The sequence below is a fragment of the Podarcis bocagei genome (genome assembly GCF_964188305.1).
Source record: "Podarcis bocagei genome assembly, chromosome: 17".
Lineage (NCBI taxonomy): Eukaryota > Metazoa > Chordata > Lepidosauria > Squamata > Lacertidae > Podarcis > Podarcis bocagei.
Window position 1 is genome coordinate 20,388,919 of NC_138143.1, and position 72,089 is coordinate 20,461,007.

A 72,089-nucleotide genomic window follows, 5' to 3' on the forward strand; every position below is an offset into this window, starting at 1 on the left:
TGTCATGTGCACACCATTGGCCACCCCTTATTGCCCTCTCAAGCTAGTCTTTCTGCATCCAGATGTTGCTGTACTACAACTTCCATCATCCCTGGTCATTGGCCATGCTTGCTAGGGCTGATAGGAGTTGTGGTTCAATGACATCGATAGTGCCAAAGGTTTCCCACTCTAGCCCTGTGGGAAATGAAAACAGCAGCTTGCAGATATAGCTGCCCAGCCTGGGGGTGCAGAACTGGTGAGCTTTGGCAAGGTGTTAGGGCAGCTGCCTCATGTTTTTGAGTGCTGATCCCCAAAGGTGTCAGGGTGTTTTTTGGGGGAACCATAACAGAACCTTGAAGATAATTCTTCTTCCCCTTTTAGGAAAAAAAGGTAAAGGACCCCTGGACGGTTACGTCCAGTCAAAGGTGACTATGGGGTTGTGGCGCTCATCTCGCTTTCAGGTCAAGGGAGCCAGCGTTTGTCCACAGAAAGCTTTCCGGGTCATGTGGCCAGCATGACTAAACCACTTCTGGAGCAACAGGGCACTGTGACGGAAGCCAGAGCGCATGGAAACGGCGTTTACCTTCTCGCCGCAATGGTACCTATTTATCTACTTGCACTGGTGTGCTTTCAAACTGCTGGGTTGGCAGGAGCTGGGACAGAGTGATGGGAGCGGGGATTCGAACCACCGACCTTCTGATAGGCAAGCCCAAGAGGCTCAGTGGTTTAGACCAGTGTTTCCCAACCACTGTTCCGCGGCACACTAGTGTGCCGCGAGATGTTGCCTGGTGTGCCGCGAGATGTTGCCTGGAGGGAGGCGGGCGAGTCGGGCGACGAGAGGCGGGGTGGCGGCGGCGAGGAGAGGCCGCCCAGCGCGGGGCTCTCGCCGTCTGCCTGCCTGGCTGCCTGCGAGCTCGGCGGGCAGCGCCTCCGTCCGCAGCGCCCGCCTCGCGGCTCTCATTCCCTGCCCCTGCCAAAGCTCACCCAGCCAAGCCGCGCTCTCCTTCCTGCCTCGCTTTGCTGCCTCCTCCCCCCCACCCCCAAAGCTTGGAGGTTCCCCGGCAAGGGGGAGGGGAAAAAATTGAAACTTACACTTTCGTGCGTCCCTCCCGACGTGACGCTGCGCGCTGACGTCACGGGGCTGTAATGGTGGTGTGCCTCGAGATTTTTTTCATCAAACAAGTGTGCCTTTGCCCAAAAAAAGGTTGGGAAACACTGGTTTAGACCACAGCACCACCCGCGTCTACTGCAGCATATACATACTGTATACATGCAGCATAGGTATACTGAGAAGTCGGAATTGATGGCAGCCCCCATTAAGTGTGCAGGTAAAATTAACCACACCTGCTTATGATTGTCACATGATGATAATGCAATTTTCTGCACGGAGGCTGCTGAGGAATGCATGGAGTTTTCCTTTAAAATAACCAGAGCTACAGATTTTGGAAGCTTATGGTGGAGGCTCTCCACTCCATATCCTTCCAGGAGCGGTTTCTTGTGCTTTGTTTTAAATAAGGAAGCATACCTGCGGCTTCTTTCCCCCCAGGGCTACATCTCACCTGTCCCAATCATCAGAACCACTCCATTAACTCATTTCCTCTTTAGACATGGCTTATCTGACCCTGTAAGATGAAACCTTCCACAAACAGCAGATGGCAAAACAAACCCTCCAGCTTTAGCTTTTGCTCTGAAGTTTGAAAATGCCAATTGGTGGTGCTTTGTCTTTTAACAAAGGATCTGCAGGTGGGGTCATCAGGAGGGGAGACAAATCCAATTCCCCCCCCCCGCACCCATCCCAACAAAACACTTACCAAATAACTATAGAAGAAAGAATTAGAAACTTTCTAGAGAAATGCCCAAGGCTCCTTGCCCCCCCCCCCATGAATAGGGTATCACTTGTGGGATCTAAAAGTCTGTTTTTTAAAACAAGCAAACAACATCTCTGGAATCCTGAATGCAGTTCTGAATGTGGAGACCATGAAAAGAGTGCACAACTTGTGCTTCCTCTTCTCTCTGCATTTTTGCAATATCTGCAGTAAAGAATATAAGAAAGAGCCTGCTGGAGGAGGCTAATTGTCAGGTGTGCGTGGAGGAGCCAGGCCCTGTGACCAATAGGACTTTGCAGGACTGGGGCCTTCCTAAGTTTGTTCTGAAGAGGCAAGGCGCAGCCACACAGATGAGGCTGATTGATAACTCACAGCGCCTGGTGGCAAGAGCCGGGAAGGGATATAAGGTCAGCATTTCCCTTCAGCTCTTTGCCACAGCAACATGCTTCCTGCCTTGGGCTTCTTGCTTCCCGATCCTTGAACCTCGGCTTCTTGACTCCTTGCTTCCTGACCCTCAGACCCTTGGCTTCTTGACTCCTGGCTCTCTGACCCTTGGACTCTTGGCTTTCTGACTCCTGGCTTCTGGACTCCTGTTCCTGCTCCCAGTCCACCATCTTGCCCCCGGTCCCGACGTCCCCAGCCAGGACTTTGATCACCCATGAACCCAACCGTGACACTAATGGTCCATCTAGTTCACAATCCTGTTCTCACAGTGGCCAACCAGATGCCTGTGGGAAACTGAGCACAGCAGCATTCTCCCGTCCCGTGGCTTTCAGAAACTGGTCTTAATGCCAGAGCATAGTCATCATTACTTGTAGCCATTGATAACATTATCATTCATGAATTCCACTCCATAACTGAAGCATCTCATCATGGAGACAGTGAGATCAGTGGTGTGCACGAGATGAGCAGACTCCGCAAGTGTCTTTATTTTCCAGGGATAGGCCTGGATTTACAGAAGCCATCCCAGTTTCTGATTTGATCCCGGAATGTCTCACTTTTCCTTAGGACAGCCCTATTTTCACTGGAGAAATGTTGGAGGGTATGGAGTTATGCAACCCATGAGCCAAGGAGATAAGTAACTATACAACCCTTAGAAGACATCTGAAGGCAGCCCTGTATAGGGAAGTTGTTTTAAATGCTTAATGCTTTATTATGTTTTTATATCTGTTGGAAGCCACCCCCCCACCCCCACCCCACTGTATACTTTCCTTTTTAAAGTTTGGAATAGAGTAGTTGCTTTGGAAGACAATAATCAGGCATCCGCACAACATGACTAGTCCAACGAAGTTGATGTTGAAGAATCATTGCTTCGACACTGGTGATCTTTGCTTCTTCCAGTACACTGGCATTAGTTCGCCTGTCTTCCCAAGTGATGTGTAAAAATTTTCAGAGACACCATTGATGGAATCTTTCAAGGAGTTGGAGATGACGCTTATAAGTGGTCCATGTTTCACAAGCATACAGTAAGGTTGGTAGTACCATAGCTTTGTAAACAAGCATTTTGGTTTCCCTGCGAATGTCCTGGTCCTCAAACACTCTGCACTTCAATTGAGAGAAAGCTGCACTCACAGAGCTCAGGCGATGTTGGCTCTTTTGTAAAGATAACTGCCCAGGTAGAAAAAGCATCCTTGCATCTATAGTTTCCCCCTCACAGAGTTCCTGTCCCCAGCTTGCCCAACAAACTACAGTTCCCATGATTCTTTGGTGAGGTCATGTGCTTTAAATGTGCACCAGATGTTGTTTGAATGTATGGTGCTGTTGATCTGCCCTTCATGGCAACACATCCACATTCCTGAACTTTCCATTAGGCTTATAATTGACAATATTGCATGGCAATAAACAAGCAACCAAACGAGCTTGGACTTGTTGCTTTCTTCATTGCCTCTGAGATCTGCACCCATTAAAACCACCCTTTTTTCATCGCCTCCACCTCTTTTAGGTACAAATATTTATAAGAAAAGAAATCTATTGTGGTGACAAGGAAAGGATAGCAAGAAAAGGGGAAAGATAAATAAGAAGCGCCTTCTTGCTAAAACATTCTGGAATGTTCTTTTCAAAATGGTGAGTTTGCTTAACATTAACGGACTAAGGCGTTCGCCGTGAGAAAAGGAATGAAAAATTGAATCCACTGTCAGGTTTGTTTGCATGTGTGCGTGTGTGGAGGGTTGCCGACTTTATTCCTGGCAGGACTTTTGTGCCTTTTAACAACCGTGTGACATCCAACCATATCTGCAAGAGCCTCGCTTGCTGAATTTTCACTTGTGTTGCAGCTGTCTCTCACAAACAACATAGCATCACTTCCGTGGGGCATTCTATCCCAAATTAGGCAGGAACGTCACCGGACTGAGAGCAGCCTATTTGCCACTTGAAGTGGTTGCAAAGGATCTTGTTAAATTTTATTTTGCAACGCCTCCTGACCCTCTAAACCACCTTGTCTTTACAATGAAGCACACCCATCCCGAGAGCTCTGAAAATTCACCCTTGAATGACTGGCAGAATCCAAGACCAGGGAGAAGAGTTGGTGAAAGAAGACTGGAAGAAATTTAAAGACTATTTACAGAAATATTGTAAAATTAATGAATGTTAGAAGGATGTTGGATAGAAACTAAGGGGTTTCCAGCTGTAATGCTTTAGGAGATATGAAAAAAAAGGTTTATAAATGGGTAAAAGCTTAATGGTAAGGATTTGCTGAACTAACAAATTGAAGTGGAATACAAAGAAGGGAGGTATGAGGAGGTCTGGGGAAATAAGCGTAAGGAAGATATGTTATGGAAAATTATTTGTTTTTTAACTGTTTTTATGTTGTATTTTGCATTTTGTTTTTTATTTTTGTTTTTTTTCATTGTTATATTTTTAAAAACTTTCATAAATATCTTTCGAAGGAAAATTCACCCTTGAAAAGGCATCTCTGTAAAGAAAAAGAGTATGCACTAATTTCACCCATGTCAATGTAAAGACCTATTTCCGCTGAGTTGTTGCTTTTTGTTCGTTTCTTCAAGGGAAGGAAGAAGAGACCACACATCAGCGTCCTCAAGCTAGAGGTCTCCTCCTTCAGCATCTGAGAGCAGGAGGAGAGTCCCCCTTGATGGGACAAGAGGTCCATCGCGTCTGTTTTCAACAGTCGCCAGCCAAATGAAAAATGGGCTTGCCATAGCTTTCCATAGTACAAATTATGCAGGAGTCAAGTGGGCTATCTAGCACTAAAAACCAATTTTCCAACAAGGCTCCCCAAGCCAGTTTCTTTTTTGCTTTCATCTCCATCCCCCTCCCCCTCAAAAGTCATGCAACATTTCTATAAAACATTCCAGCTGTTGAAATTTTTTTTTTGGCCTTCATGTTTTGGAAAGCACCCACCACGATGAAGCAGAAGAGCCTCTGTATGTTCTCCACCACTGTGCTAAATTATAACGGAGGCTAGAATGATCCACCATAAATATATAAACAAAAAAACAAACAACAACAAGAAAAACTCAACACGCATTCTCCAACAGATTTCATGGTGTGGGTGCTTCCCCATGCAGGGGTCAATATGGCAAATGGATCATTAAGAAATTGGAAACAATTTGGTGCCCGCCCTTTAATTTATCCATTTTCCCCTGGAAAAGGAAATCTGATTAAATGGGGTGGAGGTGGGGAGAGAAAGTGATGATATTTTGATAACCAGTAACATTGTAAAGGTTTTGGGGGAAAGGACATTCGCATTAAGCATTAGCACAACATACATTGTGAAGTAGTAGTAGTAATAATAATTAATAATATTATTATTTATACCCCACCCATCTGGCTAGTTTGCCCCAGCCTAAAACACCCGCACCTGTTCTGCAGGATGGAAGCCGCCCTTGCTGAAAATAATTATAATAATTATAATAGCAGGCAGGTGGGTCACGTGGAACTTCGCCACATGCAATGGTAAAAGTAGCCTGAGGAATCACTGAATCAAGTGGTGGTATTGCTACAGATTGGGGCTGTGTCCTGCGAATCACCTGAGTAAGGAAAAAAGCAATACCAGGCTGGGCGTGCCATGCCAAAAGTGCATTGGAGGTGAGGTTCAAGCTAACACATGAAATAACTATTTGCACATACATGCCTTGAATAGGCTAACATGTGAAATACCCACATTTGCATATACTGTACATGCCCCGAATAGACAAGTTTGCTTTTCAACTCTGCAGAAATAATCCATTAAAAGAGAAACAGGGATTTTGTACATCCCTGATCTGAACGGCACATTGGATGAGCTTCCTGCAATAGTCTTCTTCATGCAAACGGCTGGTGCTCATCAAGATAAGGAAACAATTTCCCTCTTTATTCAGCGGCAGTAGTCCCATATAAAATTATAAAGATGGGAATGGAACAATCAGGAAGGCTGCGGCAGCCCTTGCAAGCCCCCCACCCTCCGTCTATCAGTGCAAGGTTTCACAACATGGTTTTATTGTACCCCCTCTTTTTGTTCTGTGAACTGCCCTGAGACCTCCGGGTATAGGGTGGTATAATAATAATAATAATAATAATAATAATAATAATAATAATAATAATAATAATGATAATATCTTGCATCTCCATTAGTTACAGCTTTGGATCCATCACGGAGCAAGTTTGTCTCTGGGTCTCCAGCTTCCAGTCTGCTTCCAGCTCAGCTAACACACACAGACACACAGCTCTGGATTTTGTTTTTCTACCTTGCACCTAGGTGTGTGTGTGGGAATGCCCACTCATTTGCTCCATGGCACAGATACGTTTTGTGAAGAAGAGGAGGAGGAGGAGGAGGAGGAGGAGGTGGAGTTTGGATTTGATATCCCGAAAGGAGTCTCTACCCGAGGGAGTCTCAAAGTGGCTAACATTCTCCTTTCCCTTCCTCCCCCACAACAAACACCCTGTGAGGTGAGTGGGGCTGAGAGACTTCAGAGAAGTGTGACTAGCCCAAGGTCACCCAGCAGCTGCATGTGGAGGAGCGGGGAAGTGAACCCGGTTCACCAGATTACGAGTCTACCGCTCTTAACCACTACACCACACTGGAGAGAGGAAGGTACAGTCGTACCTTGGATCCTGAACACCCTGGAACTCAGATGTTTTGGCTCCCAAACACCGCAAACCCGGAAGTGACTGTTCCAGTCTGCGAACATTCTTTTGGAACCCAAACAACTGACAGGGCTTCCACAGCTTCTGATTGGCTGCAGGAGCTTCCTGCAGCCAATCAGAAGCCGCAATTTGGTTTCCAAACGTTTTGGAAGTAGAGCGGACTTCCGGAACGGATTCCGTTCAACTTCCAAGGTATGACTGTATATAAATACGTTTATTAAACAACAAGAACAACAACTTGGGCTTAGTGTTTTGCATGAACTAGGATGGCATTTTGCATCTTTGCTGCAAGACGAAACTTCTGTTCATTCTAGTTACAAAGAGAGACGACCAGAGCAGAGGAAAAAGCAACTGAGAAAAATCTGGACAGGCTTCTGGTAGCTAATGGGTGGAACTCATTTGTGGGTCTCACCCATTCCATCTTGCTGAGACTATGTATCAGGCTTCTTACGAGCGAGATAGGAAGTAAGATAAACATCCTTTCCTCTTGAGAAACAGACTTAAGCAGCAGAAATGCAGAATAATGCTGAATGCCTTACAATCTGCCCTGTGTTCTGCTTCTGTTACAGTGGTATTACAATTCTATTTGTGTATTTGAAAATAGGATACTCAGCTTTATTCATAAGTTTCCGGAAAGCTGACAAAAACATACAATCAGTCAGCACCAAACTCCCCATCTAGCAATGCTACTATTATAAACAAGTAAAAAAAACAACCAACTTATGAAGTCCATCACTGAAATGCAAGACTGTTAAAAGTCTTCAGAGAAAGGAAAGTTCTTTTAGCTCATTGCCTGAGATTTACATTTAGGGAAGCGTTGAGATGTATGGTTTGCAGTAAGATCAGAGAATGATCATGTCTAATTTGACCTAACTGTTTAGTGAATCTGTTATGGCAATAATAACAGAGACAAAGTCTTGGTTTTCATTTCATTCGTTCAGGCAGAAGCTTCAACAGGCATTGAATCTGGCACCATATTTATGTTGTGAAATAGCGCTAGCCACAGCGATCCAGCGTGCAAATACTGACACCCAGTTGGGTGTCTGTCATATCTGTTGAAAGAAGAGCGTGGCTCGTTACAATGGAGGGAACTGTGGTTTGAAGGAGAGTGAAATTAATTGGTCTGCCAATGGAAAGCAAACACTGTCACCTTTCAAATGGGCATCATTTTTCCCTGCCAGTGTGCAGTAGCCGAGCAAATCAATTTTGCACTACCTTGCAGGAAAGTCAAAAGTTCAAACAGCGTGCCATTGTTTTGGAGAAAAAGGTCTGTTTTACATTTTCATAAAACAGCATAAAACACGCAGGTGCCAAGACCAAGTTGTTCAGTTTTCTCTTGATATTGCAGCCAACAACTACAATGGGTAAAGTGATATATATAGCATTTTTTTAATAGCTCTTTTTAAAAAAGCACCGTTCATTTGTTTTCTTTTTAATGATTTCACATCTCTCGCTCTTCCTCACCCTCCTGCCATTATCTGGTCCTTATGTGCACTTTAAGGTGTGTGGTTTTTTTTAATAGAATTGGTGCTCCTCATGGTCCCCTCCTCCCCCTCCACCACACACATGATGTCATTGGCATAAAAAAAAGCCAGCTCATATTTTCCTCCCGTTTCATTGGGATTCGGTAAAAGGTAAAGGTAAAGGGACCCCTGACCATTAAGTCCAGTCGTGACCAACTCTGGGGTTGCGTGCTCATCTCGCTCTATAGGCCGAGGGAGCCGGCGTTTGTCTGCAGACAGCTTCCGGGTCATGTGGCCAGCATGACTAAGCCTCTTCTGGCGAACCAGAGCAGTGCACGGAAATGCCGTTTACCTTCCCGCCGGAGGGGTCCCTACTTGCACTTTGACGTGCTTTCAAACTGCTAGGTTGGCAGGAGCAGGGACTGAGCAATGGGAGCTCACCCCGTCACGGGGATTCGAACCACCGACCTTCTGATTGGCAAGTCCTAGGCTCTGTGGTTTAACCCACAGCGCCACCCGCGTCCCTGGGATTCGGTAGGTCTGGGCAAAATCTGAGTTTTAAAAGAAAACAAACCTGTTGCCAGTGACTTACGTGCAGTAGTCAAACAACCCAGTTGTGATATTAGGAGCCTTCCCATTATACCAAGTTCAATGAGTTTTACTTTCCAAGTATGTGGGCATACGATTGCAGCTGGGCGGCTTATACCCTTGGCAATGAATCCACTGTTGCCCTATCTATTGAGTATTGCAGGTATTAAAACTGTGCAGTTTGAAGTGACTGGAAGCATGAGAACTGACTCCTTTTGGAAAGAAATCATTGTCTGGACCCATGAAAATATTATGCAAGCTTTTAATTGCAGATCTCTTTGAAACCAAACAGAAACATCAAATGAAACATCCAAAAATATGCTTACAATATCTTGTGCTGTCCAGCACGAGCTCAGCATCTTAGAAAATATGAAATAATCCAAACAGACCTATAAGCAAAGCGCTCTCTCTCTCTCTCTCTCTCTCTCTCTCTCTCTCTCTCTCTCACACACACACACACACACACACACACACACACAGCACCCATTTCTCCTGGAGCTGTTTTCCTTGAGAGCTTTGTTTACATCTTCATGCCACACTGTCTTGAGACAAAAGACCCAAAGGCAACTCACTTCAAAATACCTTTGCAGCCCTCTATAGGGAAGTTTTTTTATATATGTTGGAAGCTGCCCAGAGTGATAGGGCAACCCAGTCAGAAGGGAAGACTATAAATAATATCCTCCTCCTCCTCATTTTTATTATTGAATAGGACATCCCTATTTTCATTGGATAAATGTTGGAGGGTTTGATGTTTTATCGTGTTTTTAATACAGTCATACCTTGGGTTACAGACGCTTCAGGTTGTGTGTTTTTGTATTGCGCACTGCACCAAACCCGGAAGTACCGGAATGGGTTACTTCCTGGTTTCTGCGCACGCGCATGCGCAGAACTGCTAAATCGTGCTTTGTGCATGTGCAGAAGCGTGAATTGCGACCCGCGTATGCGCAGACATGGTGCTGTGGGTTGCGAACGCTGCGGGTTGTGAACGTGCCTCCCGCATGGATCATGTTCGCAATCTGAGCGTCCACTGCATGCTGTTAAATATTCTGAGCCACCCAGAGTGGCTGAGGAAACCCTGCCAGGTGGGTGGGGTATAAGTATTTTATTTTATTTTATTTTATTTTATTTGCTGGTCCAGGGCTTGCAAGGCCTCACCTGATGCAGATGTTATGGAGAAAAACAGCTGGGTGTCATCAACATACAGGTGACACCTCACCCCAAATCTCCTAATGGTGTGATTTAACCACCAACCTTCTTCCCAGGAAACTCTGAGAACAGGGATCTCCTACCACCTATCAGCACCCTTAACAAACGACAGTTCTCAGGATTTTGGGGGGAGGCCGTGACTGCTCAAAGTGGTATGTGCAGATGTGGCTGCAGCCCCAAGTCTCTTAGGCTTTAGGTCTCTTGGCATCTCCCAGCATTTGTGTTTACATCTCTTGTTTGTGATGAGTCCTTAAAGTTGAACAGAGGCATCTCGGCTTCACGGAAACCTCCCATGTGAAAGGAATGGCGATTGTTCTCCAGTGCAGATTAAGCAATAGAGAGATGAGACCACAGAACAGACCTTGCTGCCTGACGTCAGAAGCCACAATAGTCATTTCTGTACGGCTACAATTTCCATCCAAGTAAAGGGCAGCCAAGAGTATTTAAACATCTAAGACATAAATAACACTCATTTGCAGTATTGGAGGAAGTGTTTGTACGGAGAGGCAACCCTTAAAATAAAGAATGAGCCATGGATTTCAGCTATGTTAAGATAGTCGAAGCAAACATAATTACAGAGTACATGAACTACTTCCAGAAGTCAGTAGGTGGTTTCCTTTAAACTTGCTCTCCGTTTTCTTTTTCTGAGCCCCTTCCTCCTGCCGGCTGGCAATTTCCTTTTCTGTTTATGTGTCTGTTCCTTTCCAGCTTGGTTTCTCTCATCCACTTGCAAATGTGGGCTTTTAAAAAACAACAACAACTGTGCCTGGCATCATCCCATGCCTTTTCCTTCTTGGTCTGACCTCAAGATATGTGCCTTCTTCCTTTTGGCTCTGTGAAGTTATATCGAGAACTGGCTCGCATTTGCTTGACTCCCTTTGTTCGGTGCCCCCTTCCTTAATTCCCCTCTCCCCATTCTTCAAATGAAAAGATTCCCTCTCATGCTCTTGTCTCCTAGGGTTGCATTGCTTTGAAGTGAATGAATCAACCACAGAGACAAATGGATTAAGCCTCTAATGTCTTGGCATGGCAGTGGATTCCAGCAGCTGCCGCTGGATTCCATGGGCACAGCCTTCCCTAAGGTAGTGGAGCCAGCAGTGTCCATTGCAGCCGCCTCCAAAAGATGCACAATTTGTCCATTCAAGTCAGTTTCTCAGCAATGGCATCAGCCTACGTCTCATTGCAGTCTTTACTTATTTGCAACCCAGTTCCCAGTGTCCCCCTCCCCACCTCTGCTCCTTGCACAAGATTGTCTCAGCGGATGTACAAAGAAATATTCCTCAGCTAGTTCTCACAGATCCATAAAAATCAAATCAAATAAAATAAAATCAAATCAAGAGGTCTGTTAGATTGGGCCAAAGGTCCATATATATATATATATATATATATATATATATATATATATATATATATATATGCAGGTTTTGGTGTCTTCGGGTATCTTCCCGTGTAAGAGTTGGGGTGTCTAGGCGACGTTTCGACGAGGTCTCACTCGTCATCTTCAGGCTGGTGCTTTCGGCTTCTTGTTACTAGAACAGAGCAGGATCTCCGTGTTTGAGTTCCTATAAATACTGTTGAGGGGGTGTGGTGTATAGCCTCCAACGTTCTGGGCAGAGAGGAAGTTCCCAGGTTATTGTGCCTTTTCTTCTTTTGTTCATTAATTACTTGAGGGATATCTTGAGTGATTTCTTGAGTGATATTCTGAGTACCACTTAGGAGGGTCATTAGGTGTGGATTAGTTGCTAAAGCTTTCGTGTCTTGACCTCTTGAGCTGGTGTGTGTTTTTTTTCTGAGAAGATGGCTGTACTGCACTTAGTTGTGCTCTGGCTTGGCTTCGTGTATAGGGGCGAGCTGTGGTTTTGTGCCCTGTGCCAGCCAGATCTGTGTAGGGATTGCAGGGGGGTGCAGCATCCGGAGGTGCCACTATGGTTTGGCTACTGGATGGTGTCTGTAATTTATCTGTGGAGAGGGTCTGGGTTTGGGTCTGGTGTGGTTGATTGGAGATGGCGTTCTGTGTGTCTCTGGTTCTGGTGTCGGTTTTTGTGGGGAGGGCTAATTTCCAGATGTCTGGCAGGCGGGACGTGTCGTCACGCTTGTTCATGTTGTGAGGGTGTTTCTCTATCTCGATGGCTTCCATGATTATTCTCTTGTGGTGATGTTCCATGTTAAAGAGCAATTTGGAATCTGCAAAATTAATTTCGTGTCCTGTTTCTTTCATGTGTTGGTAAAGAGAGGAAGTTTTTTTCTTCTTTTTTGACGGCATTCTTGTGTTCTGCGATACGTGCATTTATTCGTCTGTTTGTTTGTCCAATGTACGTGGCTGGGCAGACTTTGCAGGGTATTTCATAGACCCCTTGGTTTTCTAACTGGATTTTATCTTTTGGGTTTCTGAGGATATTGGCTATTTTTTTGGTTGGTGCAAAAGGCTGTTTTGATATTGTGTTTATGGAGGATTTTGCTAATTTTATCTGTAGTGCCCTTGATATAAGGAAGGAGGGCCATGCCATTGTTTTCTTCTGTGTCTTGGTTTTTGGGGGGTGTTTCTTTTTGGATTAGCTTCGTAACCCTGTTTTGCTGGTATCCGTTGGCGATTAACACATTTGAGAGATTCTGTAACTCAGTTGTCAAGTGGTCTTTGTCAGCCAGGCGTTTGGTTCTGGAGATGAGAGTCTTGGCTACGGAGTTTATTTGTGCAGGGTGGTGGTGTGATTGTGCATGTAAGTAGCGGTTGGTGTGTGTTTTTTTCCGGTAGATAGTGTGTCCTAGGGAGCCATCAGGTTTTTTGTAGATTAGGACGTCAAGGAAGGGAAGTTGGTTGTTGGCTTCTATTTCCATAGTGAATTGTATTTTGGGGTGTAGGCTGTTGAGATGTGTGAGGAAGCTATCTAGTTTTTCCTTCCCGTGTGGCCAAATTACAAAGGTGTCGTCAACATATCTGAGCCAAAGTTTGGGTTTGTGTTCTGACTTGTCTAAAGCATTGGTTTCAAAGTGTTCCATGTACAGATTTGCGATGACCGGTGAGAGGGGTGATCCCATAGGTGCTCCTTCTATCTGTTTGTATCTTTGTCCATTGTGGATGAAGTACGTGTTGGTTAGGCAGTGGTTGGTCAGGTCCAGGATGTATTCGGGGGGATTGTATTTGTTTTGAATGGCTGTCAAGGCTTCATTAATGGGCACTTGTGTGAAGAGAGATACAACATCGAAGCTCACAAGTAGGTCATCGGGATGTAGGTTTTGCTTCTTTATTGTTTCTATGAACTGGAAGGAGTTTGTAACGTGTGAAGCGATAGATTCTGCATAGGGCTGAAGTTGCTTAGCGAGAAATTTAGCGAGATTTTGTAGAGGTGAGCCTATGGAGCTGACTATACCTGCATTCCTGTACCCGTGAAAATCTACGAAAGCATATATATATATATATATATATATATATATATATATATATATATATGTTTTTTTAACAGTAATTAAACATACTTTTACATCTTACACAGGTTTTTTTTTTACTTCCATCAATCACATCTGAAAAATTTCCAATCTATTCACTTAATATACATTTCTTACTTTCACTATTACATCTAAATCTCATAACTAATATCTCTATTCTTTCTCTACTTTGCAATGTTTCATATATTTCTCCTTACAAAACTTCTTGTAGTCCTCCTAGCGTAATTTGTTGATTACAGTTGCTCTTCAAATAGTTCGTATATTTCTTCCAATCTTCTGTGAATCTCTGGTCCCGCAGGTTTCAAATCCTTCCTGTCATTTTATCTAATTCTGCATAAAAAAATTCCTTCCAGTAGCACCTTAAAGACCAACTAAGTTAGTTCTTGGTATGAGCTTTCGTGTGCAAGCACACTTCTTCAGATACACTGAAACAGAAGTTGCCAGACCCTTCTATATAGTGAGAAGGTGGGGAGGGGTATTACTCAGAATACCACCACCCTTCTGAGTAATACCCCTCCCCACCTTCTCACTATATAGAAGGATCTGGCAACTTCTGTTTCAGTGTATCTGAAGAAGTGTGCATGCACACGAAAGCTCATACCAAGAACTAACTTAGTTGGTCTTTAAGGTGCTACTGGAAGGAATTTTTTTATTTTGACTATGGCAGACCAACACGGCTACCTATCTGTAATTCTGCATAGTTCATTAATTTTGTCTGCCATTCCTCTTTTGTCGGAATTTCTTCTTGCTTCCATTTCTGGGCTAACAATACTCTTGCCAGACCAAAGGTTCATCTAAGCCCACCATTTGAGAACAGCACGTGCCTAGATGAGGGATGGTTAATCTGTGACCCTCCAGGTGTTGCAGAGCTATCTTGTCCTCCAACATTTCTCTGGTGAAAACAGGGACATCCTAAATAATAATAATAATAATAATAATAATAATAATAATAACAACAACAACAACAACAACAACAACAACAACAACAACAACAACAACAACAACAACCCCACCCATCGGATTGGATTGCCCCAGCCACTCTGGGTAGTTTCTAACATATATAAAAACAAAATAACACATCAAACATGTAAAAACTTCCCTATACCGTGGAACCTTGGTTCTCGAATGGTTTAGTTGACAAACAAATCGTCTCCCGAATGCCGAAAACCCAGAAGCAAGTGTTCAGGTTTTTGAACATTTTTTGGAAGCCAAGCATCCAATGTGGCTGTTGGCTATTGTTTCTGGGGCGCCTGCACCAGTTGGAAGCTGAGCCTTGGTTTTCGAATGTTTCGGGAGTCAAACAGACTTCTGGAACCAAGTTTGAGAGCCAAGGTTCCACTGTCCAGGACTACCTTCAGATGTTTTCTAAAGGTTGTATAGTTATTCATCTCCTTTGTTCGAGGGTTGCATAATTCCATGCCTTCCAACATTTGGCCGTTCCCATCAGATATCAAGGAAATAAACAACTATCTGACTTTTAGAAGACATTTGAAGGCAACCCTGTATTGGGAAACTTTTAATGTCTAATGTTTTACCATTTTTATGTGCTGTAAACCGCCCAGAGTGGCTGGGGAAACCTAGCCAGATGTACAGAGTATAAATATTACTACTACTACTACAGTACTCTGGTGAAAATAGGAATGTCCTAAGGAAAAGTGGGACACACCAATCAGAAACTGGGGTGGCTTTTGTAAATCCAGGACTATCCCTGGAAAATAGGGACACTTGGAAGGCCTGAACTATGACTCCTATTCACCCCAGAAAGCATGGCTAATGACTAGGGAGGATGGATGGGAGTTGTAGTTCAGCGACATCTGGAGGTTTGCCACCCTCAAGTGAGATACTTCTGAAAAACCTAGGGCTTAAAGGCAGCGTTTCTCCTTCACCCCATGTCTTACAGCAACAGATGTGGCGAGGTCTATAGTCTCTGAACATGAGGTTCCACTGAGTCACCACGACAAATTCCTTGAGGATGAGGCTACAGCTCAGTGGTGAAGAACAGGCCTCCATGCATTAGGTACCCTGGCACCAGGAAAGTTCAGCCTAGGACGTTGTTAAGTCGGGGTGATGGGGAATGTCTGACGGACTATTGTAGTTTAATATTTTGTTGGAAGCCGCCCAGAATGGCTGGGGAAACCCAGCCAGATGGGCGGGGTATAAATAATAAATCATCATCATCTGGTCCATAGGCTACACCAGCCACCCCCTATATAATTAATGTTTTGGTATCATAAACACCTCCCCTTACATTTCCCAAAACACATCGTGCAGTGTATAGGTTTCATGGCATAAGATGCCTTTTAATTGTTCCACAAGCCAAGTGCTCTCTTTGCAAACATGTTTTCAAATAATACGTTTTCAATGTGTGCAGGTAAATTAGAATCAGCACCATATAATAATATAATATGATAAATTATAATATAATATAATATAATATAATATAATATAATATAATATAATAATATAAATATAAGAAGCCTTACTTCAGGTGCCATTTCTATACTTCAGATTATAGCTGTCGATTTCCTCTGATCCGATGGCTTCCCTAAAACCAGTGCTTTCCCCAGAGAAAAATAGGTGTCGGAACTCACCATGAAGTTGTTACAGTAAGTCGCCAGATGACTTGGGGTGACCCTGAACAGATGCCAGTTTGACAACAGCCACATTCACCCCCCCCCCCCGGAGGTACTAAAAACTATGCCAAGCGATCTCCCTAGTTGTTTCGGGGGTCGCCCTTGTTTCTGGTGCAGGTCAGATAAATGTGCCCCTGCTCCCCTCATTCTCTTAGATTCAGGAAGATTACTAGGGCAGATCAGAAGCTTCAATGCTGCCACTGCTACATGGGAGACAGATGGAAGAAAAGAAAATACGAATCGGCCCTGCCCTGTAGCTTGACCAATCATGGCTAGGGGCAGCTGGAAGCTAGGTGGAGTCAAGAAACAGAGTGGGGGGCACCGGCCTACAATGGCGCCCACCTGAGAGGTGCCGGAACTGTGCTCCGGCTGAAAAAAAGCATTGCCTACCACCTAGTGAAGGAAATTAGGGGGATGACAAAGTTACATGGAAATTTGGTTGTTGGAGATTTGAATGCATATGTCCTTCTCTTTATAGAGTAGGTATTTGTCCCCTGGGAGCAGAAACTTCCCCAATCTTCCCACTGCTTTGTCGTGTCAGGTGCATGACATGAACACGTGTGAGTGACCTTTCAATGCTCTAAAGAAGAGCATTGTGGTGGGGCGGTAGTCAAAATAGCTCCCCTTCTCTTGATTGGCTGGTCATGGTGTCAATCTGGGCTTCCAAGGGTGGGGATTGGCCGAGGTCCAATAGTGAGTTTGTCCCTCCCTCGGCATCTGAGACCAGTTCTGTCTGTTAAACTGGGAAATTCAAAGAGAGCTTCCTCTTTGTCCAAAGAACGCTCAGATGCGGATGTTCTAACATCCGTTGATTTCTTGCTTTCCTACATTTCTTTGTTCTGAGAGAGAGAGAGCGCATATGTGTATCTCTGCCTTTGGAAATGGGGATGACTCAAAGACCCATTTCTGCAACCTGGTAAGCTGAGGCTGCTTTTGGACAAACTACATCATGGGCCAGGTAGTGTAGGAAGCTTGTATGGTTATACTGGTATCTTTTTTTTAAAAAAGTATCAAATTTCCTTAAAGAAATATAAATTATTTTTTTGATTGTCTTCTATGCCATTCCCTCTCAGTCTGCCCATGACTACTTTAGCAAATATGCTACTGATTGGACAATGCATGAAACTCAGGGCTCTTTTTAGTTATTTTATAAAGACACATATCTCTAAATGTGTTTTTTAGTCAGAAAACTGCTGTGTGCTGAGGTTCAAGCCTTGCAGCCAATCTCACATTTTAATTCCCTAAGGACATTACAGAAATATCCCTTTGCAGATGGTGGGTCCGTGATGAGGCTTGCCTGAATTCCTGCAGAACCAAGTCCCATAAGTGGATAGACCAATATATTTTAATTTTATGATTCGCTGGCAATGCTGGGCAGCTTCCAACACATATAAAAGCATAATAAAATGTCAAGAATTAAAAACTTCACTATACAGGGCTGCCTTCAGATGTCTTCTAAGAATTTGTAGTTATTTCTCTCCTTGTGTAGTTATTTATCCCCTTGGCATTTATCCCCCTTGGCATCTGAAGAGAGGGTATTCCACAGAGAGGGGGCCACTACAGAGAAGGCCCTCTGCCTGGTTCCCTGTAACTTCACTTCTTGCAGTGAGGGAACTGCCAGAAGACCCTCGGGGGAGGACCTCAATGTTTCCAGGCTGAATGATGGGGCTGGAGATGCTCCTTCAGGTATACAGGGTCAATGCCATTTAGGGCTTCAAAGGTCAGCACCAACACTTTGAATTGTTCTCGGAAACGTACTGGGAGCCTGTGTACTGTAGATCCTTTAGGGCCAGTGTTATATGGTCCTGGCTTTCAGTGCTTAGTAAAGTCCCTTCTGGTGGTGTGCCCATCCCAGCTGTGTAGCTCTGCCCCAGCTCCTGCCAACCTAGCAGTTTGAAAGCATACCAGTGCAAGTAGATAAATAGGTACTGCTGTGGTGGGAAGGTAAATGGCATTTCTGTGCACTCTGGTTCTCGTCACGGTGTTCCGTTGCGCCAGAAGCGGTTTAGTCATGCTGGCCACATGCTGGCCAACGGAAAGCTTTCTGTGGAAAAACACCAGCTGCCTGGCCCTGAAAGCGAGATGAGCGCCGCAACCCCATAGTCGCCTTTGACTGGACTTAACCCTCCAGGGGTCCTTTAAAGGTAAAGGGACCCCTGACCATTAGGTCCAGTCGTGACCGACTCTGGGGTTGTGGCACTCATCTCGTTTCATTGGCTGAGGGAGCCAGCGTACAGCTTCTGGGTCATGTGTCCAGCATGACTAAGCCACTTCTGGTGAACCAGAGCAGCGCATGGAAACGCCATTTACCTTCCTGCCGGAGCGGTACCTATTTATCTACTTGCACTTTGACGTGCTTTTGAACTGCTAGGTTGGCAGGAGCAGGGACCGAGCAACGGGAGCTCACCCCGTCATGGGGATTCGAACCGCTGACCTTCTGATCCTAGGCTCTGTAGTTTAACCCACAGTGCCACCCGCGTCCCTTGCCAGGGGTCCTTTACCTTTTACCTATTTCATGACTGAGAGAACTGCAATGATGACCCACTGACAGTGTCGTAGCGTGGGGGTGCAGGGGGTGCCAGCCGCACCGGGTGCAACATCGGGGGGGGGGCGCTCGCACTCGCAGCTCTCTGCCCCTACCTGGCTCACTCTCTCTCTCTCACTGCAGTGCTGGCTGTGCGAATCCGATCCGAGCCGCTGGGTCGCCGCCCATTGTGGAGGGGGTGGGTGCCAGGCGTGCGGTGCGGAGAGAGAGCGAGGGACTATCTGGGGGAGGGAAAGTGCAGCGGCTGCCCAGCGCAGCACTGAGCACGGGAGAGAACCACACCAGACCAGACCAGGCAGCAGCAAGAAGAAGCTGGCAGCGGCGGCAGGTTAGGGGTTAGGGGGCGCAAATTACTTGCCTTGCCCCAGGTTAGGGGGCGCAAATTACTTGCCTTGCCCCGGGTTAGGGGGCACAAATTACTTGCCTTGCCCCGGGTGCTGACAACCCACGCTACACCGCTGCCCACTGAGCATTGTTACTGACATTCAATGCACAGCTCCCCTGCTAGCCTGTCGTCAGAAGGGAAGTATATTCACGACAGCACAAAAACGGCTGCTGCTTAGCTAACCGCAGTGTCTTCTGGCAAATGACTTCCAGGTCTGGTGGAGTTTTGCACCGGAAAACTACTGTGCTCCTTCCAGCCTGCCCATTCATGCAGGGGGGGGGGGGGCGGAGGAGGAAAACAAGCTGAATTCTGCAAGGATCCCACAGTGACTTCTGTTGTAGGCCTTGGGGGCGGGATGTCAGTCAGCTTCATTATCAGATTGTTGTCATGTGGCCTGCTTTTCCACAAATGTGAAGGTAGCGCAGAATGTCATGCCCAGTTAGGGTCATGAGAGGACACCCCTTATCTGTACCCCCAGCTGCGTCAGCACGGGCTTCCTATATAGTCTTCTGAGAGGAATTTGAGTGGCTGGGTCTCACAGGCTCTTTTGAGGGATGAGTAAAGGCATTTCTAGCTGTATCTCTGCTGTCAGTGCCTTGTTGGTCTTGCAGCGGCCGTGGGGAAAACCTCCCCTCCCCCTGGAAGTCTGCTACTGAGCACTGGGCCTAGATGAAGGGAAGCTTTGCTGTCGTTTATTCCAACCCAACACCTAGAGAATGAAAAAGAAGCAGCGAAGATACTGTAAATGGCTCCTGGCTCTCTCTCTCTCTCTCTCTCTCTCTCTCTCTCTCTCTCTCTCTCTCTCTCTCTGTATTCCTTTTCCATTAAGTGGGAACGTAAAAGGATGAAATACTGCTGCATAGAGGAACCATGCGATCCTCAGACTAAACACAGCGGTCTGTCTCTCTTAATGGATTTGCCGGCTTTGTTTAAAGAACTTGAAAGCTCATTTGTTGCTGTAACCTAACCCCTCCACTTTTCATTTCCCTCTCTAAGTTTGGCAGAGGGAACCGGGTCCTCGAGGCTCTCCTCAATGCTGGAGAGAACAACCCATAGCCCTGCTACGAGCAGGTTGTGGTGTAAGTGGTTCAGAGGGGTGGACTTGTAATCTGGTGAACCGGGTTTGCTTCCCAGCTCCTCCACATGCTGCTGCTGGGTGACCTTGGGCTAGTCACACTTCTCTGAAGCCTCTCAGCCTCACTCACCTCACAGAGTGTTTGTTGTGGTCCATGAAGAGTCGGACACGACTAAACAAATAAACAACAACAAAGACCTTGTGTGTCTAATTGGCTTATGGAAGCAGTTCTGCCTGTACTTTTGAGGGAGAGTCGGCTAACTTGATTGACTAATTAAGAAAATTTATCCTATACCCACTGAATGCTTTTGCATCACCGGGTGATTTAAGAACGACTGAAAACAAAATAAAACAGTCTAAGAGATTCTTGTACCATGGAAGGAGTGGCTTCTATAACAATTGGAGGAAATGTGCTCTGACAAAATAATTCTGGAGATCAATCAAGACTCAAATGTCATATTGCGGTGTAATGTACCATTCAACCCAGTGTGCCCCCCCCCCCCCCCGTGTTAAACTAGGTGAGATAATTTCTGGACTCGTTGAGTTTCAGTAGAAGACATGTGGCATTTAAATGTCTCTTCATTTGTGCATGGCGGCTTAAAATAATATTTGAGTAGGCTGAAAGCCTAGGGAGAAGTGAGTAGCTTAGGCTGTTAGTCTTCACTGAGGCTTGGTATTTGTCTATTTTGTTTGCCAACAGGTATTCTGATACTGCTTTTTCTGTTAAAAGCGATTTTCTTTTGTGCATTGAACCCTACTCCCTCCTTCCACCTCCAGTAATACACACACACACACACACACACACACACACACACTTTTGGGACGCACTCGAGTGGATTCATTCCAGACACCTTGAGATGGATCTGACCAATAATCCCACTTCTCTAGAATCATGAGAAATTGGTTGGTTCAAAAGGATAGTTATCTCTCTTTAGGCTTCTATTTCACTCGGGTGACCTGATGCACTGTAGATTACCTGCTTCTGAAAAGCTCCGGCAGACTGTAAATAAGATTTTGGCGAGTGCTCTCGGGCATCTCAGTTTTCACAGAACACAGGCCCCCTTTCGAGAAATATCTGCCCTTCAAGTGACTGCAGTTTGGCCTCGTTTGGTTAGGGGGTAAAGAAAAGAAAGAAAAGAACCACATGTTCACTTCTCCGGAGTGAGCGGTAAAGATATTCCAGAGGCAGCTGTTACAGGCATAGTTCTTGGGGAAAGGAAAAAAATAATATTGGCGACAGATGATCTTTTTTCTCCAAGAAGTGCACTACATTTATAAATACAGAAATTTAGAAATTGAGCATGAGGAAGCAGGCAAGCGCTGCTAATCTGCAAAGTAGCCTTAATGCCTGCCAGACGAAATGTCCCACTTTTCCTTAGGATGTCCCTGTTTTCATCAGAGAAATGTTGGAGCCTATAGAGTTATGCAAGCCAAAGAGATAAGTAACTACACAGCCTTTAGAAGACATCTGAAGGCAGCCCTGTATAGGGAAGTTTTTAAATGTTTTTTATATTATTATTATTATTATTATTATTATTATTATTATTATTATTATTATTATTATTATTATTATTATTATTTGGAAGCCTCCCAGAGTGGCTGGGGCAACCCAGTCAGATGGGTGGGGTAATAATAATAATAATAATAATAATAATAATAATAATAATAATAATAGAATAGGATGTCCCTATTTTCTTCAAAGAAATGTTGGAGGCTATAATCTTGTATGATATATATATATATATATATATATATATATATATAACATGTTAAAAGTATCTTTAGAGCACAAAGAATCCTGGAAACTGAAGTTTGTTCAGAGTGCTGGGAATTTTAGCTCTGTGAAGGGTAAGCTACAGTTCCCAGGATTATTTTTGGGGGGTGTCTGGGGGTACTTGAAACGTTTGGTGTGTATACAGAGGTCCATTGAGCATCTGAACTGGGCCTAAGTAAGTTCTTTTCACTCCAAAAGCCACTGGTCTTCTTTACAGCCATGCTTGCGACCAAAACATTCAGAATTCAGCACCAGGTCTGTTTGCAGTTTCATTCCAAGCCAAAATGGCAGGCTTTGAGGCAGAGGTGGAATGAACAACGGAGGAGGAAGTTGGGAAGAAGCGCAGAAAAATATCAAAAGGCAGAAAAATAAATACATTTAAGATCTCTGCGCCCAAAGAAGCGAAAAGTTTTCCATACACATTTTCGCGAAGTAACGTAGGATCTGGCTTTGCAGGCTTACAGCTGGCCTGTATTTAAACGATTAAGGAAAAAGTCTCTGATTAACCTCTCTTGGCTCAGAAGCTGACATACAAGCATATTTGTTACTTGTTTGAAAATGATCTAAAGTCCTGGCTCCGTGCAGAAGAAGCGCTACGGGGCGTGAGGCTAAGTTGGGGTCATGTGGAGTTACTGTTCCTCTTAGGACCGTAAGCAAAAACCGTGGCTGTGCATTCATCAGCGGAGAACGCTACTTGAGAGAGTTAGTCCAGGGGAAACCAGCCAATCTCTTAATGGGGTTGTGAGGGAAAGGAAAAGAGATATATTTTTTTAATATATGTAGATATTGATTTGCTAAAAGCAAGAGATACCCAGGTCCCTCCTCTGAATGCATAAAAACCACCTATCCTCACAAGAAGAGAAGACTCCCTGAGTCTTGAAGCTACCAGCATGAGTTTGACTAAACTGCGGGAGGCAGTGGAAGACAGGAGTGCCTGGCGTGCTCTGGTCCATGGGGTCACAAAGAGTCGGACACGACTAAACAACTAAACAACAACAATATTTCCAGACCCTCCAAGGATCCCTGTTTTCCAGAGACAGTCCCGGATTTACAGAAGCCGTCCAGGTTTCTGATTTGATCCCAGAATGTCCTGCTTCTCCTTAGGACATCCCTATTTTCATTGGAGAAACGTTGGAGGTTCTGAAGTTATGCGATCCCTGAGCCAAGGAGATACGTAACTACAGTGGTACCTCGGGTTAAGTACTTAATTCGTTCTGGAGGTCCGTTCTTAACCTGAAACTGTTCTTAACCTGAAGCACCACTTTAGCTAATGGGGCCTCCCGCTGCCGCTGGAGCACGACTTCTGTTCTCATCCTGAAGCAAAGTTCTTAACCTGAAGCACTATTTCTGGGTTAGCGGAGTCTGTAACTTGAAGCGTATGTAACCTGAGGTACCACTGTATACAGTATACACTGTATACAGCCTTTAGAAGACATCCCCTGCAAAGGGGAAGTTTTTGATGTTTAATGTTTATGGTGTTTTGTATCTGTTGGAAGCCACACAACAACAACAACAACAATTTCACTTCAGGGATGTGGGTGGCGCTGTGGGTTAAACCACAGAGCCTAAGACTTGCCAATCAGAAGGTTGGTGGTTCGAATCCCCGCGATGGGGTGAGCTCCCGTTGTTCGGTCCCTGCTTCTGCCAACCTAGCAGTTCGAAATTACGTCAAAGTGCAAGTAGATAAATAGGTACCACTCCGGCGGGAAGGTAAACATCATTTCTATGTGCTGCTCTGGTTCACCAGAAGCGGCTTAGTCATGCTGGCCACATGACCCGGAATCTGTACGCCAGCTCCCTCGGCCAATAAAGTGAGATGAGCGCCACAACCCCAGAGTCGGTCACGACTGGACCTAATGGTTAGGGGTCCCTTTACCTTTTTATATTCACTTCATTATTATTTAAGATGCCCCTCTTTCTCCCCCTCTCAGTGGGAGAAGGATTCCAGTCCCTGTACAGTGGTACCTTGGTTGTCAAACGGCTTGGCTCCTGAACAAATCAGCTCCCAAATGCCGCAAACCCGGAAGTCTAAGTGTTCCAGTTTGTGAACGTTTTTCGGAAGCCAAATGTCCAACACTGCTTCTGATTGAGTGCAGGAAGCTCCTGCAGCCAATTGGAAGCTGTGCCTTGGTTTTCAAACCATTTTGGGAGTTGAATGGACTCCCGGAATGGATTAAGTTAGACAACCAAGGTCCCACTGTATCGTTCTCCCGGTGGCTGGAAAGCAGATGAGAGGCACCCCAGTTTTTGAACGGCAAACAGCCGAAAGGGAGAGAATTGGACACCTTCTTCTCCTTGCTGCTGTGTCAGTCAAATTTGCAGCTACCTTGCAAATTCAGGGGTGGTGGTGGGGAACTGTGAAGAGGCTGATAATGTAGCTCCTTGTTATGGCGATTTTTATCACATGTGGTGGTCATGTAACAAAATAAAAGAGTTTTGGGAATCGATCTATAACAAGTTAAAAAAAGATGTTTAAATACACTTTTCCAAAAAAGCCGGAAGAATTTTTGCTAGGTTTGGTGGGGGAAGATATTAAGAAGTCAGATCAAAGATTATATCTGTATGCAACAACAGCAGCCAGAGTTTTGATAGCTCAGAAGTGGAAGTTACAGGAGATTCTGACTGTAAGGGAATGGCAGATAAAGCTGGTTGAATACACTGAAATGGCAAAATTGACACACAGAATTCACAATCAGGAGGAGACGAAGTACCAAAAAGAATGGAGTAAATTTATGGTATATATAAGTGAGAACTGTAGAAATATGAAAACGTTGGCAGGATTGAATTAAAACCTATGTCATGGTGTAATGTTTAATCAATGAAACTGTGAATTATAGGTGGGAATAAGAAAACTTTCGGAAGGGAAGGATGGAAGTCAACAGCTCTATGGAGCATAAAATGGGATATATGTAATAAGATGTGATGTCTTTGTTGGTTGGTGGTGGTGGTGTTCTTAAATCTTAATAAAAATCATTTTTTAAAAAAAGATAATGTAGCTGCTTGTAGCTCCTCTAGCCCACCTCCTGGTTCCTGTTATAGTTATAGTTTTTCTTATTATTATTTCCTCAGGAGGTTAATAAAGGAACAACCCCCCCGGCCTAAAAAGGTGATGATGCACATGGAGCCAAATGATTTGCTGCCTGTCTGAAATGCAGCAGCTGTCCAAAGCTGATCGACTCATCCTTCTCCAGCAGGTGCAGTCGCAGCTGGTAGAAATGGCAAGATATTCTTGCGTAAGGAAGCTCAGACACGTTGGAATAGCCTGTTCTTTCTTCCTCTGTGGGCTATGCAGTGATCCAAGAATTTGTGCCTATTGAACAATTGAAAAATGATGTAGCATCAGGGAGGACTCCCCCCACCCCCGTCAAATACACTTTGGAAGCAATTGGAAAGGACCTTTTGAAAATGAGCTAGCAAGGCTTTTTCTTGTCTCTTTTGAACAGTTCATTGCTATGCAAAGAAAGCCAGTGTGGTGTAGTGGTTAAGAGCGGTAGACTTGTAATCTGGGGAACCGGGTTCGCGTCTCCACTCCTCCTCATGCAGCTGCTGGGTGACCTTGGGCTAGTCACGCTTCTCTGAAGTCTCTCAGCCTCTCTCACCTCACAGGGTGTTTGTTGTGGGGGAGGAAGGGAAAGGAGAATGTTAGCCGCTTTGAGACTCCTTCGGGTAGTGATAAAGCGGGATATCAAATCCAAACTCTTCTTCTTCTATGCATGTTTATTTGGACAAGAATCCCTCTGCAGGTACGTACTAGCAAATAATAATAATAATAATAATAATAATAATAATAATAATAATAATAATAATAATAATATATTTATACCCCGCCCATCTTGCTGAGTCTCCCCAGCCACTCTGGGCAGCTTTCAATCAAGTATTAAAACATGCAGAGGGTTAAAGCCTTAAATGCACAGTGTTTTCCGCTTCCAGGAAAAGAATTTCCAGCAGTTTGGAAACTTTCCAGCTCTGCTCTCACCTGAGTATTTCAGACAGCTTTAGTAGGGACCCCCAATTCTCTGGGAAGATAATTCACTGTTTCTTGACTTTTAAAAACCATTCCCCTTCTTCGCCCAATCCCAGCCCTCAAACACAACCCCTTTCCCCTGTTATTCCCCAAAAGCCCAGCCGTAGCCATCTGTTTGGCAAATGAATGCACCTGAAAGGATATTACATAAGCACCTAGTTAGTTGCTAATCCTAGATTTTAAATTTCTTTTACAAGTGTCTTAAAATTACAAATTGTGCTTAAATAGGATTAGACTGGGGGTGGAAATGAAGGAATACAGTTCTTTCCAAACACACTGTCATTGTATATTCATGAATGTAGCCCAAGTCATTGCATTTTTTAAACTTTTAAGTCTTGTTGATTCAATATCTTGGTGGATGAGTTACCCCAAGAGATGGACATTCGGGGAGTACAACCCTGAATCTCTCCTTCTTGGTGTTGCATACCATCAACCATGGTATCCTTCTGGACCATCTCACAGGAGGATAAGAAGATACTTTGACAGATTTTGTCATTCCTGGGAGGCAGCTCCCAGATAGTGGTTCTCCTCCAGGGCCATCGACTTATGAGGTGCTGCAGGGTTCCATATTGTCCCCGTATGCTTTTCAGTCACTCTGCTGTCCAGAGATTTGGGCATCAGTAGACTGATGGCACTCATCTCTTTATCTCCCCTTTTCGCCAGAGCCTAAGGATGCATTAAAGCTATAGTTAAAGCTATGGTTTTCCCAGTAGTGATGTATGGAAGTGAGAGCTGAACCATAAAGAAGGCTGATCACCAAAGAATTGATGCTTTTGAATTATGGTGCTGGAGGAGACTCTTGAGAGTCCCATGGACTGCAAGAAGATCAAACCTATCCATTCTGAGGGAAATCAGCCCTGAGTGCTCACTGGAAGGACAGATCCTGAAGCTGAGGCTCCAAGACTTTGGCCACTTCATGAGAAGACAAGACTCCTTGGAAAAGACCCTGATGTTAGGAAAGATGGAGGGCACAAGAAGAAGGGGACGACAGAGGACGAGATGGTTGGACAGTGTTCTCGAAGCTACCAGCATGAGTTTCACCAAACTTCAGGAGGCAGTGGAAGACAGAAATGCCTGGCGTGCTCTGATCCACGGGGTCACGAAGAGTCGGACACAACTAAATGACTGAACAACAACAAGGATGCATTGGGAACCATAAACTAATTACCTATCAGCTGCGAGTGACTGGATGTGGGAAAACATAGGAAGTGAATCTGGATTGAAAATGGACTGCTGGATCATCAGGTAACCAGTTCTTCTGGCAATAGGTGTACAGCTTGTTTTAGACGTGGTCAGAGCCGCAGACTTGGGCTACAGATGTGGGTGCCCAGCGTGCATTTTGGGGCCTCTTCCTCTACCACAGGGCCTGTGTTGGTGTCCGCTACCTTCTGCTGATGGCGTTCTAACCTGTTTATTTACTTTCATTTGGTTTTTCCGTGTGTCTGTTTGCAACATTTATTGTTTGCTTCTGTTACTTCTTTGAACAAAACCATTTAAAATTTAAAACATGCAAATAATAGGATTGGAGCCTTACTGCAAATCCCGCAGGAGGTAAACACTCGGGCCCATCACCAATAGCCTAATTTTTCATCTAGTGGAAAGCAAGAAACAAACTTCTGCCCTGGCCAGTGTGAGGCAATAGGGCCTGGGATGTGAATCTGCCACTCTGCTCTCCACCAATTCCCTTGAGAACTGACTTCTCAGTTATTAATTTTTAAAATTTGTCACTATACAAGTAACTGGTGTGCATATATAGCAACAAAGTAAGGACTCAGCTCCATTAGTGAAGAAACAGCAAATTTAATGCACTATAAACATTCAACATCAGATGGCGCAAGAGAACAGGAATTTTAAAATGTGTGATTTTCCGTAGAGATTTTTTTCTTTTGTTAAACCGATCAAATTTCTGACTTATTTATGGCAGGTTTTTCCCCTGTGTCTAGATCCACCCTAAGTTAGCAATCAATAGTAAAACAACAGCCATTTCGAAAACCAGCAGGCCATGCTGAGTGCAGTGATAAAAAACTTTTCACAAAGAAGAAGAGCTACCTGGCTCCAAATGACAGCAGGGAGCAGGACTTTACGGATTTCTTTCAGCAGAGAGTCCTAGTATACCCGGGGTTGCTCCTGAGAAGGACCTGTTTTATGTGGATGCTAATCGGGTCTCCATAAGAATTTGGAGCAGGCCCTCACCAGATGTTTCTCAGATTTGGGGAAGGCAGAGGGGAGAGGGTTTTGCCACAGAGCATACACTGAACTGTAGCCAACCCTGGCTCAGTGTTAAATGTCTGTGTATGTTAGATATGTTTCCAAATACCTGGACTGCCACATTCACACATTTAGGCGTATACCTAAAAACACAGCACGTGAAGAGGCTTAGGATCAAACGGCGTATCACGGCATGTTTCCTCAGAAATCATTATGCTCCTTCCCTCACCCTGGCAGTTCTCTGGCCTTCACCTAGAGTCTGTTATTTCCACGAGTAAAACTGTCTTTTATTATTTATGCATGAGGACGAAACGGAAATAGATATAAATACATATGAACAGCATGGCCCCAGAAGCAAGAAGCAAAAAGGCAGCTTCCAGAAAGCTTGGTTTAGACAGATTGGCAGATACTGTTCTGTAGTGAAGACCATCTCCAGACGCCATCCATTCTGGAGCTGAGTTGAGTGCAGTCTCATTTTGCAGCGCTTTTTCGAAGAACTGGTCTGGAGTTTGTGCCTTCCTTAAGAAGGGCGAGTGGCAGGACTCCTGAGGTTTTGTGAATTCACTTAGGAATGGGTTGTCTTTTGCAGGGTCCTTAGAAGGAGGAGGCAGGAGAGGTGTTTCCAAGTTAGGGCTGGGAAGAGCGGGGCGAGTGAGGCGATCTCCAGAACAGCAAGGTACAGAAGGACATTTTTCTGGGTGCTTTTTGGAACGCGAGGAAGCATGTTCTCTTCTGCGGTGCTTTTTGGTGGGTGAAGAATCTCCTTTTGCGTGCCTTGGGGATGAGAGGTCTTCAGGGCGCCTTTTGAACTTTCTTGAGTGAAAAACAGAATGGAAAGGTTTCTTACAGCAAGGACATTCAGCCTTGGTTTCCAACAAGTCCTGTGTACAAGAAAAGCAGAAGCTATGTAAACAAGGGTTTACATATAGCATATTGCCAAAAGTTCTGAAACATAGAGGGCACGTGGAATATTGAGACGCATCAGGCGCCCTTATTGTCTGGTGCAAATCCTTTGTGCCAGCTTTGGGCGAAGGGCTTTTGGCCTCTGTGATCTCCTCATTTAGTGACATTGGATCTGTAAGTGAGAAGAGGAACATTTTAGCATCCGCAGTGCTATTAAGAAGGTACAGAACAAGGGTGGGGAAACTGTGGCCCTCTGGTATGTTACTGCGTTGCAATTCCTGTTATTTCTGGACTTTAGCAATGCTGGCTGGGGCGGATGGAAGAAGGAATCCAACATGGAGGGTCACAGGCTCCCTTCACGTAGTATTGAGCAATTTGGCATGTAACCTTTACAGTGACCCGCTGAACAACATCAGTATTCCCAACTGAGGACCTGAAACTTAAAGATACAGCCATACCTCGGGTTGAATGTGCTTCAGCTTGAGTGCTTTCGTGTTGCGCTCTGGGGCAACCCAGAAGTAACAGAGCGTGTTACTTCTGGGTTTTGCCGCTTACGCATGCGCAGATGCTCAAAATGATGTCGCGCGCATGCACGGAAGCGGCAAAATGCGACCCGCGCATGCGCAGACGCGCCGTTGCATCTTACGTTCTATCCAGGATGCAAATGGGGCTCCCGGAACGGATCCCGTTCACATCCCGAGGTACCGCTGTAGTGGCTTGTTGAAGGGTGAGGCAAAATTTGAATCCAAAGCTTCCTGGAACATATTATTATTATTATTATTATTATTATTATTATTATTATTATTATTTATTAATTTCAGTTATTTTAAATGATAAAAAGTCTCAAACCGGTTTGACAAAAGTAAAGTGCAACAAACAAAAACAGTCTAAACCCAGAAAATTTTAAAACAGTGATAATACAGAAATAGCGTGGTACCGCTAGTTACGAACTTAATTCATTCCGGAGGTCCGTTCTTAACCTGAAACTTTCCTTAACTAGAGGCGTGCTTTTGCTAGTGGGGCCTCTTGCTGCTGCTGCGCCACCGGCACATGATTTTCGTTCTCACCCTGGGGCAAAGTTCTCAACTCGAGGTAACTCTTCCAGGTTAGCGGAGTTTGTAACTTGAAGCATTTGTAAACTGAGGCGTTTGTAACCCAAGGTACCACTGTATACAAATGCTCACCCAGCAACATAACAATAAGGGCCAAGTCTTACCCACACCACTAAAAGGCAAGCGCCACCATAGGCATCATTTATTAACCAGTGGCCTGGATTAGTCTGGTGCCTAAAACTGACAAAGGTATCACCAGGTGTGTCTCCCTGAGAGAACAGCCCACAGATTGGGGAGCACCAATGATAAGGCTTGTTCTCAGGTACTCACCCTTCATACCACTCTTGGACTAGACTCAAATCTCAATCTCTTAGAGGCTGCGCTACACTATTGCCACCCAACAGCAGACCCTCCAACAATTCTCCGATGAAAATAGGGACGCCCCATTCCACAGTGATAATTTTACTATTTATACCCCAGACATCTTACTGGGTTGCCCCAGCCACTCTGGGAAGCCTCCAACATATATAAAAAACACTATAAAACATTAAACATTAAATAAACTTCCCTATACAGGATTGCCTTCAGACAGCTTGGGGGTTGGATAACTCCATACCCTCCAACTTTTCTCCAAGGAAAACAGGGACGTCCTAAGGAACATCGGGACATTCCAGGATCAAATCAGAAACTGGGACGGCTTCCTTAAATCAAGGAAGCTGTAAAGATTAAGTTAAAAGAAAAGAAAGGTCAATAATTACATAAAATTAAGGGTGAGGATTTGCTGAACTGAATATTTGAAATTGGAATGCAGAAAGGGAAGGTATGAGGAGGTTGGGGAAGTAAGCTTTAAGAAAATAAGGATTTGAAATTATACTTGTTTTTTCTTGTATGTGTGTTTGTTTGTATTGTTGTGTTTGTTTATATAATTTGTGAAACTTTAATAAATATTTTATAAAAAAAAAAAATTAAATCAAGGACATCCCTGGAAAAATAGGAAAACTTGGAGGGTCTGCAATAGCACCCAGACAGAAATTCAGGACAAATGTAAACTTTTGTATAGGCAAAGCTTCTAAGGCCTTATTTAGCTTTATATGTTAATAGCAGCCTTCTGGAATTCGAGGAAAACAAAAACTCATTGTAGTTTTGAAAGGTTCTGTCTGCCATCTTGATTCAAAATGGCATCTGATTGTATCCAAATATAGATGAAAAACAGCTCCTTGATCTCAGGAACCATCGAGCAAGATTTGGTTACAGTATCTTAAGAGCTGTCCGAACGCATAGAGAACAAACAGCTTTCCAAAATGTACAGTAGGTTTGGTATTTAGTTGCTAACCATTACCATTGCAATTAAACAATTGCATGAATTAAACAATTCCTCCTCATGAGGCCGGAGGAACATCTCCTGGCTGTGAGTCGTGGAGGTCGCTCCCTGCAAGGCCCTTTCCACCTGGCCTAGGGGGTGAGGCCCACACTCACCAGCCCCACTGAAGAGGCTCCTCATGAGGCCTGAGGAACATTGCCTGGCTATTGTTTTATTGATTTAATATGCTGTAAACTGCTTTGAGATTTTTATTAAAAATATAAAGCGGTATAGAAATTTTAAAAACAAAATAAAAATAAATATCTTAAGAGCTGTCTGAATGCATAGAGAACAGACAACTTTACAAAATGTACAATAGGTTTAGTACTTAGTTGCTAACCATTACCATTGCAATTAAACAACTTATCACATGTTCATTCATCCCAACTTAGTCTTCTGTCCTCCCTTCCCCTCCCCTTCAACACAACCCTTGGAATTTCAAACCCACCCTAAAAGGTTCAGTTAAAACCTACGTATTTGTTATTGAATCTGTTACACATTCAGGCCTCTACATATGCACAGCAAAGAAAGAAATCAGGAAAATTTGAATGAGAGGGAAAAAGCAGGGAGAGAAAGCAAGTAAAGCAGGGAAGAGAGAAAGCACCAAATGATTTTCAATAAAAACCTTTTAATCATGCACATACCCCACAAGTCTTCTTTATTCTTCTCTTACATACAGTGGTACCTCAGGTTACATACGCTTCAGGTTACATATGCTTCAGGTTACATACGCTTCAGGTTACAGACTCCGCTAACCCAGAAATAGTGCTTCAGGTTAAGAACTTTCCTTCAGGATGAGAACAGAAATCGTGCTCTGGTGGTGCGGCAGCAGCAGGAGGCCCCATTAGCTAAAGTGGTGCTTCAGGTTAAGAACAGTTTCAGGTTAAGTACGGACCTCTGGAACGAATTAAGTACTTAACCTGAGGTACCACTGTACTTCGATTTTTATGTCACTGAAGTCTCATGAGATAAGCCAAGACAGTTTCATTAAGATCCAAACAAATTTATCGGGGAGTGGAATGGGGAAGGGGGAAAGTCATAAACCCTTAAGTCCCCAATGAATGATTCGAAAGCCCCATGACGGGTCCAGGAGATACAAAAGAATTTTGACCAAACAGGTGAAAATTTCCTTGGGGGTGGACAATGAGGGGACAAGGTGTTCAGGCCTATCTGAAAATAGCAAGGATTGTTCAAGGTGTTACATTAGAAACCTGGGCCTTACATGGAATAATATGTTTTTAAATTTTAAAATAAATAAGCAATTACAATATACACAATAATTTCTGCTACATTGGGGGACTTCTAGCTGGGAAGGACAAACGTACATCTTAATGGCGAAGTGAGTTGCTCAGTGAGTCTCTCAGGAGATGCACAAGAGATGATGGAGGAGGAGCGATGCTCTTCAAGGTTCCAAGACGGTTAGAGTTTGTGAAAGCTCCAACTGTCACTCCCAGTCCCGGCAAGCGTCCCTATTTTCCAGGGATGTCCCTGATTTAGAGAAGCTGTTTCCCGGATTCTGAATGTCCCTCCGTATTTTCATTGGAGAAATCTTGGAGGGTATGGAGTTATCTGGCATGGGACGCGGGTGGCGCTGTGGGTAAAACCTCAGCGCCTAGGGCTTGCCGATCGCATGGTCGTCGGTTCGAATCCCCGCGGCAGGGTGAGCTCCCATCTTTCGGTCCCAGCTCCTGCCCACCTAGCAGTTCGAAAGCACCCCTAAGTGCAAGTAGATAAATAGGTACCACTTTATAGCTGGAAGGTAAACGGCGTTTCCATGTGCTGCACTGGTGCCGGTTCGCATCTTAATGGCTGGCCACGTGACCCGGAAGTGTCTCCGGACAACGCTGGCCCCTGGCCTCTTAAGTGAGATGGGCGCACAACCCTAGAGTCGGACATGACTGGCCCGTATGGGCAGGGGTACCTTTACCTTTATGCAGTTATCTGACCCCCGAGCCGCCTGAAGGCCATCCTGTATAGGGAAGTTTATTTAATGTTTAATGTTTTATTATGTTTCCAAATATGTTGGAAGCTGCCCAAAGTGGCTGGGGAAACCCAGTCCAGGTGTGTGGGGCATCAATAGTAAAATTATCGTTGTGGAATGGGACGTCCCTATTTTCATCGGAGAAATGTTGGAGGGCTCAGCGCTTTTTTTCAAAGAAGCCATCTCTCACTGCTTCTTGCTGGCTATCTCTCCTGACAGACCTTCGGGAGTAATGGCTTCCAAGCAAGGACAGCTATCAGAAGACAGCCTGGTCCTGATGTGGGCAGCATGGGAACTTTTTAAAGCAAAACAAACAAGATGGGCAGGCTTGGGGAATGGAAAACTCTGGCCCTTTCAATAAAGTTCAGTAAGGTAAGTTGGCAACCTTCTCCCAAAAATTCAGAAGAAATATATTTTTCTCTCCCAGTATATATATATTTGGGGAAGCTGAGTATCATTTTGCTACCAACCAACCAAAGTTTGAGAGCTAAAAAAAATCTGCACAGCTCTAAAAATTACATTTTTGGCTAATAGGTAAGAAAAGCCCTTCTCACTTTTATGAACGCAACCCTTATATAACCCAAAGGTTACGTTAGAATATTGTCCCAGTTACTTGAAAAAGTTGGGGAAATGACTTTCTTTTGAACCAGGAGCAGCCTTTTTCTGGCACTATCAAATCAGATAGAAGTTTAGAATTTATTATTATTATTATTATTATTATTATTATTATTATTATTATTATTATTACCCTGCCCATCTGGCTGGGCTTCCCCAGCCACTCTGGGCGGCTCCCAATAGAATATTAAAAACATGATAAAACATCAACCATTAAAAACATTGCTCCCGAAAATATCACTGGTTTGCTCATTTCTATATATAGGGTGCCTACATTCTGCATGGACTTGTTATTTTTTTATGTGCAAATGGCTTTAGATACCTATTAGGTCCATAAACTGAAGGGACGTGGGTGGTGCTGTGGTCTAAACCACAGAGCCTAGGGCTTGCCAATCAGAAGGTCGGCAGTTCGAATCCCTGTGATGGGGTGAGCTCCCGTTGCTCGGTCCCTGCTCCTGCCCGCATAGCAGTTTGAAAGCATGCCAAAGTGCAAGTAGATAAAAAGGTACCACTCCGACGGGTAAACGGCGTTTCAGTGTGCTGCTCTGGTTCGCCAGAAGCAGCTTAGTCCTGCTGGCCACTTGACCCGGAAGCTATCTGTGGACAAACGCTGGCTCCCTTGGCCAGTAGAGCAAGATGAGTGCCACAACCCCAGAGTCGTCTGCAACTGGACCTAATGGTCAGGAGTCCCTTTACCTTTAGGTCCATAAATTACCATATAGCATATATTCAACACAAAAAACAGTGTCAATTTGTTGTTGACAAAGGACAGCTGGGCATATAAAGGGCCCCATTACCTTCAGTAGCTAAGGGCTCCATCAAACCTAAATCCGGCCCTGTGTGTATCCCCACGCACATGTTCAGTTAAGAGAAGGAAAGAAAAATGGGACTCTTCTGATTTTGCAGCTGCCGTACTGTGGGACTGAGGTAAGGAAGAGAAGCAGTGAAGATACAATGGGGTGGACCTGCGCTTTTAAGACGGGCCTGCTTTTCCAAGACAACAATCCAATGCTGGCTAAATTCCACAGGGAGAGAGATCTTAATGGGCTTGAGTGAGCAGGAAATTAGACAGAAAGGTAATTTCAGAGCCTTTTAAATACTTGGCACAATGTCATGTGCCAAGGAACTGCACACCTCCCTGTCTTTGACTTGGTTGTTTTTAGATGTTAAGAGAGCTTCCAGACTGTCCTCGGTTTTGGGTCGAATTCAGCCACATCCTGGCAAATTCAGGCTGCTCAGTTAAAGGTGATTTCTCAAAAGATTGGACTTTTCACGACAAGGAGATGCATACCGTAAAGAGTGAGGCAACACTTCTTCTTCTTCTTCTTCTTCTTCTTCTTCTTCTTCTTCTTCTTCTTCTTCTTCTTCTTCTTCTTCTTCTTCATTACCGTAATTTTGTATACCTATAACCATAGGTCTCGGGTGGTTCATAACACTTGCTTGACATGACGTCATTTAATCTTCCCACAAACAAATCAGGACGAATCCTTCTTAAATAGCCAGTGGCATGTCTTCTTTCTCCAAATTGGCATATATTATCTCTGCAAACAAACCAGGCTGTCAAATTAAGCTTTTGTGTTTCTCTCTCAAGTGATGTTTCTATATTTTGAAACGTTAACAATTCACAGGAAGTATTTTTTGAAATGCTTGCTGAAATGTTGGTGTGTTCAAGGGGGCGTTTCTGAATGAGAACCCGTAGTAATATTTCTGAAATGGCATCTTTTGTATTGTGGGGTTAGGAGTGAGATGTATATTTATGACTGATATTGATTTAAAAGTATAAACCGAACATGGGTTTTTTTGAGGGGAGAGGTTGCCTTAATTTTGATCTAAGCTGGAGAAGAATTTGGGGAAGAAGAATCTGAGCTGGAGAAGAATTTGGGGGCCTGTAAAGCTCACTTTGAGGTGGGCTTCACAATCCCCTGAAACTAGGGCTTTTCTCCCGGCTGGAACTCAGTTCTGGCACCTCTCAGGTGGGTGCCATTGCCATTATAAGAGAAAAAAGGAGGCATCTGTGGTGGGTTCTGGCACCTCTTTTCCTAGAAAAATAGGAAATAACGATTCTCCAATGCTGGGAACTTTGTTGACAAAAGTGGCTGCCTGAGGACAAATATGTGTAGAGCAAAGAGAAGGAGGAGGACTGAGGCAAAGGAGGAAACAAAGTACAGGAAGAATATGACTTAAGGAACCTTGAATTTGCTGTACAGAAAGGAATCTGTCCAGAGACCCAAGCCAATCTCTGCTAAGAGCTAGCCTAAACAAACACTAGATCACATGGTAAAAATGTTCTTGGTCTGAATGACTTCAGGACGTAGGTGGGGGAATCACATGGTTGAATGTATTCCCACATTACCAGCAAAATCCCTGCATTATCCAGGGGGAAGAGATTTTCTTGCCTAAAAGAAAATCTAGCATTCTATGCGCAGGATTATTTATTTATTTATATGCATTGAGGGTCCCCAAGTCATGTGGCCCACCACCTTCAGATCGAAGTTGTGCACTCTCAGTACAGCTACTGTTTTGGATTGAAGATGCTCTTTTGCCCTGGTCTGTGGTACCCCGTCCACTGGAATCACGAGCGAGGTGTAGGGAGGATAATGCAGTCCTCGCAAATTTCAACATGCAAATGAGGCCAGAGGGATGGGAAAGATTTGCGGAGCAGGTTGGATGCAGGGCGATGGTTTCACTCTGTCTTTGTGGAGAAGCACTGCTTTGTAGCGATATTTCCTAGCAATGTCTGGTTAGTGCTAGGTATATGATTTAATTGACAACAGACAGAAATCTAATCCTGACCTCTTCCCACCCCCACCGCCCGCTTTTTAAAAAAAGGTTCTCTGCAGTGAAGGTCTGTGAGGGTCAAAGGAGAGTTAAGGGGGTGATGGGAGTGAAATGATAGGTGCCATATGGTTTTCAAATGTGAAACAGATTGGAGGTGAAACATTGGCATGAATACCACATGCTAAGCCCCATTTGCATGGCAATTTGTTGACCACCACTGCAAGGCTTGTCTGGACCACGGACACTTTTCTGGCTTGCCACTACTTTGATGCATCGGAGAATGCGATATCACAACTCAGAAGAAGAAAATTCAATATACACAATCAGTTAAAACTGGTGGCGCTGTCCCTTCTCTGGCATATTTTGTTGTTGTTTAGTCGTGTCCTACTCTTTGTGACCCCATGGACCAGAGCACACCAGGCACTTCTGTCTTCCACTGCCTCCCGCAGTTTGGTGAAACTCATGCTGGTAGCTTTGAAAACACTATCCAACCATCTCATCCTCTGTCATCCCCTTCTCCTTGTGCCCTCCACCTTTCCCAACATCAGGGTCTTTTCCAGGGAGTCTTCTCTTCTCATGAGGTGGCCAAAGTACTGGAGCCTCAGCTTCAGGATCTGTCCTTCCAGTGAGCACTCAGGGCTGATTTCCTTCAGAATGGATAGGTTTGATCTTCTTGCAGTCCATGGGACTCTCAAGTGTCTCCTCTAGCACCATAATTCAAAAGCATCAATTCTTTGGCGATCAGCCTTCTTTATGGTCCAGCTCTCACTTCCATACTTCACTACTGGGAAAACCGTAGCTTTAACTATACGGACCTTTGTCGGCAAGGTGATGTCTCTGCTTTTTAACATGCTGTCTAGGTTTGTCATTGCTTTTCTCCCAAGAAGCAGGCGTCTTTTAATTTCGTGACTGCTGTCACCATCTGCAGTGATCATGGAGCCCAAAAAAGTAAAACCTCTCACTGCCTCCATTTCTTCCCCTTCTATTTGCCAGGAAGTGATGGGACCAGTGGCCATGATCTTAGTTTTTTTGATGCTGAGCTTCAGACCATATTTTGCACTCTCCTCTTTCTTTAATTCCTCCTCACTTTCTGCCATCAGAGTTGTCTCATCTGCATATCTGAGGTTGTTGATCTTTCTTCCAGCAATCTTAATTCCGGCTTGGAATTCATCCAGTCCAGCCTTTCGCATGATGAATTCTGCATATAAGTTAAATAAGCAGGGAGACAATATACCGGTACTTCACTATAAACATCAACAACTGTTGGCTCTGCTTACAGTTCCCCACAAAATGCCCACTGTAGTTGTTGACCAAGGGAAAACCAGAAAAGAGAAAATAAAACCAATTAAGTCAGGGGTAAATGTTTTTAAAAGGTTGATCCTCTGTATTGACACAAAGGAGGTTTATCCAGAACTCATTATAGGTGCTTATTCATGTTAATGAAGGATGGCCGAGAACTTAACATTTTAGAGCACAAACGTAAGCATGTCTACTCAGAAGTAACATGGGATTTTCTCCTAGGCAAGTGCATGTAGAATTGTGAGATTTGTAGTACGGAAGCCACCAATCGAAGAGTATGAAATGTGAACATTATATTTCTAGGGAGATTGGAGCCAGCAGAACTTAGAGCAAGCGAAGAGCAACAGCCATAAAATCCTGTAGGTATTGGAGGCGGGATGGAGGTTGTAGCTCTCAAAACTCCTCTGGGACCAAGCCAACCTTTCATGACTGAAAAAGTGTCTGCTTGCCTGCTTTTTTTCTTTACAGGCTGGAGTAGCAACGAACAAAGGACTGGCCTGTTCCCAATCATGATAGAAGCCAGCCCTGGATGCATGAACCTTTACAACTACTGTAGGAATACGAACCCCTGTCTCTCTTTCCCCCGTCCCCTAGATAAACATTTTATCCAGCGGTACCAATTATGCACCCCAGAAATGCTTCTTTCAAAGAAACACCCATTGTTTGGTGAGTTTGCTTCCCTACCCAGATTTTTCCATTGCTCCCTTGTCCCTCATTGCTTGTTATTCCCCCCCCTTTCTCCCCCCTCCCCCCTCTCTCGAAGCTTTGAAACATGTTGTTTCCAGATGTAGGCCCCAAGTGCCCTGTCAAGAGCTTCCTGTCCTGTTGAGTTCAGAGCGGATGGAATTACACAAGAGTTGGCTGAAAGAATCCAATGCTCCATCTCCTTAATTAAACCCTGGGATTGTACAGAGGCTGCTCTATTCCTGGCAAGGACCCCTGCGCACCCCCACCCCACAACGTAGTAAACGAGTGGCTCATTAAAACCATGACATCCCCGCTGACGAGGTGTTCGAAACAAACATTTTCCCCTCCACAAATATATGGCCGACCTCCCCAATTAACTCTGCTGCCTTCTCAGAGCAGCCATTGAGGGCGGCTCACTGTTTGCACCCTTGCTGAGTCAATGGTGCTTTCTTGTATGGCAGGACCCTAAGTTAAAGACTAATAATAATAATAATAATAATAATAATAATAATAATAATAATAATAATTTATTACTTATACCCCGCCCATTTGGCAGGGCCTCCCCAGCCACTCTGGGCAGCTCCCAACAGAATATTAAAAACACGATAAAACAACAAACATTAAAAACTTCTGGAAACAGGGCTGCCTTCAGATGTCTTCTGAAAGTCAGGTAGTTGTTTATTTCCTTGACATCTGATGGGAGGGCTGTGGAACCACTCGGGTGCAACTACTGAGAAGGCCCTCTGCCTGGTTCCCTGTAACTTCACTTCTTGCACTGAGGGAACCACCAGAAGGCCCTCGGTGATGGACCTCAGTGTCTGGGCTGAACGATGGGGGTGGAGACACTCCTTCAGGTATACTCGGCCGAGGCCATTTAGGGCTTTAAAGGTCAGCACCAAACATACTGGGAGCCAATGTAGGTCTTTCAGGACCTGTGTTATATGGTCTCGGCGGCCACTCCCAATCACCAGTCTAGCTGCCGCATTCTGGATTAGTTGTAGTTTCCGGGTCACCTTCAAAGGTAGCCCCACATAGAGCGCATTGCAGTAGTCCAAGCGGGAGATAACCAGGGCATGCACCACTCTGTCGAGACAGTCTGTGGGCAGGTAGGGTCTCAGCCTGCGTACCAGATGGAGCTGGTAGACAGCTGCCTTGGACACAGAACTGACCTGTACCTCCATGGACAGCTACAGGTAGGTAGCCGTGTTGGTCTGCCGTAGTCGAAACAAAATAAAAAAATTGTGCATGCACACGAAAGCTCTATAACACGCACCCGACTATAACACGCACGTAGTTTTTAGAGGAGGAAAACAATAAAAAAAATATTCTAAATGAAATAGTGGATATATGATTTTTGTGGTTCATGCTGTGGCCACAGACATGTGATCTGACAGTGAGTTTGGAGTAGCCCAATGCAAAAATCCTGAGGATCCATGTGGATCCATGCTTTGTAACCACGGAGGAGGGAAGGAAGGGGAACCATGGATCCTCTGCTCACGACTGCAGCAGATCCCCCCCGCCACCCACAGGCATTCGCTCCATAACACGCACATACATTTCCCCTTACTTTCTAGGAGAAAAAAAGTGAGTGTTATGGTGCAAAAAATACAGTAGTTGGTCTCTAAGGTGCTACTGGAAGGATTTTTTTTATTTTGTCCGTGGACAGCTGTGAGTCCAAAATGACTCCTAGGCCAGTGTTTCCCAACCACTGTTCCGCGGCACACTAGTGTGCCGCGAGATGTTGCCTGGTGTGCCGCGAGATGTTGCCTGGAGGGAGGCGGGCGAGTCGGGCGACGAGAGGAAAAGCGTGTTAAGTTTTAAAAAGTGGGGGGTGGGGTGAGGGGAAAGACAGATGTAAATGACCTGGACCCCTCTGAGCCTTTGCCTAACAACATCCCTGATTTCTCATGCTAAACTCCTTTTGGAGAGTTTTCAGCAGCCAAAATTAAGTGTGTGTGTGTCGGTCAGAGCTCAAGCCATATATAGTGTTACAAAAGTTGGGTACCTCCCAGTGCCCCTAAAATTGGGTGGATGATGGTGGTCAGGAGAACCCCCAGAACTTTGGGGAGAATGGGGGGCTATCATTTTGTATGGCTTCATAATCCCTCTGGTATAAATTCAGAACCCAATTCAGGTGTGGGTGAGGGATTCCCAAACCCTCTACCCCAGAAAAGTGGGGTGCTTAAATTGCCCATAGACTATAATAGAGCAAAGCCACATCACTGGGATGTTTGGGCAACTTAAACCCTCTGAGCTCTGGGAAATGGGTGTGGGCAGTAAGCTCCGTTTGCCCTGGCAGCCTGGTCCCCTATTGAAAGCAGCAGGTAGCAAAAATAACATGAAACGGATAAAATAAGCAGAAACAAATGTGTAATGAACTAAATGTGATTTTACCAAATGAGCAACTAAACCATTTCCCCCTTTGATATTGAAAATGAATGGAGCAACAAACGCATGCTGAGGACCAGCTGGGAAGGGGGGGAAAGACTATTCCTCTGAGCCACATTCCAGTTTCTCCTGGGATTTGCAGCTGTGCATGTGTGAGAATAGGTTGCCCCTTTGATTTTAAAATGTTTTGAGAGCTGCTTTTCAGCCCCTGTTAAAGGCCAGAAGGTGAGATAATAATTCACTAAATAAATAAATAGAGTGGGATTCACTTAAGGCGCCCCATCAGCAGAAGCCCTGTGCAAAGTTTTGTGCTTACGCAACAAGGATTCCTGCTTTGGCAGTGTCCCCAAAATTGACTGGGTGGTGGTGGTCAGGAGAACTCCCAGAACAGCATATTGGGGGGAGGATGGGGGCAGCATTCTGTCTGGCATACTGAAATCCTTGCGCTGATGGAACTTAGCGTGACATTGAATTCCTTCCATAATCTCCACATTTCTGCCTTTTCATAGAAACCCGCTAAAACATTTACACAGCTTCTACAATATGTCCAGGCTTTGCAGTTCTGCAGAATGCAGTTGTGAAGGAGAGGAAGTTTCTGATTTAGAGAGCAGCCATTGGGAATGTCTATCAATACGTGTCTTTGTGAGTATAATATTATATAGAGGACTTTACCGAGAAGTCAGATGTGTTGCCTTTGAAAATGGCAACCAAGAACTGCTTGGCAGGGGGTTGGACTCGATGGCCCTTGTGGTCTATTCCAACTCTATGATTCTATGAACTGATCTCGGTGATCTAAGAAGCGGTCCTTGGTTTTTATTATTTTCAAATCTTTGTGTGTTGTGGCTGCTTCTAGTTTAATTAAAGGTTTTTCATGAGATACCTGAAGCTCTAGAATTTTTATTGTAATACAGTCTAAGTTTTTAAACTTTATTGTGTGTGGTTGAGCACATTAGATAATTAGAAAAATATTAGATAATTACCTTTTAAATGCATTGGGCGCATTGTATAAACCTCTTTCGTGCCCAGTAAGTGTGGGATGCCTTTGCTGTGGCCCCTAGAACTCATGGCTGTTTTGCTTGAGAGCTTCCTGCCTTCCCACCCACAGGATAGAGGCTTCACTGAGCAATTTTTGGGTCGCTGGTTGACCTCATTGGGTCCCCCCACCACCACCTTTCCCTCAGTGAAATTATGGCCTTCCTTTGTTAGGCGAATGACGTTTGTACGAGGGCAGAAATGGTATTGGGCAGGATCAACATAGTATGGGGGGCCCCATAAGGGACCTGAGAGGAGGATTGACCACAGCACTCCTAAGCTTGAGGTATCGGCCTGGTAGGAATCTGCACCTGGGTCGCGCAGTGAGAGCTTCCTTGCTTGGCTTGCACCATGGCAAGGTTCAACATTGGTTGACTCCAATCACACAAGCTTGAAGCGGTCCAAACCCAGTGGATCCATTCCATCAACATGGGGCTTCTGGAATTATCAACTGATCCTGGCTCCAATGCCATGCCAACCCTTGCCCTGCCTGCTGTTGTCAATGAATATTCGGCCTGATTTTACTCTATCACTGTTATACAGTGTGCTTATTTTGCTGCTCTCATGGGTCACATAATGTGTCTTCCTGGGCAAATAAAGATCCGGTCCCTTTGGGGGCCCTTATGAGATCTGTATCTCTCCCTTTTTGCATGCCAGAAATGGCTTAAGCTTGCTGTTTTTGTTGTTTTGCAGCTGATATTTGTATTTTAAGCTTTTATTAATGCTGTAACTAACCTATCTAGAGATCAATGGTGACATATGACTGTCGTAAATAAATCAATACAGTGGTGCCTCGCAAGACGAAAAGAATCCGTTCTGTGATTCTCTTCGTCTAGCAGTTTTTTCGTCTTGCGAAGCAAGCCCATTGACGGATTAGCGGATTAGTGCTATTAGCGGCTTTTAGCGTCTTATCGGCTTATCGGATCAGCTGATAAGCGGCTTAGTGGCTTAGAAAAAGGGGGGAGGGGAAAAACCCCTCAGGAACTCGCAAGGCATTTTCGTCTTGCGAAGCAAGCCCATAGGAGATTCATTTTGCGAAGCAGTTCCAAAATGGAAAACCCTTTCGTCTAGCGAGTTTTCCGTCTTGCGAGGCATTTGTCTTACGGGGCACCACTGTATAGCCACATGTGATGGGGACTGATGGGAAAGGAAGTGATCCCTAAAGCACAAAGGCCTAGATCTGTTTAGGATTCCGTGCTGCTATGACCTGTTTTGCAACATAGCAACTTCAGAAGTTGCCTTTGATTATTTTTTGCGCAGACATCTACACTCCATACAGAAGGAAATGTACTGAATGTTCCTGTGATTATTGTTCCACTAGGAAATCATTCACAGTAATACCCTGCAAGCAGAGTAATTACTATTTACAAAGATCTGATAAAGATGCACCAGTCTTATATTTTCCATTAGTACTGGACTATGGTAATTTCCTGTCTTTTTATAGTGTAGGCACTTGGGATTCCAATTCATTCTCAGAACTCTGAAACCATGAGCAGTGAAGAGGAAAAACACCCTTTTTTCTAGGATAGATGGTTGCTCACACTTCATCACAGGAAATTCCAGGGCGATGGAGGCAGGCCATTATAAAGCTTGGCTACCCGGTCCCAAAATTCTAGACTCAGCAGTGCCCTGGAAAATGCTGGGAAATAACTGGGGAATACCAGTTAATTCTGAAGTCCCACGTGTGTGGCTGGCTGCCTGAATTCAAGAAAGCATGCAGGGCTTGACTCACTCTTTAGCCAAAACAGCCCCCAGCTGAGTGTAAAACACAGATCTATGCAGCAAGGCACGGGAAATATAGATTGTTAGACCCTTAACGTTCCAGTGTTAAGCGCTTAAAACGCTGCTCCCCCCCCCACCTTTACTCCTCTCAAATAGATCACAAACTTAAGTAAGTTTAAATGCTTTACTTACAGTAGCCATAGGCATCTCACTCATGTATCGTTCAATGCTTACAGCAGAAACAACACAGGCAAGGTAGTCTTGGTTACAAAATACAGAGGTTGGTCTCAGACACGTGGTCTGAGTCTGAAGTCCCAGCCGTGTGCTCAGCTTACATGGTTCAAAGCGGGGGGGGGGGGGGGAGAGAGATGAGAGAGGAACCGGAAACAAACAATACTTCCTCCCTAAAGGTAAAGCTCCTGCCAACCTAGCAGTTCGAAAGCACATCAAAGTGCAAGTAGATAAATAGGTACTGCTCCAGCGGGAAGGTAAATGGTGTTTCCGTGCACTGCTCTGGTTCGCCAGAAGCGGCTTAGTCATGCTGGCCACATGACCCGGAAGCTGTACGCCGGCTCCCTCAGCCAATAAAGCGAGATGAGCGCAGCAACCCCAGAGTCGGTCAAAGGGTCAGGGGTCCCTTTACCTTTACCTGTAAAGGTAAGGCACCTAGCTGTGCCTTCTTTAACAATTTACAGCTCTGTGGTCCTTAAACCCTTTCTTATTGGCAAACACAGTTGTGTTTGATGGCATGAAGTCTCCCACAAAAAGGGGAGGTGAAAGCCATCAACAAAATCAATCCTGAGGGATGGGATGAGAATGATCTTACATAGAAGACTGAACAGGAGTGAATGAAGTGGCAGATCTTCCTTTCTGCCAACCATTTTCTCACGCAGTGGCTCCTAGATGAAAGATGCCCACAGGTCTGCTGTTTCAGCAGTCCTTGTGTTATTAGTAACTGACGTCCCACCGGAAGGGATTGGCTATGAATTATCCACAAATAAGCTTAAATGTGACTGAACACCATTGTTTCTTTTGATGATGGGAGAATTCTGTGAAAACAAAAAGATCAGAAGACAGGACTGAATTGCAATTTCCTAACCGCTTGATTTCCGTTTAAATGGGAAGTAAAAATCCCACTGTCCCGAGGGGAACAAGATCTAAAAAGCAAAAGGTTCAGAGTTACCTCCTTTTGTGATGGTTTTGAGCTTTCCCACAGGTAGTGATTACCAGTGACTCAGTAGACAGAGGCCTCCGGTCTGAATTCTTTATTACATGTTACTCAAGCAGTCCAAACAAACTCATCAGTTCTGGTAATATTACCTCTTCTGAAGAGCTAAGCTTTTGGAATCATGCAAATTGAGGCTTTTAAGAGAGAGATCAACAGACCCTTGCTTCTGAGTGGGATTTCTTCTTTCAGAGTGCTGTTTTTATTCATTAATTTCCCACTACATTCACATATTATAGGGCTCAGAGGGGGAAGACATCTGAGTACACATAATATCCAAGTAATTGAAGAAGCAAATGGTTCCACCCATTTTTAAAATAGAGCATATATTGTCATGTGTATACGAACCTTCAAGACAAGTTTTCTCTTTATTTCTTAGGAAATGGGGTATTTGAAGTAAAACCTATTTTAGATGGAAAGGAAGAGTATCAACATGTGTTTGCATCAATAGTAAATAGCAAAGGAGTGTCATAGAGCTTTATGCTGATGACAACGTAGTGTGTGCACACTCATAGGATGACCTCCAGACCATCCTAAATATCTTCAAAGAAGCTTATGGAAAGCTTGGCCTATTGCTGGTAGAGTATGTGGAACTGGCGAAGTTGACGGAGAAAATTAGGAATTGACCCGATGAAAGATTTCAAGGGGACTGGAGCAAATTTATAAATTATTTAAAAGAAAGTTGTAAACACCTAAAACGTTTGTAGCATTAACGTGAAATGTTTTGTAATGTGGAAAGAAGGAGCTAATTTACAAATGAAAGGGTGATTGTTAAATGATTATATATGGTAAAGAAGTGATTATAGAAATGCAATAAATATGTTAAAATAGTAGGAAAGTCAGAAACAGTGACGGAAGGAAGTCGTTATTTGTTTGGAGTAGTGATGTAAGCTCGAGATATGTATGATATGTATGATAAAATGAAATGAAATATGGAAAACTCAATAAAAATCATGATTAAAAAAAAGGAAAGCTTGGCCTATTGCTCAGTATCCAAAAAACCAATGTGCTGCATCAACAAACACAAAACAACCTCTTTGCAGCACCACAAATCCAACTTAATGGCGTAATGTTGGAAAATGTTGATAATTGTTCCTATCTAGGCAGTTATCTTTCCACAAGGGCCGACACTGATGCCGAAATCCAGCATTGCCTGAGCTCTGTGAGTGCAGCTTTCTCCCAATTGAAGTGCAGAGTGTTTGAGGACCGGGACATTCGCAGGAAAACCAAAATGCTTGCTTACAAAGCTGTTGTACTATTAATTTTACTGTGTACTTGTGAAACATGGACCACTTATAAACGTAATCTCCAACTCCTCGAAAGGTTTCATCAATGGTGTTTCTGAAAATTTTTACATATCACTTGGGGAGACAGACGAACTAATGTCAGTGCACCGGAAGAAGCAAAGATCACCAGTGTCAAAGCAAATGATTCTTCAACATCAACTTTATTGGACTGGTCATGTTGTTCAGATGTCTGATTATCATCTTTCAAAGCAACTTAACTTAAGAATAGAAAGTGTAATGCCGGTGGACAACAAAAGAGGTTAAAATTAGATAAAATCAAGGGGGAGGATTTAGAAAGGGGAGGTACGGGGAAGTTGGTGAAGTAAGGTTTAAGAAAAAAGGATTTGAAATTATACATGTTTGTTTATGTGTTTGTTTGTATTGTGCATTGTTTGTGTTTATAAAAATTGTGAAAAACTAATAAAAAAAATTATGAAAAAAAAACACAAAAGAGGTTAAAAGACACTCTCAAGGCAAATCTTAAAAAATGTAGTAAAAACATCAACAACTGGGAAACACTGGCCTGTGAGCGTTCTAGTTGGAGAACAGCCTTTACCAAAGGTGTCATGGACTTTGAAGATACTCAAACTCAGGATGAAAGGGAGAAACATGCTAAGAGGAAGGCATGCTTCCTCATTGTGATCAACTCCTGCCCGGAAACCTATGTTCCCACTGTGGAAGGACGTGTGGATCCAGAATTGGCCTCCACAGTCACTTACAGACTCACTGTTAAAACTGTGTTCATGGAAGACAATCTTCCTTGACTATGAGTGATTGCCGAAGAAGAAGAAGAAGAAGAAGAAGAAGAAGAAGAAGAAGAAGAAGAAGAAGAAGAAGAAGAAGAGCCCAAGAGGTTAGCATTGATTGTTTCGGTGCAACTCTAGCGGGGACTTGGAATGAACAGTGAGAGCTTACGCTTTGAACATACTCAAACCCCACAATATTCTGTTACCTTCTTTCCTCTAGTTCAGTGTAATGTACTTCTGGTTGTAAGGTAGAACAGTGAACCAGGAGTTTCCTGCGCAGACATTCCCTTAGACAAGATTTATAGGGTCTGGTTTTCCTGCTTTCAATCATTCATTTCCTTTCTAAAGGGTCCATTCCCCTTCCTAGTCAGTTGCTTAAATTAGGGCCAGTTTGTGCCCTAATATAACACTACTTTTCTCCTCTTGTCTGTGACCTGTGTGTTTCAGTGCTGTTTTCTTTCCTGAGTCAGGAAGAAAGGGGCAGCTGGTTGCTGCCTTCCACTCATCACTGTTATTTAACATCCAGTATGTTTGCTTTCCTTCCACAGCTGCAGTTCTGTTCTGCCTGCATTCAGTCTCTGACACCTTTGCTGGGAGCCAAATCCTGCTCATTTGCATGTGGGCAGCTCCATCAAGCTTTGAGATTTCCCAGGCATCCACAGAATTTCTCGGTGTCCCTCCACCATAATTTCTTTCGCTGGGCAGCCTCATTCCATGAACACATATTAATGGCACCCTTGGTTGAAAACAAACAAACTTCGCTGCAGAAAGATTAGCCATTTCATTTTAGGACCATACGTTTGGTTGAGATGAAACCACAAGGTATAAAGTCAATTTATCAGGATTATCCTGGCTTCAGCTAACCTCACATTGCACCAGTTGTGCAATGCTGGCTTTGTGCTGGTTCACAGCACACATGTATGTTCTCACAGTGGTGCTAAATGGATCGTCCATGCCATAGATTCATGTTCCCAGGGTTGGCCTTGGATAGACAAAAGTGGTCAGAGATGCAGGTAAAGTGCCCCTTTGCCATTTGACCAACTTTTAAATACCTTTGTTTTTATTGCATTTGTAGCCCATTTTACAGCTTAGGTGCATGATCCCAACCCCCCGTCATATAAGACAATAAATTTGAATCAATGGATTTGTTAATAACCATTCACATATGTGCTGTTTAATGGATAAGAACATATGTTTTGGATTTTCTCATGGAGAAAAAGAAATGAAGAAACGTGAACATAATGCTGGCCTCTCAGATCAGTCTTGCCAGCTTTCAAGTGAAGATGCAGTAGTGGTTTCAACTACTTAGTTGAATCACTAAATAATAATAATAATAATAATAATAATAATAATAATAATAATAATAATTTAATTATTTGTATGCCGCCCATCTATCTGGGTTCCCCCAGCCACTCTGGGCAGCTCCCAACAGAATATTAAAAACATGATAGATGCAGACAATGACTGTCAGCAAATGAAATACAGTTGCCTGACATTTAGACCTGGAGCTGTTGCACTGAGAAAAGAAAGCTGGAGAGGCCTCTCTCCCACCCTTCTCCTGTGTCTTCCTCATCCAAGCTCCAGAAGAAAGGCAAGAACCTTTAGAATAAGGAAGGAATGACTTTTGAAAACAATGGGGTATGTGGAACTGGCAAGATTAACAGCAAAGATTGGAGACAAAAATGACGAACCATTCCTTGAGGACTGGAAACCTTTTATCGAGTATTTAAAGAACTACAATAGTGAGATGAAATTTTACAAATTTACTCCAGTCTTTAGAAAATACTTGATTTTCCTGGTTTGGGATCTTCCCCATAAATTTCTCCATTTCCACGTATTCCATCAATTCCGTCTGCCATTCTTCTTTTGTTGGTATTTCTCCTTCCATCCATCTCCGGGCTAGTAGCATTCTCACTGCCGTTGTTGTATACATAAAAAGTATTTTATTTTCTCTTGGAAACTCTTCACCTATAATGCCTAGTAAAAAGGCTTCCGATGTTTTAACAAATGTATTTTTAAACATTTTCTTTAAGTCATTATATATCATTTCCCAGAAAGTCTTTACCAATGTACATGTCCACCATATGGAAAAATGTACCCTCTTTCTCTTTACGTTTCCAACACAATTTAGAACGTGTTTTGTACATTTTAGCAGTTTTACTTGGTGTTAGATACCAACGGTACATCATTTTCAGCAAACAGCATGCAGTAAATTTTATTTCCTCTTTCCATAATTTTCCCCAAGATGAAAGTTGGATATTAATAGCCAAAGTTTCTAGCCCAATGTATCACCACTGCCTTAACTTCTTCATCTTTTGTGTACATTTTTGATAAGACTTTCACATTGTTTTCCAACAGATCAATATCAAACCTCGATTTCATTGTGTCAAAACCTTTCTTTCTGTCAAGCTTAAAAACATCATTTAATTGGGGATACTGCAACCAATCCATTAACAATTCTCTAATATCCTCAGTCCCCCCCCCCAGTTTTAATTGGTCTCCTGCCTCTTTTATTGAAGGGCATTCTCTGCAAAGGAAAACAAGACACATATGTGGCTGGCTGAACAAATCCAGCTGAATAAAGGTCTATGTTGAAATTTGCAAAGGTTTTTTATGGGTGAAAAATCAGTAAGATTTATTTACATTTTTTTAAGGAATTAAAATAAGGAAAACGTCTATTCTGGCAAAAGAGCAGCATGACAGCAATGGGGAATTTAGATGTGAGGCCTTTGCATCCAGCCTCCTCGCAAGGGGATGAAGTAACTGTGCCAGTTCACGGCCTTCTGTAGCTCATCGTGTTATGAAATGCAAATTGGCAGAGGCGTTGAAGAAAAGGACTGACACGCTGGCAGGAATCTTCTTGTTCATACCACTTCTCCTCCCTTCCACCGTTTTTTTCCGTTCTCTCTCCAGAAATGATTCCCACCCACCCCCTCTCCCCAGCCCCATGTCTGGAGGTACCTTTCCTCTTTCGTTTGAGCAAAGGGCTTATGGCATTATTCATATCCCAGAAAGTCCGGGAGGGGGAGGGAAGAGGTTGGAACATCTGGATTGCAGGGCGTCTCTCTTGCAGCACGGGCCTTTGAAGAGGGAAACATTCTGTTTTCATTTTGCCCCCCTCCCCCAGCGTCATGTGACATGCTGCTCTTTGTTAAACTTTCTAGCTTCTCTATTGGCTGGAAGTGTTGTTTCGCTTGGAGGTGGCGAGGGACAACCTCAAAAGGCAGTCGTGGGCCATTTGGTTAGAAAACTAAAACAAAGAGCTTCAGCCGATGGTTTTCTTGGGTCCAGATCCAGATGTGAGGCCGTCACAGATGCAAAGCACAAACACAGAAACCCCTAAGATGCACTTAGCATCTCGTCAGAAAATAAATCAAGTGTAGGAAGGGAAGTGAAAAGGACATTTGTAAGGCTATCGAGCAAAAACCTGAACTATCTAAGCTTAAGATAGGGAAAAAGATATGAATGTGAACCAGATATTCGCCATAAAATGTCTTAACGTGTTATGAATTATCACCGTCTATCAGACGCAAATACACAAACCAATCAAGGTTAAGCACTTTTAAGGGCCTTTTGAGTTCAATAGTGGGAATCAAAGCCCTTTTGAAACTTCTGTTTAAATCATTGGACTTCAAGGTACTAAACTTTAATTAGATTGTGCTGGTAGTCAGGAATCCTATGTAAGGAAATAGGCTGGTTTAGTTATGCGGGATTCATGACTCATTTTAACTCTTACAAATTCCATGAATCACTCCATTAAGACCAGTGAATTAGTAACAGACAAAAGCATTAGTCAGTACACATGTGGCTATTAATTTCTGGTCATTAAAATGTGTCATATTGCTTAAATGTGTGTGTATCAGTCATCTGAATAGTGTGCCATGATGCCGAATATCTCAGATGAATGTTTGATGATGTTTGATGCTCATTGTGGGTTGATTGCCAAACTGGACTTTAAAAAAAGAAAAAAAGGCTGCTTTTCACTGTGTGAGTTTGCCCTTATTCCTGTTTATTTATAAGAGAGATTTTGATCATGACACAGAAATTTACATTTTACACTATCACTGTCATCATTGGCATCAATTATTTGACTTGCTAGCCTCTTGTATCGTAAAGGTCTCCAAGTGACTTAATCATCATACTAGTCCTTATGAAGTCTGGGGTGTGTGTGTGAATCTTTTGAAAATATATCAGCAAAGGCCACATGCAGACCTCACTGGGGAGATTGTCCCACAGATTCATCCTCAACTGAAATAGTCGTGTCTTGTCTTCCTCTAAGTTTCTCTTGAAGAATTGGCCTGGCCTCAGATGATGATCTAAGAATGTGGGCAGGTTTATATGAAGAGAGGTATTCCAGAAGATCTTTCGACCATAAAGGGCTTTATATTTCAAAATCGGCACTTGCAACGGGACCTGGAAGATAATATTCATCAACCTTTATTACGGTCCAGAGACCCAACAAATCATTACAAAACAATACACAATTCATACAGCCTACCTCCAGGTTAAATAAGCATTTCGTTCAGAATATAGGGACCGTTGGTTCTTGCAACCACCGATAAAAACACCAACAAAAATATTAATTTTGCAGTGCTTCCCTTCTTCATTAACTTTCTGGCTCAGGAATGCTGCTTTTAACCACTCGCCTGCACTGGGAATCAGGCTTTATTTATTAGCTCAGGATTTTCCACGGCACTTCAGGGGAACAAGGATTGTGGTCTCTGATGGTTTTTCTCAGCATGCTAGCTTTGTGATGAAGGACTTACAGTGACTTAGGCAAATTGATCCTTTCCTTTGTTCACTGAGCCAGAACAGGAGGCTCCACGATCAGGCACATTTTCTGCCTTTGTCCTAACCAATGAGTCTCACTCGTTTTTATTTGCTTGTTTTCACATAACAGAAGCTCATTAGCGTTACAAGACCCCACGGTTCGTATTTCTGACCCAGCAAATTCAGAAGCATCTTTTGCTGCAAAAACCGACAAAGGGCACATCCACACCACGACCAGCTTGAACAATTAAGTTCTTCTTTCTGGGGTGATTCTGCGAATTGCAGTTGTGTGAGGATGATAGCAGGAGTCTACCAGCCATTCTTCATCTTTTGTGTACATTTTTGATAAGACTTTCACATTGTTTTCCAACAGATCAATATCAAACCTCGATTTCATTGTGTCAAAACCTTTCTTTCTGTCAAGCTTAAAAACATCATTTAATTGGTGATACTGCAACCAATCCATTAACAATTCTCTAATAATATATATATATTTGTTCAGTAGCACCTTAGAGACCAACTAAGTTTGTTCTTGGTATAAGCTTTCATGTGCATGCACACTTCTTCAGATACCAGTGTGGGTATCCCTCTATCACGAACGATGAGTTTTCCTAATATAGTCCACTTCCTGGCTGTAAAATCTTCACAGTTAATGGACCCCAGCATAGCATTACATGCAAATATGTGTGGACACATATCTTGTGAAATAATAATAACAACAACAACAACAACAACAACAACAACAACAACAACAACAACAACAACATATTATTACCCCGCCCATCTGGCTGGGTTTCCCCAGCCACTCTGGGCGGCTTCCAACCGAATATTAAAAACAATACAGCATCAGATATTAAAAACTTCCCTAAACAGGGCCACCTTCAGTTGTCTTTTAAAAGTAGAATAGTTGTTTATTGCCTTGACATCTGCTGGGAGGCCGTTCCACAGGGCAGGCGCCACCACCAAGAAGGCCCTCTGCCTGGTTCCCTGTAACCTCACTTCTCACAGTGAGGGAACCGCCAGAAGGCCCTCAAAGGAGGACCTCAGTGTCCGGGCTGAACGATGGGGGTGGAGACACTCCTTCAGGTATACTGGGCCGAGGCTGTTTAGGGCTTTAAAGGTCAGCACCAATACTTTTAATTGTGCTCAGAAACGTACTGGGAGCCAATGAAGATCTTTCAGGACCGGTGTTATATGGTCTCGGTCACCAGTTTAGCTGCCGCATCCTGGATTAATTACAGTCTACGAGTCACCTTCAAAGGTAGCCCCACATAGAGCGCATTGCAGTAGTCCAAGCAGGAGATAACTAGAGCATGCATCACTCTGGCGAGACAGTCCGCAGGCAGGTAGGGTCTCAGCCTGCGTACCAGATGGAGCTGGTAAACAACTGCCCTGGACACAGAATTGTGTGAAATGATAGGCAAATGACTTGGCGGGGCACCTGAAACCAAAGAAAATGGTCTTGGGGCTGAATATGGTCCACGGGGCTACTGGTCATCCCTTCCTGCATTCATAAATGTCTCGAGCGCTTCCTCAGGGTTTGACCCCAGGGGAAGTGGCACACGTTAGTGGCGTTCCATTTCTGCTCACGTCTCCCCTGAGTTTGCGCAGATTTCAATTTCCTTTCGGTGTTTCTCGCACCTGATTAAACATTCACAAGGAGGGGGAAGTGTGGTTGCAACCCCTCTGGGTTTCTACAGGATGGGTGATTGGTGGGAAGAGTTGCTAGCTGAAACCATTGAGGTGCTGAGCAATTTCCATCACACTTCATTTAGGGACTGGGTTGCTAGCGATTAAATGTGACCCTTCAGCACGGCAGCATGCGAGCTAAGTGAAAATATTGCGCTTTTAACAGGCAGGCTTCATTTCCTGTAGCTTGCGGAAAGATGCCCGTAGCTGCCCAGCTGTGAATTTAAAGGAATCCAAGAGCCCTGGGTGTCTTAGTCCGCTGGTTGTAAATGTGCTAACATTTAATGGAGGCATAGAGCAGGGCTAGGAATTTTCTCAATGGTTCCTTCCCTTCCCCTCTGTGGGCTGCTGCTGAGAGGCACCAGGAACATGCATCTCTAATGAGGAGAGCATGATAATATTTTGAAAAAGGAAAAGAGTAGCCGGCCTTCTCATTGTTGAGATAGGCCGACCAGGTCTGCCTTCCATCTGAGCTTAGAATCATAGTATCATAGAATCATAGAGTTGGAAAAGACCACAAGGGCCATCGAGCCCAACCCCCTGCCAAGCAGGAAACACCATCAGAGCACTCCTGACATATGGTTGTCAAGCCTCTGCTTAAAGACCTCCAAAGAAGGAGACTCCACCACACTCCTTGGCAGCAAATTTTGAGCTTGACATGGGTTGTTCTCATTTCCTGATCTCCTTTCTCTACTAATCCTTTCTACAATTCCCCCCCCCCCCGTTGAATAAATTCAACCCGGTGTTTCTAATTGGTATCTTCCTGCTTTCCCCATTCATATACATGCATTAAAAGGGGGGGACCCTACAGAGCCAACGGGTTTTTACATCTCTTTGCTGTCAACGAGCATCATATTAATACAGAACGAAACGAAGAGCACGAAAAGCGCACACTTCATAAAGTATTTCAGGACCAGACTCTCTGCAGTGGGCCTCTCGCTAGCACAGCCGAGCGTGTTGTTTCAGGATTAGGGTGGGAATCAAAAGAAGCAAATGACATCTTCTGTTTTTCTTCCTTTCTGTTTTTCCTTCCTTCCCTCATACTGAGGGAAGAGCATGATTCAAATTTAGCATTCAGATTTGGGTATGATTATGGAGGGAGAAAGGAACGCCATTCCTCGGTGGTGCTGTGGCTCATAGATGGGCAACATTTTGCCTGGTATTCTCTCTGTATGATGGACTCGTGGGAAACAGCTGTTCCGTGAGCCCTTGCAAAGGGCAGAGCCGTCTTTCCCATAGGGCTTAGTGGTGCGTGGCGCCAGAGCGCCGGCCTCTCAGGGGCACCACAGCAAGAGGAGGAGCTGCATGGCTTTGCCGGTGGCCTCCCCTTTCCCTGCATGCCTGCCAGCTGCGCCCCGCCAACCATAAGGCTGGCGGGTGTGCAGCTTCCCTCCCAAGCTTCATCGGGAGGAAAGCGATCCCTGCAGAGACTTAGGATGGAAGCTGCGCCCTGCCAACCATATGGCTGGTGGGTGCGCATCTTGCCTCCCAAGCCTCTGCAGGGATAACTCTCCTCCCGAGGAGGCTTGGGAGGGAAGCTGTGCTCTCCTCCCGAGGAGGTGTGCTGGTCCCATGGGTTAACCATGAGGCGAGGTCCGAGTCCAGTCCGAGGTCGAGGGTGCAGGATGGAGGCAGTGCATCAAAGCTGAAGCTGAGTCCAAGGCAGGGTGAGGTTAGGAGCTCCAGCAGGAGAGGGTGCAGGCAGGAACTGGCTACCAACAATGTTGCTCCCACAACCTGGGACTGGGGCTGGCTGGTTTTTATCTGCCCCGAGGCATAGGACGGCCCCGGTCCACAGGTGACTCGCCTCTCCTGGCCTGGAGGCAAGCACTCCTCCTGCGGGAACTTAGTTCCCTCCGCCTCTCTGCCCTGAGCCTCTGCAGCTCAGGAGAGGCTGGAGGGTTACCAGACCCAGAGGCAACCTCAGCTTCCTCTGACAGGGCTGAAAATGGAGCACCTGCAGGAAATGGGTCCTCCATTCCCTCAGGAGCCAGAGCAGACTCAGCTGGTGCCTGCACCTGAGGATCCAACACAGGTGAGGACCCTTCTGGCTCAAGCCCCAGGCCCGGCTCAGCTGGTTGTGGAGGCGAGGACTCCTGTGCAGGCTGGTGTAGGAATGAAAAATCACGGGAGACGAGAGAGGCAGGTGTAACATGAGGCGTCTGTCAGGGCGGACCTTGAGAGCCTCTTTTATTGAATATTACAAGCATTGCCACAGGTGGGCCTGTGGCTGATTGGTTGATACATACACAAAGAACTTGTGATTGGTTAACATAACTACAAGGTGGGGATTACATGTGAGAGGTGGGATTTACATATGATCATTTATCACTGATACATTAAAGGCTGAGAATCGGAGCTAGAACTAGACAGGCATGAAGCCTCCTAATTGAATTGTAACTAGAGATTAATATGGCACAAACAATATAACAATCAAGTTCTGTAGATGTGGTCAGCTAGGCATGGAGAGCAGGTACAGTTTGTTTTCCATGAGCTTAGGATGTCTGTTACTAATGATTGATCATAGCATGAAACAATGTAACAATCAGGTTCAGCTAGGCATGAAGAGCAGGTTCGTACAGTGTGTGCAAAAGCAGGGAAAAGCCTACAAGCAAAACTTCTCAGAAAGCATAAGAAAAGAGGAGCAAGGCTTCCCCAAAATGGAGCAGTTTTGTGCAGAAAGAGACTAACAGTTATGTGCAGAAAGAAGACTTCCCTTTAGGCTGGGATTCTTCAGGTTAAGCCTCCGAGTCTGAATCCCAGGCCATCACAGGAGGCTTGGGAAGGGCGCAACTTCACTCCCAAGCCTCTGCGGGGATCACTCTCCCGCAGCGGCATGGGGGAGAGTTGTGCCCCCCCAATGGCTGGCAGTGCGTAGCTGCGGCCACCCCAACACTATCCGTGGTGATTTGGGGGCGCTGGGCGGATATTTGCACCCCGGTGCCGCATCTGCTAAGGACGGCTCTGGGGAGAGGAAAACCTATCTAAAGCTGCTTCCCCTTGAGTTCGCGGCATTTTGCCTTGAGAACTGTTCACCCGCCCACCTCTAGGTTAGAGCCTTCGCTGAGCAATTTTGGGTCGCTGGTTGACAGGACCAGAAAGGATTTCCCCATCCTCTTAACCTGATTGGCACTTGTTTGGGTTTCCCCCCACCTTTCCCTCAGTGAAATTATGGCATTTCCTTTTTTAGGTGAAGAACATTGTTTGTATGAGAGTGGAAATGGCATTGGGGAGGATCAACATAGTAAAGGGAGCTCCCCATAAGGACTGACTAAAGCACTCCCAAGCTCAGTATTGAGGCATCTGCCTGGTAGGAATCTGCACGCTTCCCTTCTTCCCTTTCCAGTTTTAAAGGTAAAGGGGCCCCTGACCATTAGGTCCAGTCGCGGATGACTCTGGGGTTGCGCGCTCATCTCGCTTTATTGCCCGAGGGAGCCGGCGTACAGCTGGTCATGTGGCCAGCATGACTAAGCTGCTTCTGATGAACTAGAGCAGCACACAGAAATGCCGTTTACCTTCCCGCCGGAGCGGTACCTATTTATCTACTTGCACTTTGACGTGCTTTTGAACTGCTAGGTTGGCAGGAGCAGGGACTGAGCAATGGGAGCTCACCCCGTCACGGGGATTCGAACCGCCGACCTTCTGATTGTCCTAAGCAAGTCCTAGGCTCTGTGGTTTAACCCAAATCCACACCAAACATGCAATTAAAGATCTGGGAGAGCAAAACCGCCTCTTTCTTTTGTATCTGTAAGTAACTTATGTTTCATCCTTGGCCTCCCCCCCCCCCCGAAACTTAGAGCTTTCCTTTTGCCATCTTTTGAGGCAATCATCTTTAACCATTACTGGGACAGTCTGAAAAAGGAAGAGCATTTTTGGCAATACATTCATTTTTATCGCTGCTATTTTTCCTAATAGGGAAAGGTTCATTCTGCTCCATATTTCGAAAACCCTTTTTCTCTCAGACCACCCTTTTTCATAATTGTCTTTGTACACATTTATATTTCTTGCTGTTAACCATATCCCTATTTTACTTTTTTATGAATTTCTATCTCAATGCTTTGCATTTGCATCAACTCTTTTTTCTCTTCTTCCTTCAAATTTTTAACTAATAACTTAGTTTTGCCCCATTGGGGCAAATTGGGTGTAAATGAAACTTGCTAGGAATTCCACCTTCATTGTCACTTAAGCCCAGCATGGCACACTTAAAATGAGGAAGAAAGCTTCACCAGCTTAATTTCTGTGTGACAGGCTAATGTTACAGGCCCAGAAAAGAAGTTGAAACTGTTTTGCCTTATGAGGAATGGCTAAGGGAGCTGGGCATGTTTAGCCTGGAGAAGAGGAGGTTAAGGGGTGATATGATAGCCATGTTCAAATATATAAAAGGATGTCACATAGAGGAGGGAGAAAGGTTGTTTTCTGCTGCTCCAGAGAAGCGGACACGGAGCAATGGATCCAAACTACAAGAAAGAAGTTTCCACCTAAACATTAGGAAGAACTTCCTGACAGTAAGAGCTGTTCGACAGTGGAATTTGCTGCCAAGGAGTGTGGTGGAGTCTCCTACTTTGGAGGTCTTTAAGCAGAGGCTTGACAACCATATGTCAGGAGTGCTCTGATGGTGTTTCCTGCTTGGCAGGGGGTTGGACTCGATGGCCCTTGTGGTCTCTTCCAACTCTATGATTCTATGATTCTATGATTCTATGCAGCTCTTCAGGAAGGGACAAAGGCTCAGCATCCAGGGTTCGTCTGCTGAAAATAACTTTCGGGTAGAATTTTCGAAAATTTGTTAAAATGTCCGGGGGAACCTTGGTGCATGGTAGCCCATATTGGAAATGTTGGGGTGTTTTGGGGTGCTTTCCCCTAAAAAGTAGCTTTAAAAGTTCATTGTTATTTTTTAGATTTTGCAGAAAAAGCTCAACAAGTTTGTGCCCCCCCCCCCGATTTTTACCTTTTGAAATATGACGACCCTAGTTTATCTGGAAGTAAGGTGCAAAAAACAGCTCCTTTCAATAGTTCTACACCCCTTATTTAAAGGGGCGGGGGCCCGGGCATCCTTTGCATCTGTCCACCCTCTTTGAAATAGTGTATTGCTTAATTTCGCCTTGCCTGACAGAAAGAAGCCGGAGAGCCTGAAATATATTTTCCTTTGGCATAAAACAATCTGAAAGTAACCGAGTTCTCAGGAAGCTCTCTGCCCTGAACCAACAAAGGCAATCATTCTCTTGAAGGAAACGAAAGAAAAAAGGCAGGCATTTTTGGAATCGCTGTTGCGATGCTCATTTTCGTAGAATCATTAAATTGCCCTCTTCCTGAGACCCTCTTTCAGCAAAATGTCAGTCGGCGGCACTTGTAGCTAAATGTCTCATTAGCATTCCCTGACCTTCTTGTGTGGAGGGGATCCGTCAGGGTCCCTGCTGTCACAGAGCAGCTGGCCTTGACTTTTTGGAGGCCATCGAAGTAGGACTCTGTTTCACTGTATTCATTGTAAACATTAGCATATTTATACAGTACATGCGCTTGGGAAATAGATTATTTTATTGTTCGCATGCAATACATAACAAACACGGGACTGTCTATTGTTAATCACCATCCCTTAACATAGGAAATTCCTCCATGGTGCAAATTTTGTTGTACCCATTAGCAATGTGGGAAACCTTTGGCAAATCGCTATGCCTTTCTAATGCTGGATCTAAGACTACTGGGGCTCCTTTGTTTGTTGGTAGTAAAGAAATTAATGCCAGACCAGGAATGCACTGCAAATGTCATATATGCACTTAGTATTCATTTGTTTAATTCACTGCATCTTCATTTCTACTTTGGGAGCCAGAACAGCTAAGATTAAGGTTACTGGGGGTGGGGGGCAGGTGGGGGCAGAGTTTAGATATTGTAAACCAGGGGTCAGCAAACTTTTTCAGCAGGGGGCTGGTCCACTGTCCCTCAGACCTTGTGGGGGGCCGGACTAGATTTTTTTTTTGGGGGGGGATGAACGAATTCCTATGCCCCACAAATAACCCAGAGATGCATTTTAAATAAAAGGACACATTCTACTCATGTAAAAACATGCTGATTCCCAGTCCATTCGTGGGCCGGATTGAGAAGGCGATTGGGCCTTAGTTTGCCTAACCATGTTGTAAACACTCCTAGGGGTGCCATAAGTCTGGGAAAACCTGGACATGTCCTTTTTTCGGAGGACCAACATGCCCATCCAGGCAGATTTTTACATTTTAAAGGAAATGTCAGGTTTTTCGGGCTTGGGATGCTCTGCACGCCACAGCTGCTGCCAGCGTGAGCCAGGAAAAGAGGCATACATGTGCAGTTGCCTGTGCCCACACGCCTCTCCACAGCCCAGGCTGGCAGCAAGCTTGGGCTGTCCTCTTTTTTTGCTCTGATATGGCAACCCTAAACCGTCCAGTCATCAACTCAGACACATTTCAATAAAAGTGTCCAACATTCTGATATCTTTAATATTGTATTATTTTTTATTATTATATTTTGCAAGCCGCCCAGAGTGACTGGAGCAAGCCAGTCAGATGGATGGGATATAATAATAATAATAATAATAATAATAATAATAATAATAATAATAATAGAATAGGATGCCCCTATTTTCATTGGTGAAATGCCGGAAGGCATGCCACATCCTTTGGTGAACAGATGCCAGGGATGATGGTCATCCATTGAGTTTCAAGACTAGAATGTGAATCTAGGTCTTCTTTGTTCAAGCCAAACACTGTCCACTAGAGTCTAGACCACACCAACTCTCTGACTTGGCCTTATTTATCAACTTAGGCAGCTGTTTTTATCGCCTAATGAAACAGAGGCTCTCCTTCCGGGGTGGCGCCATCGGCAATGGCGGACTCCCTCTGATCTGGAGGGACTAGCTCCACGCGAAACGGGTCTTTTCCGCTACGGCGAAGCGGGGACCCTTTCAAAAATCACAGGCGGATGAAGCCTGTGAGCATGGGACTCGACAGGCACCTTTAGCGCCCCCCCAACCCGCAAAGGAACCCACTAATGGGCTCTGGAGCAAAGAGGGGGAGGTGGCGCGGTGCTGAAAGTCAACTGCTTCTTCCGTGGAGTGAAGCCGCACAGCCGTTGCCGGAGAGCGCTGCCTTTTTCCTGGGACAATTTGGCTTCTAAAATAATCACCCGTGAGTACTTAAATCTCGGACAATTGGACTTTAAATAAGGACTTGCAAGCAGAAAGGAAAATTGGACTTAAAAGTTTACTTCAATTTGGTACTGAAACGGGAAGGTCTAAACAGGAAGTCAGCCTTCCGTTTCTTTGTAGATAGATTAAAGCAAAGACATGGCAAACTAGAGCTCAGAAAATCGCTTGTAAAAGGTTAACTTTCATCATTTAAAAATGTTGAACCCCCTTCGGAAGCAGGAGAAGAGGGGGGATTTTTTTCGGACTGTTTAAACCTGCAGAAGTGAGTGTAAAATAAAGTAACTTTCCACCGTCTTGATCCTGGAGCGGGGTGTCAGGACTGACGTTTTTTGAAGCTCATTGACCAGAGACAAACGTCTTTGACAGATAGCTAAAAGAAGAGAAACATAGTGATTCCATTGTTCCCCTTCGCATTTTAAAGGAACAAATATTGACAAAATAACTGAAAAAGGAAACTTTGTTGTCAGACTTGTCTTTAAAAGAAAGAACAAATAGAAGTTTTCCCCCTAGAGGGAGACTGTGAAACTGTAACCAATTCCGGGGAGCTTGCAGCTGTTACTGATTACAATCGTGGGAATAGACTTCTGACCTTGCAGGACAATGTATTCAGAAGCTCTGTTATGCGCTCTCTGTAAAACAAAAGCCCTACTGGAACAGCTACATGAGAAGACGGACTTGATGACTGATGCGATCAGAAATTTTGAACAGGCAGTGGGAAATTATATGGAGCCCACCCAGGAATTAAATCAGGAGTGTGCCCTGACAGAACTGATGAGGGAAGAGGATGTTGCTGAATCTGAGGCACCAGAGATGGAGGGAGCTGTGGCCCAGCAGGATCATGAGCTTTTGGATTTGACAAATGAACTTGGAAAAAGCCAGATTTGGAAAGATAAAGTTTGGTCTGGCTTGGAAATGGGGGGTTGGATAGACCCCCCTATGCAGGGATGTTTGGACTTTTCAAGTCTGGCAATGGGCCATGAGATGTTTGGGGTTGTGGGGGCTCTTAATTTTGGAGGGACTTTGAAACATGTTCTTAAATACCATATGGAGTTTAGTGTGGACTATGGAAAAGGGGCTGATTTGTCGAGAAGGGTCAAAAACATTGTTAAGCTGGAGTTCCCACGAGTGAAAGGAGCAGGAGACAAAGGAAAATGCCGCTATAAATATGAAGAAGAGCCGCGGAAGGGACATGGAAGAGATTTAAGGGCCTCGGATACAAGATTACCAAGTTAATGTGCTAGATTGATGGGATAAAAAGGACTGACAAAACCCGGGACCAGGAGGAAGGGACGTTGGATGAAGATTGGATTGTATTTATTTATTTTTTATTACTAGGATTGTCTTATAAAATTGATGAATGTTAGAAAAATGTTGGAATGAAATTACCTGGCTTTAGCAAAAATGTTTAAAGAATTATGTAAGAATATTATGGCTATGAGAAGTTGGTAAAAATAAGACTTAAGTTTTAAGCTTTAAGGTTTTTTATAGTAAGATAAGATTAAAATAGATTAAGGTAATGTAATGACAGAATATTATGAAATATGGAAAGGATTTGCTGCGACAATTAACAACCAGGATACAAAAAAAGGGAGGAGGAGGAGGTCAAAGAAAGAAGGTAATGACAGTTGAGGATTTGAGAATGATGGATTTGTTTTTTGAGTGTTTGTGGTGTATTTTTGTTTTTTGAACTTGTATTGTTTGGTGTGGTTTGTTTTTTCTTGTTTTTTCTTTTTCTGCTTTGTTCTCTTTTGTAATTCTAAAAATTTTTCAGTAAATATAATTTTAAAGAAACAGAGGCTCTCTTCTGAATTCCATGTGATGGCATGTCAGCATCTAAATTGGTTTGCACAGTGATTCCAAACACATTTTTGAAAGTCTTGTTGATTTCACGGCCATAATTCAGAAGGGCTTTTGAATTGGGAAATGATCCATGTGTACAGTAGGGAATCCCAGAGCTGACAGAGCACACTTGCATTTGCAGAAGAGAACAAGTAATCTCTGTCTGCTGGGCTCTGGGTCATTTCCAATATATTTCAGATGTCTCACTAACTGCAGGGAGAAGAAAGGTTTTTGAGAAAATATATCAGGTTATAAGGGACGCTTGTGGCGCTGTGGGTTAAACCACACAGCCTAGGACTTGCTGATCAGAAGGTTGGCAGTTCGAATCCCCACAATGGGGTGAGCTCCTGTTGCTCAGTCCCTGCTCCTGCCAACCTAGCAGTTCAAAAGCATGTCAAAGTGTAAGTAGATAAATAGGTACTGCTCCGGCGGGAAGGTAAACAGCGTTTCCGTGCGCTGCTCTGCTTCGCCAGAAGCGGCTTAGTCATGCTGGCCACATGACCTGGAAGTTGTAGGCCAGCTCCTTTGGCCAATAAAGTGAGATGAGCATCGTAAACCCAGAGTCGGCCACGACTGGACCTAATGGTCAGGGGTCCCTTTACCTTATCAGGTTTGAAGTATTACTGGAAGGCTTTGAAGTTCTGTTCACATTTTGGAAAATATTTTTTTAACCTATTAATATAAATACCATACTTATTTTGTTTGTTATTCTGCCCACCAAAGTCCTTTCCCACTTACAATAGGGAAAGGAAATGAAAATGTCCCATTGTGGTTAAGATTCTCGTCACAAGTCCCATTCATTTTATCTGGGCTTTGCAGCCATTTTGTTTTCAGATCAGGGCCTTCAAGTCTCATACCTAGTTGATATTAGGCCGTAAGATGAAAGCTAATACCCTTTTTGTAATGTCTAGGCAGCTATGGATGGAGTATTGATGGCCACACTTTATGGATGGTTTGTTTTTACTGCCAGCTTGACCCTTGCCTTTCCAGGTCAATGATAAAAGAGCTTGTATTTAAACAGAAAATTGGTTCGGGGGGCAGGTTGCAGAGGAAAAGATAATAAGCATAAGTTATTAATTATACCCCGCCCATCTGGCTGGGCCTCCCCAGCCACTCTGGGCAGCTTCCAACAGAATATTAAAAACACAATAAAATATCAAACATTAAAAACTTCCCTAAACAGGGCTGCCTTCAGATGTCTTCTGAAAGTCAGATAGTTGTTTATTTCCTTGACATCTGATGAGAGGGCGTTCCACAGGGCGGACACCACTACCAAGGAGGCCCTCTGACTGGTTCCCTGTAACTTTGCTTTTTATAGGGAGGGAACCACAAGAAGTCCCTCGGCCCTGGACCTCAATGTCTGGGCAGAACGATAGGGGTGGGGACGCTCCTTCAGGTATACTGGACCGAGACCATTTAAGACTTTCAAGGTCAGCACCAACACTTTGAAATGTGCTCGGAAACGTACTGGGAACCAATGTAGGTCTTTCAGAACCGGTGTTATATGGTCTTGGTCCCAGTCACCAGTCTAGCTGCCACATTCTGGATTAGTTGTAGTTTCCGGGTCACCAAGATTGGCCCTCTGAGTTCTTGAAGAAATGTAAACTTCTTCAAGCTCTTCGCCATTGGAGCAGAGGTCACACGGCAAGATGACACATTCCAAAAATGAGATCATGAATCGCCTCATCTGAAAGGGAAGATGAAAGCTAATGGGTGAGGTGAGCCAAAGGGCGGACAGATGTGAGTCAGTGAGAGGAAAAACAGTGAGAGGAAAAATGATGGAAGGAAGCCTAAGATGGGCATTGATCACAAAAGCCCTGGAATTTGCTCTTCAGAACTGCCAGGCTGAGGGGTGGTTCCTCACATATCATTAGCGCAAAATACACCTCTCATCCAGTATGAAGGAAATATGGGGGAGCAATTTGGAGTTGTGTCCCTTAAAAATCTTTAGAAGACTTGTGGTGATAGGAATGTTGAAAATGTTAAAGGAGAAATGTGCTGGATGTGACATAAGGACCTCTTCAGATCTTGACGAGATAGTTGTGCCTTGGGATCTATATCAAAGTACAGAATCTGAAATCAGAATTAAGAGACTCTTATGAAATTATCCTCCCCGCCATTTCTCCCCAGATTTATAGTGTTCTGTGATCTCATCTTGCTTTGGGAGTGCTGTCAGTATTTTAGTGATCTGCCCGTTTTCTGCTTTTGATCCCATACTTTGTTCACTCAGCCGTACATGCACGGTTTGCCACAGAGATTTCTCTTTCTTTCTGCTCCCCCACCCCCTCCCCACCGCCATAGTGGATGTGTGTATGGATTAAATCACAGCACATCAAGGAATCCTGATGTGATTGCATCAGTATTTTGGATTACACCGATTTAATCCATATTCACCTTGGCAGCCTGTAAGAAAGGGCGGAGAGAGATGCGAACTGAGACTGGCCAAGTGTCAAGCTTTCAATTAACTCTGAAATTAATTCTAGAAATTCCCCAAAGTAAAACTGTAAGGCACACTGAGCAGAACATGAAGCAAAGTGAACCGACAGAATCATAATGGAATGTGCTGGAACGCAGAGATCCAGAATTGGCTCTGGGAGAAAGTATACCGATGGCTCAGCTGGAGATGGTGGAACCAGACAAGTTTCTAAATGCAGATGGCTGCCAATCAGCTGTAAAGCTGGAGGGAAATGGGGGGGGGGTGATTTCAAGCAGAAAAGTGGGAGGTTCTGAACTCTTCTGCCATGCAGACCTCACCCTGCCAGCTGCTCACATTTTCCGAAGTGAGCTCCAGTGGCTGGAAGTAAAACTTTCTAAGATAACAATGTTGAGAGGTAGGGCAGGCGGTTCAGCACATCTACTTTACAGCTGATTGACAGCAAATGGCCTTGGAAGACACATGCCTGCAACCATCACATTAAGTTCTGCCAACCCCTGCATTCATCATCATCATCACTTTTAATTTGTGTACCGCTTTTCTATCTTACAATACTCAAGGTGGTTTACAAGCTGACGAAACAAAGAATGTACACCTTACAACAATCTAATGCAATACAACAATGTGATAATAAAACAGCTTAAAAATAAGCAATCTACATCAGATAAAGTAACATTCAATAATCATTAGAATAGTATAGAATAATAATATCAGCATATAAAAATTAAACAGAAACCCACTCTTAACAATTACAATAAATACCGTATTTTTCCCTCTATAAGACACACCAGACCACAAGACGTACCTAGTTTTTGGAGGAGGTGAAAGCAGCAATCCCTCTTGCTGTTCTGGCTTCTGGGATAGCTCCGCAGCCTGCATTTGCTCCATAAGACGCACACACATTTCCCCTTACTTTTTAGGAGGGAAAAAATGAGTCTTATAGAGCAAAAAATCCGGTAATTTCGAAACTACAATCAATAAAACAACAGCAAGCCACAGTGCACAAAATAATACAATACAAACTGAGAAGCAGAGACCGGAGGGTGGGGCAAGGCAGGTGGAAGAAGGCATTGCCTGATGGAGTCTCTCCCCTCACAGTTCTTCCTCCAGGACCAGCTTCCTTAGATTCAACTGCGTATCGAGGCCCCGCAACCACCCTGTTCTCTAAGGTGCAAATAACTAGACACCACGTATTGGATCGAGATCAAATAAGGCCACAACTTTATTGGTTACAGATGTGAAGGTTTTGCCATAGACACTGAGGTAAGCAACTACATATGCCATTCCCACCAGTCCACTGGGAGTGTTATTAAGGGTGAAGCCAGCGGGGAGGAAGTGCCCTATGACCTATGTCAAATCGGGGCATCCCCCAAGTGGTTCCCATTGGTTACAGCCTCCCCTCCAAGCAAGACTAGGCTTACCCAATGCCTATCCACCTTACAAAGTTGTGACGATTGCTATGAGGTAGGCAAAAACCCAAATGGCGGTGCCAATTTGCCAGATGGGGGAAAATCCTGACTGGCCCCTGAATCCAGCAACTGACATTGTTCACAGCAAGGTCGTACCATCCGCAAAACCCTAATCTGAGGGAGGGTATGTGGGAGAACTGGCACGGTGAGTGAGAGGCCAATGGGCCAGCAGGCTGGGAATTTATCCTTGCCCTGGACGCGGGACCAAGCGCTGCTATTATATATAGACACCCCAACTCTTACACGGGAAGACACCCGAAGACACCAAAACCTGCATTCCTGTACCCGTGAAAATCTACGAAAGCATATATATATATATATATATATATATATATATATATATATATATGCAGGTTTTGGTGTCTTCGGGTGTCTTCCCGTGTAAGAGTTGGGGTGTCTAGGCGACGTTTCGACGAGGTCTCACTCGTCATCTTCAGGCTGGTGCTTTCGGCTTCTTGTTACTAGAACAGAGCAGGGTCTCAGTGTTTGAGTTCCTATAAATACTGTTGAGGGGGTGTGGTGTATAGCCTCCAACGTTCTGGGCAGAGAGGAAGTTCCCAGGTTAATGTGCCTTTTCTTCTTTTGTTCATTAATTACTTGAGGGATATCTTGAGTGATTACTTGAGTGATATTCTGAGTACCACTTAGGAGGGTCATTAGGTGTGGATTAGTTGCTAAAGCTTTCGTGTCTTGACCTCTTGAGCTTGTGAAAAGTTTTTCTGAGAAGATGGCTGTACTGCACTTAGTTGTGCTCTGGCTTGGCTTCGTGTATAGGGGCGAGCTGTGGTTTTGTGTCCTGTGCCAGCCAGATCTGTGTAGGGATTGCAGGGGGGTGCAGCATCCGGAGGTGCCACTATGGTTTGGCTACTGGATGGTGTCTGTAATTTATCTGTGGAGAGGGTCTGGGTTTGGGTCTGGTGTGGTTGATTGGAGATGGCGTTCTGTGTGCCTCTGGTTCTGGTGTCGGTTTTTGTGGGGAGGGCTAATTTCCAGATGTCTGGCAGGCGGGACGTGTCGTCACGCTTGTTCATGTTGTGAGGGTGTTTCTCTATCTCGATGGCTTCCATGATTATTCTCTTGTGGTGATGTTCCATGTTAAAGAGCAATTCCAAATTGCTCTTTAACATGGAACATCACCACAAGAGAATAATCATGGAAGCCATCGAGATAGAGAAACACCCTCACAACATGAACAAGCGTGACGACACGTCCCGCCTGCCAGACATCTGGAAATTAGCCCTCCCCACAAAAACCGACACCAGAACCAGAGGCACACAGAACGCCATCTCCAATCAACCACACCAGACCCAAACCCAGACCCTCTCCACAGATAAATTACAGACACCATCCAGTAGCCAAACCATAGTGGCACCTCCGGATGCTGCACCCCCCTGCAATCCCTACACAGATCTGGCTGGCACAGGACACAAAACCACAGCTCGCCCCTATACACGAAGCCAAGCCAGAGCACAACTAAGTGCAGTACAGCCATCTTCTCAGAAAAACTTTTCACAAGCTCAAGAGGTCAAGACACGAAAGCTTTAGCAACTAATCCACACCTAATGACCCTCCTAAGTGGTACTCAGAATATCACTCAAGTAATCACTCAAGATATCCCTCAAGTAATTAATGAACAAAAGAAGAAAAGGCACATTAACCTGGGAACTTCCTCTCTGCCCAGAACGTTGGAGGCTATACACCACACCCCCTCAACAGTATTTATAGGAACTCAAACACTGAGACCCTGCTCTGTTCTAGTAACAAGAAGCCGAAAGCACCAGCCTGAAGATGACGAGTGAGACCTCGTCGAAACGTCGCCTAGACACCCCAACTCTTACACGGGAAGACACCCGAAGACACCAAAACCTGCATTCCTGTACCCGTGAAAATCTACGAAAGCATATATATATATATATATATATATATATATATATATATATATATATATATATGTTTTTTTAACATATCGTTTTCAACAGTAATTAAGTATACTTTTACATCTTATTCAAATTTTTTTATTTCCATCAATCCTGTCTAAAAATTTTCCAATCTAATCTCTCAGTATACATTTCTTATCTTCCCTATTACATTCCAAACTCATAACCAATATCTCTATCTTTTTCTACTGTGTAACACTTCCTATATTTCTCCTTACAGAACTTCTTATAGCCCTACTAGCATAATTTGTTGATTACAGTTGCTCTTCAAATAATTCATATACTTCTTCCAATCTTCTGTAAATCTCTGGTCCCGCAGGTTTCGAATCCTTCCTGTCATTTTATCCAATTCTGCATAGTCCATTAATTTCATCTGCCATTCTTCTTTCGTCAGAATTTCTTCTTGTTTCCATTTCTGGGCTAACAATACTCTTGCCGCAGCCGTTGCATATAAAAACAATTTAACATCTTGCCTATTAATGTCTTGACCTATAATACCAAGTAAAAATGCTTCTGGTAGGGCCAAGTGCTGCTGTTGATCAAGTTGGTCCCATGCGCAGGGGAAAGCCCTCAATCCAGCCTGCAAAAGGCCGATTCACAGACAGGGGCCTGGACACTGCTCACAAAGTTTCCTGCCCAAGAAGGGGCGAACGGACTTCAGAGGCAGTTGCTCACACTGTGACTTTGCCACCTTAACGCCATAGGGTCAACCGCTGCCTAACATTGCTTCCACGTGAAAAGGGTTAAAGTCACCAGGGCCCAGAAACTCTTTAAAAAGCTATTCTTTCATTTGAAGCCATATAGCCCATCCTTCTGTTACTGCTGCAACCCTCAGGCCATCTTGCAACAGCTTAAAAATGTTGTGTATCTGAAGAAGTGTGCATGCACACACTTGTGCATGCACACTTCTTGTGCATGCACACTTCTTCAGTAGTGCATGTGTATCTGAAGAAGTGTGCATGCACACGAAAGCTCATACCAAGAACTAACTTAGTTGGTCTTTAAGGTGCTACTGGAAGGAATTTTTTTATTTTGACTATGGCAGACCAACACGGCTACCTATCTGTAACTTAAAAATGTTCGCAAGCCTATAAAAAAACACACTATGCACATGAATATTACAATAAAACCTTTTAAAAAATGGATAGGAGCAGCAGATGCCTCTTCTTTTTTCTTTTCTTAAAGGGGGACAGTTTATTAAAATGTTGACTCTGATGTGGCAATGTTGTGGGTTTTATTGCCCCTGTGACAAGGTGAAATCTTCATACAAAGCAGCCCTCAGACAGGGGACAGAATGAGCCTCTAAACTGTGCTGTTGGCAAGGTTGCCCAAACAGGAGAGTATAGGAAAGCAATTGCATCTCTTCCTGGGGCTCGGAAGTAAGTCTGAGACTTGGCAGGTTTAACTTGTTGCTGACTTGGAGGTAAAGTATTTGTGAAAGTGTATCTAGTCTCGGAGAATATGTTTATAGTTAAAGTTACCAGCGTTCCATAAATTTGCTAGTAGCCAAGTTAGATTTGCCAGTTGTCCCTAGACATCCCATCTTGACAGTAGCATGTAATCTTGACAGCAGTTTCTGGCTTCCCTGGTGGGAATAACAGCACAAACCTGAACTGCTCAGGTCAGCCTCATATGTCTGGCAAATTTGCAGTCAGGATATATGCTGTTTTTGTTTTTCAGCTGCCCAGTCGTATCTTCCTCTTCATCTTGGCGAAAAGTAACTTCTTCATTTGGTTGAGGTGTGTGGCTCGCAAGCTGAAAATTAGTAGACACGGGTGCATGCTCTAGTAATCTCCCGCCCCCCCAAAAAAATGCTGAGATATTTTATTGATAGTTGCTTTTCTTCTTTTCAAACCTGAGAGATGGAATCCAATATCACACTTTTGCAGTCGTTCTGTCTGCAAACGCTTTGCAGCTTGCCAGATAGAATGACACCCCCCCTCACTCTTTTCCCCACATGCTGTTCTGGGGGGACCCTCTCCAGAGCCTTTTTTGTGGGGTGCAAGAGGAGGAGGGGCAAAAGTCTGTGTGCAGGACTTCCACCGATGCAATGGCAAAGCATGCAGGGGGGGACCAAAGGGGCAGTTGCCCCCGGCACAAAATTGTTAGGGGGCACAAAATTTCTACACCCAGTTGAACCCTGCCCCCTTTCCAGCCCCCTTTGCAATAAATTTCCACGTTTGTAAAGTTGAATAAGCACAAGTTACCGTAAATGTGCATAAGTTGCAAGCTTGCTATACAGTATTGTTCACTGAGCAGGAGAGTCTTATAAACAGTACCTGCAATGAGCGGAAACTAGCTTTTTGCAACTAGTCTGTTAAAAAAAAATGGCAAAGGGGGCCTTGAAAGTTATGAAAATTCAAAAAGAAGCACTTTTACTTTTAAATAGAGTTGTTAAAAAAAAAAAAGTCTGGCACTCAGTGAAGCATGGCTCAATATTCCTACCGGGTGAGGTTCGTCCAGTGAGGGAGAACAATAAGTCCCTTGTTGAAAACCCCACTGCTCTGCTGCCATACAGGAAGGGTATGTGAAGGTCACGTAGAGCACACAACTGCCCAGCTATATTTTTACTGAGGGGAGACATAAACCTGATGGATGACAGTGCCATTATGTTCAGCCTTACTAGGAACCCAAGTCTTATGGAATAACAGAGCTTTTAAATGTTATTTCTAAATGTTATTTTTCCCGGTTTGGTCAAATAACCCCACTACCTCCAAGTAGCGACTGAGTTTCTCAACCAGCATAGTGAACTGTTATTTTGCTGGGCAACCATGAAGTGGAATGAAGTGATGAAGCATAGCAATTAACATCGGCTCGACGGTGTGTATCTTGGTACCTTAGCAAGTTGGCACTATGACAGGCAGCTAAAAAACCCAAAAAAACAAACAGCGGTAGCAGACAAATAAGGCTATACCTCCATGGATGTGTGTGTGCACCAGGAGATTGGCAAAGGACCGTGCTTTTTTCCAAGAAAAATAGGTGCCGGAACTTACCTTGAATCTGTTACAGTAAGTGACTCAGGACAGCCCTGAACAGATGTCTGTTTGGCAACAGCCTAGTTCACTACCTGTGGAAGTGCTAAAAACTATGTCTTCCTAGCTGGTTTGAGGGTTGCCCCTGGTTCTGGTTCTGGTCAAATAAATGCCCTCCCTTCTCTTAGATTCAGACAGATGGCTGGCGCAGCTCAGAAGGGGCCACACACAAACATGCACATGTGCAATGGTAGAGGTCTGGCTGAAAAGCTCAAAGCTGTGGGAGACAGGAGATGGATTGAAGAAAAGGAAATATTAATTGGCCCCACCCCGTAGGTTGACTATTCACGGCTAGGAGTGGCTAGGAGCTAGGTGGAGTCATAGATCTAAAAAAATGGTGTAGACTTGCACACACTGGCCAGCTTCGGTTTTGACTTGAAATGTTCATTTTGGGCTTCTCAGAAGTACGCAAAGGCGGTGGCGGGGTGTGTGTGGGGGGTTGGCC

General features: G+C 44.3%; 2 long non-coding RNA genes across 3 annotated transcripts; one reads left to right on the top strand and one right to left on the bottom strand.

Annotated features, from left to right (window-relative positions):
• The first annotated feature begins 16,832 nt into the window (after positions 1–16,832).
• LOC308577004 lies at positions 16,833–44,395 on the top strand. Of its 2 annotated transcripts, XR_014003317.1 has the most exons (10): positions 16,833–17,137; positions 25,070–25,233; positions 26,688–27,269; positions 28,822–28,908; positions 33,748–33,900; positions 35,050–35,219; positions 38,524–38,579; positions 38,689–38,886; positions 41,805–41,937; positions 43,772–44,395. It is a non-coding gene; the product is annotated as an uncharacterized lncRNA (long non-coding RNA). The 2 variants fall into 2 exon arrangements; XR_014003318.1 differs by lacking the exon at positions 43,772–44,395 and having other exon boundaries at positions 16,834–17,137; positions 41,805–42,174.
• Positions 27,805–33,003, bottom strand: LOC308577032. The gene is made up of 2 exons (XR_014003363.1): positions 32,873–33,003; positions 27,805–29,307 (listed from the first exon to the last, which is right to left on the bottom strand). It is a non-coding gene; the product is annotated as an uncharacterized lncRNA (long non-coding RNA).
• Positions 44,396–72,089: the final 27,694 nt, after the last annotated feature.